Genomic DNA, 72,089 nt, shown 5'->3' with positions numbered 1-72,089 from the left:
ACCTTGTGTTTCCTGTCATACACATGCCTCACTGACAGCAAACTGAAACACAGTCCGACAGGTTGAGCATCTCCGGGATGTCGTGAGCATACCACAAATATTTGTAATTCTTTGTCAACATCATTTGATTTGCTTTCAGTTCCAAAAGGCACAGGCCTCTTTCAAATAAATATCACTATATCATCTTCTGGAACACCAGATCTCAATCTCTGCACGTATCGTACGAGCAGTCGCACCGGTCATCACACACATCAAGCATGACGCTCTGTGACCTCTTGTTGCTGGGGGAGACACATACATTAAAGAATGTCATTATATGCATGGTTAGCATCAGAATCATTACCCTATGGACAATAGAACACTGGAGATGAGCAGATAAATACAACTACAATGTGTCACAGTGGTAATGTAGTGTTGCTAAGCCCGGGCTTTCCGAGCCATTGGTTCCCTGGCTACACACACTCACACACCCTGTTCATAGTCTGAGAGGTGCCCTGTTTTATAAATCTGCTTCAATATGCTTCAATAACTCATTACAGGAGCATGGACAGCCATTCATTTAACATTTTAACTCATGCCACATGTTTATTTTGTAATGTAGAGGGAATAAATGGACCCTGGATGACAATCAATAGCATCTTCCTATCTCCTCTAATTCCCCACTCACCGGATCTATCTTTTGACGAGCTGACGTTGTTTCCTGGAAACAGAGTCGTCTCGTCTGGCTTTACACATAAAGATTTGATCAATATAAATCAAGCATGGTGAATATGGGACTTACAGTTAAAGATAAAAAGAAAGGGTTGGCAGAGTTTCTTCTTTCATCTATCCAGGTGAAGAGGGGAGTTCTTCCTATCAGCCAGTAGTGCTCCTTGGTTGGAATGCCTGCTTGGTGGACTTGGTGATGCAATCACTAAATCCTTTCTTTTTACAAGTTGATTACATTTTTTTATTAAAATAACACATTTTCCTATACATACTGCGGGGATGCTTCACCTCAGTATGTTACCAACCTATTTAGGGCTGATTATTTCTTTACCAGGAGCTGTACTATTTCCTCCCGTTGACCCTTCCGGGCCAGATCCAGTGCTGTGGAACCAGACGAATCCAGCAGAGTCCTATCAGCCCCATTGAGTAGCAAGGCCTTCACGATGGCAGTGCAGCCGTGATTTGCCGCCAGGTGTAGCGGTGTGTCATTGTCCTTGTTTACCGCGTTAACCTCCGCCTGGTGTAAGATAAGCTCCTGCACACTGGTGAAACTGCAATTGATGCAGGCCAGATGTAGTGGTGTCCAGCCCACCTTGCTCTCCACCACATTGGGCCTGGCCTTGGCAGCCAGGAGATCGGCCACCAGGTCTCCGTGGCCGTGTTTGCACGCTATGTGTAGCGGCGTCCATCCGTTCTCCCCCTTGGCATTCACACTGCCGCCCAAACTCTCCAGCTCCAGCACGGTGGTCCTGTGGCCTTTGAATGCGGCCAAGTGCATGGGGGTCCAGCCTTGCTCGTTCCGTGGGTCGGGGTGGCCCCCGCTGGACAGCAGCGTCCTACAGATGCCCCTGTGGGCCTTGCGGGCTGCCACATGCAGCGGCGTGCAGCCACTGCTGTCCACACTGTCGACGAGCGCCCCGCTCTTCACCAGGTGCCTCACCACCCGGTTGAAGCCCCCCTCGGCCGCCAGGTGCAGGGCGGTGGTACGGGAGCGGTCGGCGGCGTTGGGATCGGCTCCCTTGCAGAGCAGCAGCTTGGCGATGCCCAGGTGTCCGTAGCAGCAGGCCAGGTGAAGAGGCACTCTCCCATGTTTCAGCTCGGCTCGACGGACCCCCTCCACCACCACCATCCCCTCCTCCTTCTTCACCGATGACGGCGGCGGCGGCTGCCGAGACAAGAGCAGCCGCACCACCGCCTCGTGGCCATTCTGGGAGGCCAGGTGGAGGGCGATCCAGCCCGTGTTGTCCGCCGTGTCCGCCGCCGCTCCGTGGTCCAGCAGCAACCGCGCGGTACGGTCGTCGCCATTCTGACAGGCGAAGTGAAGCGCCGTCCACTGGTCGTCGTCTGGGTGGGTCGCAGATGCCCCGTGCTCCAGCAGCAGGGACGTGATCTCATGCATCCTGGGTAGGAGACATTGTTTAGTCGCACTGATAGGTCCACCACGCGTGTTAGTTTGGAGAAAAAACAGAAAATTCTATTAACAAATTTGTGAAATGATTGAATGGGTTAATGAATGAATGACTGAATGGTGGGAATGATGTCGAGTTAAGGGTTGCAAATGAGGGTCACCCCTCAATTTATCTTTCGAGTATAAATAAAGGTAAAAAAAAAAAAAAAGTCAAATTACTAGTTAATAGAAAAGGTTATTGTTATTATGTTATGTTGTTGTTATTCAGTGTTCTTTCTCAGACCTGTGTAGGACCGCGACGATGAGAGGTGTGTAACCCCTGGCGCTTTGGCAGTTGACCTCGGCACCGAGATGGAGGAGGCGTCGGACACTCTCCGTGTCCCCGGTAGCGACGGTGTGGTGAAGCAGAGAGTTGTTTTCTGAGAACACCATGGAGGTGTGCTCCTTCCGCAAGGACTGGCGGAAACTTTTAAAATCCTTCTTTCTCAGAAGCGACAGCATGGCGGTAGAATCTATGAAATAACATTCATTGTTTGCAGAATGGATGACTTTTGAGGGTTTCGGTTTCTTGGTCTAACTGAAATATAATTAATTAAAACAATTATATTTTTGTCATGTGTAGATTTGGCTTTTATGGGCTGAATTTATTCAAGCAACCTAACATGCAGCCTTTGTACAACAAAGAACACAGCAACATCCCACAGTATACTCATTGTTTTACCTGGAGAAAGGTCAGGCATGTCCGGAGGAGGAATCTACATTAGAGAAAATAAAACATAATTTATCATTATAGAAAATTGCTAATAGTTCTTTAACAGAAATCCAGTGTTAGTCAAATATAGTTGCTCATATGAACTTTGTTAATAAGTATGACATATAGGATGACACAGACCTTCTGCGGTGTACTAGTCAGCTGAAGGTATTTTGGTCTCTGCTTGACAGAAATGTTGATGCCTGGAATCTTTAGGACTTCGCTGAGCACCTCTGTTGTACTCACGATATCTGCAAGCCAAGAAATGTTCTGTAGCAGAGCCTGTGCTAGTTTCAATGTTCCTTCCTGTTTTACAAGCTCATCGTAGTCTGCTCTCCCACACAGATACATAATGTATCTTACATGTATCTGTAATTATGATGTGAATGACCTTTTGTGCATCAATTACAGCAGCATTTTCCAACTAATAACTGTGAATTGGTTTTGAAGATGTAGGAATCGGAGATGGTAGTGGGTATAAGGAAGCTTTACATGTGATAGTATTCAGTAATATCAATCTTAATGCATAAATTGCTTGTTTCCTAGAGGTGGGATCTACACCCACCCACCAAGTTGACTGGGTTCTCGCTGCATAGTTTCATAACGACAAAAGGCCAAGTTAGCCTAACTGGCTTACATTACTTTATATAAAACAGTTGTGCATATACGCACGCACATGATGGTTAGCAATAGTAGTGACAGGAATACCTTATTTTATCTTCGAGATTTCATCATACTTTGAGAAAGGTCTATCTATACATAGATACAGACAAAGAGATAGACGAAACCCAGAACATTTTCTTTAGATGCTTATTTCTGCCCCAATAGTCACAAGTTTAACTTTAACTTTCAATTTTAACATCCATTACCCTGTCACTCATAGTGCCTGGCATGTTTTGTATGGAGGAGGCGAAGAAGCTGTGAGGCCTAGAGTGTACCTGCAAACTGTGGCCTTGTGTGGGGGTCCTGGTCCCAGCATTGCTCCATGATGTCAATCATCTGGCCACACTCAGGGGGCTTGTCGTCAGGCACCATGTCTACACAGGGCCTCTTACCCCCTGATACCTGCACCAGCACCGTGGTCACACTGCGCCCTGCACACACGCACACACACACACACACACACACACACACACACACACACACACACACACACACACACACTGTAGACTGTAGTAAAATATGGTGGAACACAAAAAAAATTGATGATTTGTTTGTTGTTGTCTTATCTGATTCCCTTGGGTGGTTTGGGTGAAAGTGTTTGACATTGAGTTATGAGCTGTCAGGAGAGTTGTCTACCTGGGTACGGTCTTTGCTGTGTCAGAATCTCCCACATGACAATTGCAAAACTACAGAAACAGAGCACATTCCCATCAGTTTAAAAAAGTTGTCCCAATTAGTCAAAGTTTTCATTTTTACTTGTCACATCCTAAGTAGCAATGCTGGAAAACCTTTCACGGCAAATTCACAAAAATAAATGAATAAGAAATAAATTATATTTTCTAAAGTAAATAAGCTCACAAAATGTATTTTTCATACATTTATTCCAGAGATGTAACCCTGAGACTGCTTTGCATACCTGTTTATTGTTGTTCTCACCAACTAAGCCACATACACTTCCACCTTATGCAAATGTGATATTTATTTTAAAGACGTAAATACCACTTTAGGTTTTGCTACAGACACAATTCCGGTGAAGCATCTTCAATCAGAAATATACGATTGCTTCAGAGTTTAAGAAGGTTGAGAAATATTCAATATCAATATTTCACGATACATACGACATACCTATACACGTCAAAAGCAGCTCCAGGAGGTTGGGGAGACATGTTGAACATCTCAGGAGGAATGTAACTAATGTTTCCTCTGGCCGTCAGGTATTCCAGGAATGTCCCCTTATCCAAGCCCTCATCCCACTTGATTAACCCAGAATCTGAAATCTTTTGATAAAAAAAAAAAAAAAAAATTATTCTCCCCCTAATTGACGCCTTGCGAGCCCAGACAAGTATATTTAATGAGCCCGCAAACACACTCAAGCATCTCTCAGGCATGTCGCTAGGCTCATTATATATATATCCACACTCTACTGTGCCTAGGCTGTTTCACTTTTTTACAGACGCAATTTTGGTTCTCACTTTGATGTGGAGGTGCTCATCGAGCAGGAGGTTGGATGTCTTGAGGTTGAGATGAAGCATGGGGGGAGTCATGCTGTGGAGGAAATTCATGCCCATGGTGACCTCGTGAATCATCTGGAACTTCTTGGGCCACATGAAGGTGTGACTCGCCAGGAGATGGTCCAGGGAGCCATTACTCATGTACTCCATCACCACCGCAGCTGGGTCGCTGCACAGCCCATAGATGGAAACTATATATTTGATTTTCACTTTTGCTATTTCTGAGACCTCCTCTGTCATTCTTCTGTAGGAGGTTGAGGAGGTTGTGGGGGGAAGAAAAGGGAGAGAGAAGAGAGAAAAGGGGAGCGAAGATGGTTGTAGGGTCGTTAAGGCCTTCGACACATCACTTGAGGTGGATTGTTATACAGTTGTATTAGGCCGACATCTCTTTTGTGATTCAGAGAAAGAGGTACCAGACCACTGCTATTTATCTTATATTTTTGAAGAGAACATAAGCAATAAAATACAAAAGAATCCAAGGTGAAATCAAAGCAGAAGGAAATTGTGTCTCACCTGTAGAAATTGTTTGCAGACAGGCTTGTATCTAAACATTTCAGGGCACATTGCTCCCGCCAGACATTCAGCCTGACTCTGTACACTTTGCTGAATCTGCGCTCGGCCACATTTATCCAGTCGGGCCCAAAGTCACTCTTCTTGAAGTTCCTCAACTTTCCAGGGGCTCCGTCGAGACAATCCATACGGACAATTGATCCTCACCAACACACGCTAACACTACACAGATTTACTCGCTAATCACACACACAAACAAGGATTAGGCTCCGGGCCCGATGGAGATTATGAGCTGCACAGGAACTCGCTCTTCTGCGCCAGCCGCGTAGAAGTCACCATGGGGACGGCATGGTAACACAAAGTGTAGGAGCTCCACGCATTTCAATGTCAGCGGCTTCACAACATCATGTTAAATCAGACAGAGTCTGCTCGGACTTGGTTTTCATATCTACTGAATTTACGGGAGGAGTGGCAACTGTGTGGCTTGCCTTGTAATGTCACAGGACTGGTTTCTATCAGACTGCCTCAGGATTTCTGGCATAGCTTTCTTCTTTAAAAGGGAAACTGGATCTTCCACACACCAGCTATTGCTTCATCCTACCTTTCTCAATCAAATTCTTATTTATAACCGTCTGAGTAACAGATAGAGGAGTGGAAAAAAACAGTCACTTTATAGTGTCAACAGACTATCAATCACCTGAAAGAGCTTGTTCCGTAGCGTAGGCCCAAGAGGATTTTGCGTCTGTTTCTTTAACCAGCTGACCTTTGCCCCCATTGATGATACCTGATTGAGTAGGTGTGAAAAGATTTTAAAAAACTGCGTGCGTGCGTGCGTGCATGCATGTGTAAATAACCCAGCTCAGTCTTGACCACTTTGTCAATATAAATGCTGCCTCTTTTTTGCAAGTCATGTTGCTTTAATGGATTGTGGTAAGTGTGTATTATTGTCTTAAAGAGTATAGAGTAAAACAGGAAAAACAAAGGAGATTTGACCTACCAAGTGTATAACCTTTGCCTGTCTGGAAGATAAACTTTTTAGAAGTGGTGAAGGCTGCAGATACCTGAGCAAGATAAATGGGCTGTTTGCAAGGGTCAGAACCTGTAGAAGAAAATGTCAGAGGAGGACAACGAATGTTTGCTTTGGTTTGATCATTGTGCTACCACAACATCATATGTATTTGTGTTTACTTACTAGGTATGTTATAATGGACAAACAGTTACATTTTATACTAACTTATTAATAATAATAATAATAATAATAATAATAATAATAATTTGAAACAGTGGGATGATTAGAGAGCAACATGATGCTATTGAACCTTGTTGGTGCAAGAGCAGGGGGAAACTTGGCCGCTACACCGGGGTCGGCCCCCCGACGGCTACGTGTGGTGTATGGGCACGAGAGTTGCAAACTCCTATGACCTGGGCTCCCGTCCGGTCGTTCCCCTGCTGCTCGCCAAATTATTATTTAAAAATATATTCTTTCCATCAATATTCTTTATCACAACATGACTGGGGGTTTTGGGAGGAGGGGGACTTAGAGGGGGCTCAGCCCCCACACTGCCTCTGGTTCTGGGGCATTAGGGATGTTTCATAGGCCAGAGGGAAAAGAGAAAAAAGTACCATCTCAACACATCTCAACTGCAAGAACGTGTCAACCCCCAGAGGGAGATTTTAAACAAATTCACAAATTCAAAGAAATAAGAACCACGATTACCTCTTTGTTTCCTTCTCTAAACATCTTGGATCTTTCTAATTTTCAGTGTGGTTGCTAAGATTTAAGTAAGTGAAAATCAACCTCTAAAATAGGAGGCAAAATGCTGTTTGGAGGACTCCTGTTTCCATCAAGGGGCTGGGTGTGAAGTTTGTCCCGGAATACCAATACACCTAGAGGACACCTGCACAGAACTCAGAGGCGGTGTACCAAAAAGGTCAGAGCAGACTTTCTGAGGACACTTGGTTATTTATCGACACAATCAGTCTATAGGTCTGCAACACTATGCTACAAAAGTTAAACAAGTTGGCCTTCTAGGCCTTTTATGTGACTAATGATGAGGACAATAGATGCAAACTGGGTGAATAAGATGCTTAGGAAGGCTGTGGGGGCAATACTGGGAGTTGGATCTGATTCTCTAGCAGCAGAGTTAGAGAGGAACTAACTGTTCAGAATCATGGACAACATCTCCCCGATCCTTCACAAAGTTCTGCCGCAGCATAGGAGCACTATTTGTTATCCTCACCTCAGCAAGGTACCTTCAAAGTTCTCAACATCTCCTCCATCCAGAATGTGACATTTTTGATTCATACACACACACACACTCACACAGACAAGTACATGTACTGCATGTAGTATTACACACACACACCTCTGAAACAGCAATGATTACTCCTAACATCTTCCGATCGTCGTAATGAAGACGGTCTGACGATCAGAGTGCACATGTTTTAACCCATGCTTCAGTGAAGGAGAATCTAGGTGATACTGCTTGTCTCCATTCCCTCCACACGTGTACAGGGTGGTGCTGCTGATTCGAATGCTAGAGGTGTGAGTGAGTGGTACTCAGTGACGGTGAATCGATGCAGCCAGTAGATGAAAAACACCTTGGTTGGACAGCAAAACACGATTTGTTCACAACCGCAAATACAATTTAGGGGGATATAATTTTCAAAAGTTTGTTTTTCAAAACCTTAGGCCTCACCCACACTTATATGGGTACTTCCATTAAAGTGGTGTATTCTCTGTGTGTCTCGGTCGCACCAAAGTGGTTTCTCAAGGTCATTAAAAACAAGCTTCTTCAGACTTGTTTTCTGTGTTTTTGAATCAACTTATATGTGTATTTCTATAAAAGTGGTATATTCTCTGCATTTCGGCCTCTTGCCCACACCAAAATGGTGTTCAAGGTCACTGAAAACTAAGCTTTTTCAATACTTAGTTCTCTGTGTTTTTAAATGCACTGCTGGAGCATGACGACATCATGACCTCGATTTACACATGGCAATTTGTTTCACACAGAGGCGACCTACAACAATGGCAGACCACCAGTGTGTTTACATGTGGCTTGTACTGTATTTAATTTGATGTTTTTACAAGTCAACGTAGCGTTAGGCTACTTGGTTAATACACCACCGTGTGGACGCATATAAATACACTGCAGCAAAAACTTTCAAAAACACTCACACCAAAGTACACCAACACCAACAGTTCTGGATCAGACCAGGTCAATCTAGCAGCTGGTGGGACAAATGTGAGAGCGGTTGTTGTTATATTCATAGAAATTATAAAGAGTAGACGCCGCATTGGCTGCTTGGACGCAAGAAATGCGGCCGCCATCTTGGACCAGTCATCCTCCGAGTTGAGTAGCAGCAGAAGACACAAGATGCCAGAGCACTGCAGCGTGAGCACTGCAGCATTACTGCTCAAATCGGCGGACCATCGCAAACAGGGCTCGGGGGATTACTTTTCAAGAGGAGACACGGTTTGGCATCGACAACCAGACTTGTTGTCATTGGTTGTGTGTGTCTGTGTTTCACAAGTTAAGGCTGCACCACATTGCCAAACTCGCCTCTCTTGAACTGCAGAAAGGGAGCACGAGAAAGAAGCTCTGCAAAACAGTCCTCTTTCAGGGGTTTTAGCTCATACAAAAACTTTTATGTGCTTATATATATATATATATATATATATATATATATATATATAAATATTGTTTATGTAGGCTATGTATATATTTATATATAGCCAAATCATATATTCATTGTTTCTTCAACATGTTAAAATAGCTGAATTTACTGCCCCTGTTTCTGCTTCTGCTTCTGCCCTATGGCTCGTCAGTGCCAACTCAGTAGTGGTCGATGCGGCGTCTACTCTTTATAATGTCTATGGTTATATTGGCCACTCAAGAAGAAGCCCATCAATGTGCATGCTCCTAATGTTCCTCTTTGGTATTTGACACCAAGTTGTATTGCCCCCTACTGATCTGGCATGCTTATGTGAGCATTTGAATTTTTTTTTTTTTTTATTGTCCTGTGGACAGACATATTTTTTATAGTGCCACAGGCGTGGACAGGAATTGATTTGAAAAAAAGAGGGGGAATGCATGTTTTCATATAAATATGGATGATGCTTTTATGTCTTAATGTCTGCGGTAACACAGACGCACACACACACACGCATGCTCACACTGCTTAAATTGGTCCTGAGGGCTTGAGTGCTTTGCTGCAAACAATGCCACAACCAACCTACGTATCGATACCTCTGTTTTATCTATGCTGCAGTGAATTATCTAAGAGACTTTTTCTTAAGGCTTTTTGAGGGTTGTTGGTCCATATATCCGAAAAACAGAACAACCAACCATTAGGGTGATTCTATAGTTCATGCTTCTTATGTGGTGTTTTTTTACTTGAGCCACATTCTGAAATCCTATTATATTTTGTTGTTTTTCAATGATAACTCCATCTCAGTACAATAAGTGTTTCCTTTGTGGGCTTCTCTTCTTTGTTCCCACCAGGCCCCATGACAGAGTAGACGTGTCGAATCACGAGAATATTCACTCATCCCAGGAGCCCCATGCCTTTTGTTTATCATTAACCAAAACAATTAACCAAAAAAAATAAAAATAGGTTCCATACATTTCCGAAATCCATTTATATTGGTGGTGGAAACAACAGCGATCTCTCATTTAAAAAACAAAAGACAAAAGACAGTCCCTCATCGTAATCCACAGCACTCGCTGTTAACTGCTCGATCAACAACTTTTTTACGTTTTTTAATCCAAATGTAATCTCCAACAATTCGCTGTTTGCAGAATAAAAACCAGACTACTGAAACTTCTCTGACTACGCAGCAGTATACTGCTCTACGGTGCAGGCCTAAATTTCTACAACACCTTGGAGCAATCCATACAGAACACAACCAAAACCGTGAACGCAATGTTAGCACAAGAGTGCCGTGGAACAAAAATCCACCCTTTCTACACCGGCGTGCCATTATTATTTATCGAGTATCGGACAATACAATGGTGGAGTTGACGAAGCTAAAAGGAATCTATTCATTCCTGACTGAACCTGCCATAGCTAACATGAAAGTATGCCACAGGTTTGGTTGGTTTGAGTAGTTAGTGCTTTAGTACCACAGCACTATCTGCAGTGTTACTTCAATCACTCTCTCACTTGTCCACCTTCTCCTCTCCCCCATCTTCTCGCTACGCTAGCTTGCAAGTATGGTAATAGATGGATTGAACATTCATTGGTGGCATTCATTTCATGGATGACTAATTTCTTCCCTCTTGGATTGATGTTCCAGTGCATGCGGCAGGCAAGACTCACGACTGCCTTTCTGATGGGTTACCTGAGGGGGGATGATGACTTTCTCTTTATCGATGGTACCCACACCTCATGGCTCAGCGAATCAACGCAAAGGAAAAGCTTAAGGGTAAACTGAGAAACAACAGAGTCGCTACTGGCATTGCTTGTGTGCGTAGAAGAGCCAACAAGCCAACACGCCACAGCCTAACTGTGTTCTCTGTGATCCAAATGGGATGTGTGAAGAAGTAGGCCTGCTATACATAACAAAACATGATCAATATATATACATAATGTAATGGGCAAAACTGGGGGGGGGGGGGGGGGGGGGGATTAAAGTGAATAGGATTAAAGTGTAATCCTATGCATGAGAGACTGCATGGTAGAGTGACAACAAATATGTGAGGCAAACAGAAATTTGTGGCAAAAAATTAAATACTAATATATATATATATTTTTTAAATAACTCAAAATTAATATTTATGGGATTAATTTTCCTACAATTGTTGTAAGCCAAAAGACAAACACACATTATAATTGTTTTTTTATTATATTGCTCGTATATGGCATGAAAAAAGTAAATCAATATGAAATGTGCATCGCAAGACTATCCTGGCGCCCAATTACTGAGTGCAGTAGCCTATGTGCGGGTAGCTTGCTAAGATAAGAGAAAGATGTGATATGATATTCAGAAGCTGTGCAATGAAATTCAGAAACAAAAATCCCATTAAACAATGGGAAGGGTAGGGTGTGTTTGATTATATTCGGCTCAAAATACAGATTGAACAGATGCCCTGAGTTCAGAGTCAGTTTGGATAAAATTGTGGTCAGTGCAAAAACATCAGTAAAATACCTGGGATGCATCCTTGAAAACAACCTGGATGGCAGGAATATGGCCAATAAAGTTCTGAGTAAAGTCACCGGGCTCACAAAGTTCTTAGCCAGAAATTCCAAATTCTTAGATAGGTCAACAATGATAATTTTAGCCAACTCCTTAATTTTAAATCATTTTCAATTTGCAAGTACTTCCTAGTTTGAAGGCCTAACAAGCAGACTTAAAGGGAGGCTGCAAACAGCACAGAATGACAGTTATTCTGAACGTGGGCCATAGGTCTCATATTGGTAGGTCACAATTTGCGGAGCTCAACTGGCTCCCTGTTGAGTCTCGTATTATTATGACAAGGATGAATATGATCCATAAATAACTTGGTAGCGCCCAAACGTTTTTATCATGTCTTATTACTAAGATAAAGGACAAGCACAATATTTGCACTCGTGGCAGCATTTCAGATCTGCGTCCATATTCATTTAAAACATCTTTAGGGAAAGGAACTTTTGCCTATATAGGGGCAGTTCAGTGGAACAAATTAGATAGGGAAATTAAAATCACATCCAGTCTGAACTCTTTTAAAAAGAGAATCAAGACCTGGTTGCTAGAGAGGGTAGCTGATTAGAGCAGGGGGCCAGCTACTGTCTTTTTGGGGGTCAAGCAGCGAAGCTGCTAGACAACCTATTGTTTTCGTACTGTTTCCTATTATTATTATCCTGCCATGGGAGTCTATGTTGGCAGCCCATAGAACGCCATGGTAAAAAGTTGTGAAATTTGGCACACTGATTTAGGACAGTCCCATAAGCCCTCACAGCAAATTTTAGGTCGCTAGCCCATGAGCTCTAGCGCCACCAACAGGTCAAAGTTGGACATGCATTCATGTTTATAACTTTTGACCCATTAATCCAATATTCACAAACAAGGTATCATTGGAATCCTTGGGCCAAGCCGAGTTCAACGCACCCTATGACGTCATTTTGCGTCAGGATGGATTTTCCGCCATCTTGGTTTATGTCAAAAACCTTAAAAATGTTTCACACATGACAAATTTTGTCCAATCAAGTCGAAACTTGACACATATGTTGAACAGACCATGCCTCACAAAACTTATGCAACAGATTTTTCAAATTCAAAACCGTTTGGCCGCAACAGCCAATCAAATTCGACCATGAAGCCACCAAACAGGAAGTAAGCCAATTTCTCAGCAGCCCTTTGACATATCATAACCAAACTTGGTACATAAACCCATGACATCATCATGGAGACACTCAATGAATTTGGTGACCTTTGACCTATAGGGGGGCGAGCGTGATCATATCTTAGTCAATCTTTTATTTTTTGACGTGCAACTTGTCGAAAGTGCTGAAGGCCGTGTGTCTGACGTAGATCTATCTCGTTGATGTGGCTACTCTGGTCTATTCTGCAAATTGGTTTATGGAGTCCCATTCAGCTTGACCCCCACATCACTGCATGCAGTTATATTTTTTCATGGAAACATCAGAATTTGGCCACTGTGTTGAAAGTTGTCCAAATCAATAGTACATATCCACAGGCCACAAATTTTGTCGAATCTTTATGAAACTTGCCATATGTGATCTTCAGACCAAGCTGAACACATGTGTCAAACAGCTTTTTCAAATTCAAAACCATTTGGCTGCAACAGCCAATCAACAAGACGGCGAAGCCGCCAAACAGGAAGTAAGCCGGTTTCTCAGCAACCCTTTACCATAACATTGCCAAACTTGGTACATAGACTCATGACATCATCCTGGGGACACCCAAACAATTTGATGACCTTCGACCTCAGGGGGACGTCAAACAGGAAGTGAGCTCATATCTCTGCAAGGCTTTCATGTATCCAAACCAAACTTGGCTCGTAGACTTATGACCCCATCCTGATGATGCCCAAGGAATTTGGTAACCTTTGACCTCTAGGGGGGCGAGTGTGATCATATCTCAGTCAATCCTTTATTTTTTGACGTGCAACTTGTCGAAAGTGCTGAAGGCCGTGTGTCTGACGTAGATCTATCTCGTTGATGTGGCTACTCTGGTCTATTCTGCAAATTGGTTTTATATTATATATACAGTTATATTTTTCTTTTTTTTTGTCCACATCGAGTTACAGAAGAAAATACGGTTGTTAATTTTAGGAGTAGACGTCTACTACTAGATGTATATTTTTATTTAAGAAAGAAAAATTAGGTTTTATTTAATTTTTTACTGATTGTAATACACTCTGTGAGTGTCTTGTCGTAACTTGTCTTGTCCTGTCCTGATGTTTTATGTGAGGACCACAATGGAAATTGGAGTCCTGGACTTTATTGTGTTTGTATCCTCAATTTTGTCTTGTTTATGTCTTTTAATGTGTGTAAGACATTTCTGATACAATTAAATAAATCAAATCAAATCAAATTATATCATTATAGCAAGTTCTCATTTTTCGTAGAAAAAAGTGTAGGTGAGTTAGAGGAAAGGATTACAGCAAACTTGAGAGATGCATGAGCTAAATATATGTCTGGTGGTCATTTGTGGCTGATGAAATGTAGCATTTAGCTCAGGTTGGCGGACTGGGAGGCGGTAGTGTGGTAATGTAATACCGTGCATTATTCAAGAGCATGTGGTGCCTACGAGCAGGCTTTAATGTCTGTTATCAGCTGTGACGATGCAATTGGTTGAATATTCTAAGGTAAGCTTGGATTTATGCTGGAATAAATTTCAAGGTAATTCATTTATTACCACCGTGACAAGGGAAGGCAGATCAACCCTTAAGATGTGAGTTGTTTCCTTCCCCATGTGTTTCACTGATTACCAGGGGAGCAGATGAGCAGCGTAGAAAACACAAGTGACAAACAATGTGCGTTTATAATTTATGATTGTCTATTATTAGCTAAAACGGGTATTTAGCAAAGTGGAAAAAAGGGGAAAAAATTATTTAATGTCTCTACACATTAATGCAGAGGTTGCTAATAATTGTCTCCGATCCCTGCCAGCTGCATATGTTAAATCAACCCTATTGGATAAAGAGCTTAATTACATAATTAGCCATAATTACATTTTATTTCATCACACTTCTCATCTCATCAAACTGATTTAGTTTAGTCAGCTTTTGTTCTGAGTGGCACCACTGAGAGGAAATAGGATGTTTTCCCTAACACTCCTGCTTTAACATAGTGAGTTCTCGTAAATGTTTTTTATAAAACAGGAAACAAACATAGGTCCAAATGCCTTGGGCCTTCTCAAACCTAATAAAAAGCTATTGTTTGGTGCAGCCATGGTTGTATTTGCTGGGTAATGGCGGTGCCAGCGGCATGCTCACGTCACATCCAAGTGGTGTTAAATACCATTCACACCAGCAGATAGCACATTTACATTACATTACAGCGGCATTAAGGTTATTGATTTGTTGTCAGTGTTAGGGATACAAATCCCAGTGACCGTTCTATTTGCGGCTGCTATTTTGACTGTGTTTTCCTCGGCGATGATAATAGACGGCAAACAGGGCAAAGTGTGAAATCTGACTGCAGCAGCTGTGTCACATACGAGTGCAGGCGTGAATTGGATTGCTCCTCATCATCTAGTCTGCTCCCCACACCGTCTGATGCGATTGGCCCGCCTGTGCTCTACGGCTAATATGATTGACTGCTCCTGTGTCTGTTGACTAATGTAATTGGCCGCCTCGATGTGTTGCTGACGCAAACAGCGTAATTGCTGGTGGTTCCTCCTTGGTCACGGTATGGGATCAGGACGGCCCTCCTCCTGTGACAATGGTCTGCAGAGCCGGGCGGAGCCGCCTCTGTGGCTGGGGCAAGTGATTGCATCAGCTGGTATGCCAGCCAGCCTTGCCCGTGGAGTCACCCTGACAAACTAGAAACTACTACCCGGGGGGGGGGGGGGGAAGTGAACACGCATACCACGAAGAAGATACAGAAACACATAGACACTTGCTCATGCACGCACGCACGCACGCACACACACACACACACACACACACACACACACACACACACAAAAACATGGTACTTTCATTCTTAAGTTCAACCGGCTATCTTTCTGGCAGCAGTCATATAACCTGCTCATCCCTCATTTCCTGTCCAAGGGCGTCTCCTGTCTGGTGTCATCTTTAGTTTGAAGGCAAAGATAATAATTAACTATCTTTCCTTGAAAGGTGCAGGCAGCCCCTGCGTCTTTCGATGTGGGAGTGATGGGAGATGAGGAGATTCTGAAGATTGGCTACCGTAGCCCCCTGGACCTTTTAAACAGGAAGCACTCCTGCTGAAGACACTACTGTAATAACACTGACGAGGGGAAGATGTGTTTCACACATGAATAACTTAATAAGTTTTCCTGGGGAGCAGCAGGGGTAGGGTTAACTACGCACACAAATCTTTGAGCCGCTTTCTGATAAATGCCATAGGAGCTGGTTGCTGCTGAGTTCATTTCACCGAGACAAAGGGATGGCTTCGGCTGCAACTATTACCAAAGAGCCTTGGAAATATTTTTGCTTTGTGTCTAGAATCCAAGATGCTCATTAATCCAGAACAGAAAAGTGGTTTACTTGCAAAGAGACAAAATACGGTGGATCCTTCGGAACTCTACAGCCTGTTAAGTTCAAATAAAGATAATGAGTGGCCGTGTTCTACACACCTCCTTGTGGGAAACCACGTGTCCGCTCTCGGAGAAAGAAAGCAGGGAGGCCTATGTCAAGGCGACGTGGTCCCCGCTTGCCTGCCAGGCTAATCCTCTGCTCGGATCTCTGACACACGGGATCAGTCTCTAAAATTCAAACGCAAGTTAAGCCCTAAAAACCAAACTGTCTTGAAGCACCCCTTTTTTCCCATTAACCCAGGCTCCTCCTCCTCCTCCATCATCATCTCCTACTCCCCACAACACAGGAAGCCTCCTCAGCTATCAACCCATCTCTGCCTCCAGCGCTTTCACGTGCTATGTGCTGTTGTTGAGTGTTAATGCCTTTTCTTCTCCCAAGCCTTATCTAACCTTTGCGGCGGAGCGAATGCTGTGATAGCTGATGTTTATGCTGAGACTCGAGGTCCTTGTCTAAGCACTTGCTGCTTTTTTTTTTTTTCTTTCTTTACATTTGTGTCTGGTAAACAACACCTGTGAAATGTCAAGGCTGAGGTCCGCTGCGTTGATGCCTGCGTGGATCACCGTACACCACACACTCACTCACACACCACCCCCCCCCCCCGACTCTTACAAACATCCCCTTCCTTTGCACTCTGGCAATTTACATACATTTACATACATTTCATACATTTACATTAGCATTTTATTCATTTTATCTCTTTAATTGGTGTTGGTCAGTACAGCCAGGCTGTACTGAGCCTCCTCTCACCCTCCCCGCCTCCACCCCCCCCACCCCCGCCATCACTGCAGCCAAGGCGACTTCCTGTCGTTCACACTTCTTCATGGTCAGACACGGTGCCCCCCCCACACACACCGTATCACCAAATGAAAGCACTCTTGTTTAGCTCCCGCTCATTTTCTCATCACTCCCGTGCGTCTCCCCGCTGCACTATACTCCACCCACCACCACCACCACCCACCCATGCGCTGCTCTCCCTCTCCCAGCCCGAGGAGAGGAGAGGCTGGGTGCTGGGATGCCAGTGCAGGTACACCACTGGTGAGTAATTAATCATGTGGAGGAGACTGATGGTTAGGCTGGCGCTGGCTGACAGGGCCCTGGGTACCGGGTGCATCCCCACTGGCCCTCCTACTAACCTGGGGAGTCCCAAGAAGCACACACACAGACACACCCAAACACACAGACACACACACACACAGCTACCAACTTCAGCAGGAACTTATCTCCCTAGAAGGCACTGATACATTCATCAATTGGAAAAGAGGCAAATAGTTCCTATTCCACAGGAATCCTGTTCAGTGAGTTCTCGCTAAAGATCATTGTCTGTGTGGTAGTCGTAACCGTAGATGTGAGTCATAGGATAAATGGTGTTAGTATGAGTGAAAGCAGTGAGTAACATTGGAACTAGTGGTAATAGCAGTAAACGTAATAATAGTAAGAGCAGCAGAAAACGTAGAACGTATAGAGAGAAATTACCTTTTTGTATGAAATCACTCATTTTTCACTAATTAAATCGACCACTCAATGGTATCATATTTCCACATATCATCACAATGCATTAGCCGCACACCGGTGCACTCCAGTGCCAGCACAATTTCCCGCCCAGTGCCATCCACATGTGCACCTTTAGTCTGAGTCCACAGCTAACTGGGTTGGTACGATTTCACAGGGTTTCACGCTTTGGGCTGCACCCGCTCATTGTGTGGGGGAAAATTCAATTTCCAATGCCTGCTCCCTGAGATAAGACTGTCAGCCAAGGCCGAATTTCTATGCTCCGGCCCAGAAATATTCAATACTCTGTATATGCTGCAATCTATTGGAATCCTTATGAGGCCCAGCTTCAGGTTTCCCCCACGCACAGCCTTGGCGCACGTTGCACACCAGATGGGCAGATGGGCACGGATCTAGGATGGTTTACATAAGCTGGTCGATTCAAATCCATTCATTGTGTTGTTTGTTCAAAGATATTAATGATGACCACAAATCATCATATTGCTTTCGTAACAATACTATAATTATTATTATAGTGTGACTAGAAGTAGGGATCCTTAACGTACAAACAATCGCGGAGAAAACATAGCCATCATTAGTAAACAGGAAGGACCTTCATACAGACAGACAGTGTCATCTACCTGGAGAGCCTGCAACGAGTGGAAGGGTTGAGGCTGAGAGGTGGGCTTCCAGGCTGATGTAGCCTCATTAGATCAGGTGTTTAACATGGACATCCTGTGCATAAACTTGTGGATTGGTGTCCCTTGTGCAGACAGTGTGGGCCAGACTGACCTCATGGCATTTTGTGTTACAAATGTCACAGCCTTTAGTTTGTCACTTGTTTGGCTGTGGTTTGGTGAGGAGTTTTCTTCCCCTGTTGTCAACTTTCCAGTGGTCTGCACCGTATTAAAAAAACTGATGTGATGTGCTAAAATAGCTTCCTTTCCTACAATTTTGACCCTAAGATGCTTTTCCTTGTTGTTTGGTGGACTTAGGCCACTTAATTTTCTTCTTAGGAGAAGCTTTGGGGGGTATTCATGTATTGTGTCTCACGCTTTGAATGCAATAAGGCTTGTTCGACATTATTGGGTGTTTTTTTGCAGTAGTTTCTGATAATAGTTTCTTACTGAACAGATAAGCTTAGCTTAGATATAGTGACGACACAGTTCTAAGAAAACTAAGCAGGCTTTCTGTTTGATGTTCATTTTGGATTTTTTGCAAGTTGTAGTGGTGGTGTTCCACTTCTACCTTGGTCTACCCTACCCTGATACATCTGGGGCACATGTTGTGCCATCTAGTCTCCACAAAGCTTAACTTTGGAAATGTTTTGCCTTTGCCTTTGCCTTTGTTGTGTGTTGAAGAGGAGTATAGGTATTGTGGTAGAGGAAGCAGGTATAGGCACTGCTTATTCAGCTCCACTTGTGCACACAGTCACAGTTATATTTCGATTTGGATCCTGCTCCATCCAGTTCATGATTATACCTACCTTGACCCCCTCCAGGACATGCCATGAATGCTTTTGGAAGCACTGCTTACTGTGTGCGTTGGAGTGATCACACGGAAGAAGGATGGTTCAGCTTCCATATCTGTGGTAAATGTTGTATTGTGTTACCTCATCATATCTGTGGGTGGCCTTTACCATAAGCCATTCCTCATTGCTACACTTGTTCAGGCTCAGGGAGTTCATGTCTTCTGTTTTGTTTGAGTCAGGCTTGCAGGTTAATAATCTGCATGCAAAACGATTTGCTTTGCTTTCCAAATCACCCTGTGTTTTTGCTGGTGTGTTCTTGTCTTTGCGGTTATTTTCCTATGTCCACTTTTCTATGTCTACTGTTACCAGCCTACTACTACATCTGATATTGCTGGGGACGAATGTTGTTTTTTTCAATGTATATTTGAAATCAATGTAGATTGATTTGACCTTCCATTCCCCACACCAAATATCTGTAATGAGTAGGATTAATATACTCAACATAGTATGCAAGGGAGCAGTGCATTGTTGAATCAGTTGCTGCTGTAGTAAAAATTAAAATATGATCATGTTAGAGACACTATTCAACTCGTGGCCAACAGAGGGGCTAAATCCCACATGCTGCTTGTTTCAATTAAAGTTATATTATGTGAGACTTAGATTTAGTGGAGTCAATTGTGGGCCCCCAAATCCTAATTCATGGAGTGCTCAATTTTGCCAGGAGTCTTTATTGGCAAATGATCCCGGGCATTGCTTTGTTGTTATATGTTTGTTGTTATATTAGTGGATTCCTAGTCAGACCACGGCTATTGTATTAGACACTTTTTACAATAATGGGCTGCACACTATTTCAGAACATCTTTTCATCGTCTGTATATTTGGCTGAATTGTATTTCCATTTGCAGACAAAAGACAAGGAACAACCACGGCCGCCTTTATGCATGGGCTTACGACGATCAGGCGCAGCCGCAGTATGAAAAAAAAAAAAAAAAAGAAGATAGGCCCCTACTAAGATCAAACTTTAAAACATTGAACATATAGCCTATTAAATAAATTAGTATACATATTTGTAAAATTAAGGCCAAGATAAATAGGTTGTTGTGAATCTTCTGTGGCTTATTTCACTGCAGGACCAGTTGCCTTTCAAGCTAGAGCACTGCAGGGCTGTGAAGCGCTAACTTCCTGTTCTTACCTGCTTCAAAATAAAAGTCAACCCATGTTTGGCTATTAACAGACTTTTAATGTGAAGGCGCACAGGAAATGTACTGTTTGCACATGCGGTAACTTAACTGCGTTAATAGCCCTGACTGATGAAGGAGAACATGTGTTGTGTGTTTTGTATTGCGATGGCTGCAGGTGTATTGTGAAGCCCATTCATCTGAATCAAAGTTTAAAAGTGTTCCTGATTTAAAACAAGAAAAAAGTAATATGTATGTTGGAGTGTACAGTGAGCCACCTGTTCTTATTTTCTGTGACTGTATTACGATCCAAATGTATTTATAGATTTTTAATTATTTGTTTACCTGCAGCATTTCTTCTTTATCTTTATCAGTTGTAATCCTGTTAAGAAAACTCATAGAGCAATGAAAAACGAAAACAAAAATGTCTTGTAAACAAAATATTGTTTATATTGTGTCTGTGTGTGTTGTTAACAACATGAACTATGTTAAATGTTAAATACATTTCCTTTGTTTTTATCACTGGTGTAACATATTGACACTATTTTTTACATTTGACTCTGCAACTGTATATATTTTCAGTTTTTCTCTCATAATTCTGTTGCAGTTTTCTATCACAGAAGCAGAAGCGGATTAGTGGATTTTCTTTGTGTCTAGCTGCTTCTGTTGACAGTTAGCATCATCTCACCCTTGTTTTGTGTGTATGGTTTTATAATCACATACTAAACATATATATAATCATATAATTGTCTATCCTTAATTTATTTGGTAATCTATAATCTATTCATCTAAATAAATATTGTGATGTTATGTGGCTCAGAGAGGGTCACTCTAGACACATGGCATTTACACATTTTAATTGTAAGACCTCCTCTCAGGGGGCCTACGAGACCTCTCAGCCCCAGTGCCTACTGGCAGGTAAAGGCAGGCCTGGGAACAACATGTTGTTTGTTTGCTTTGTGATGAGTATGACTCAAAGAGTGGTAAGGGTTCAGCAAGTTATTTAGAGCTTCAAGGTAAACGGACATGCACTCTGGAGGGGGTTCTCCCGGAGCCAGGCCCATCTTCAGTCTGTATTGGTATGGGCGGAATGGTAAAACAGCCACGCCTGCAGTCTCTGGTTTATCTCAGAACCATACAACTTCACACTGTGTGTCTTGACCACTTGTCTTGACCACTATGTGTTGAAGCAGAAACTAATCAGAACTGGTGTTAGTGCTACGAATGTGTGGTCCAATGAGGTTATAATGTTAGCTTTAATATTGTGTAGTCTAATGAGGAAATAGAATCAATGAATTGACATTGCCGACAACCAAGCCTACAATGTAAACACGGAATTAAAGTACCTTGAGAAGACCAGAGAGGAGGTCATAATGGGAGGTTTAGGTGGTCCTGTCTAGGGCTTGTGTGAATGCTATTGGGCTGTGTGGCGGGGCTTGTTCACACGTCTACCTGCCTCTCTTTAAAATAAGAAATAAAAAAATGATATGCAATGTTTCGCTGTTGAGGATGAGAACAGGATGAAGACAAAACATATTTACTGTATGATCAATTAACCATGGGGGTCTTGGCAGGGAGAGGACTGAAGGTAGGGAATATTTTTCATCATATTTGCTGTTTGGTCAACCTACAGTGGGGGGTCAGAGACAGAGCTCTGGAAGGGATGTGGGTGAAAACAGTTTGAAACTGTTTAGCGATCAACACATTCTTCTTCATTTGCTCAGAGCAAAGTCAAATAGTCTGACTGATATTGACTAAAGCCTTGATGTTCTCATCACTCACAGACCTTAGTGGGACCCCCACCGTCACACCCTAACCCCAATATCCTCCTCTGATTGGTCCGGTTGGCTTTAAATCTCGAAGGCAGGTTAACTTCTTAACATCACAAAGAACTGTGGTGGTGGTGGTGGTGAGTGAGAAGACCTCACTCTCGTTCTCTACCTCTGTTTTTTTGAGAGCAACAGGAGGACATCACGTACCACAGAAAGCTTCACGCTGCAATCAAGGCTTTAGGCCCTGAATGCTAGGTGTTCACTTTAGGCTACATGGCTAAATAATGCATCATGGACCTTGGTGGTCGGATGATCAAACACATTCACTGTGAAAATAACCAGAGGAAGTACTTATGCAGCTCCTTCATACATTTCTGTAGGTTTAATGGGCACTGTTTTGCTCTCCAGCCATGGCCAATGCGGGTGGTCTGTAAAGGAGAACTGGACGACTTTGATCTAAAATGCTGTAAATATTTCATATATGGGGGAGATATGTGGGGGAGATGTATTTAGTATTAAGTGGGCCTGAGGAGCTGGCAGTTATAACCAACTGTGAAGTGATAAGTGTGGGATTTACCAGTGTGGACGTCGTGAATTTAGTAGCTGTGGAACTTGGTTATATTTAAGCTTCAGGTAGTGGAGCTTCAATTCTACATAAGCCTGGAGGGACTATTATGATAATTTCACCATAAAAGTATTTTGTAGAAGATAGCAGGTCATAATAGCATGATATATAGAAACAGGCCACACAAGGTAGGTTTTCAAGTAGAAAATGAATTACTGTTTCACATGGATTCTGAGTGGATGCTTGTTTTGTGTTGCAGTGGATTGCTGTGGTGTATTATGCAAATGACTGGCCCATGTCCAGTTTTCCCTCGAAATTGTACAGCAGACAACTTATTGACTGTGTGCATCCATCTGTTTATTTAAATTGTAGGGGATAATATGTGCCAGTAACAGGGTGTCCTCTACGTCCTCAGACTCCATTGGGGTTACAAGAGGTGAAACCAAGGACAACAGCATGTTTTGCATGCGTGGCCACAACTGTCTTTGTCCTCTCTGAGAACATTCATGGCATGTCCCCTCTGTGAACGTTCGTGGCGTGTCTCCTGCATGTCCCCGTCCCTCCTCGGCTGCAGCCCACTCTCCCACCCCGTTTCAAAATCCAATTTACAGATCTAATCTGCTCCTTCTTAGTATCTACGCTCGCTGCTTTCATGTGATTGTAACACGTATTTTCACTTTGTCTCTCACTTTGCTTGGGCTTCTGTCATCTCCTTCACTCCTGTTTTGTCTTCATTCCTCCTTGACACGTGCTCTCTGCATCCTAATCGTCTATGCGTTGACTATCGCCCGCCCCTGTCCTCTGAGCATTCTGTATTATTCTGGTTTTCTTCCTTCCTCAAAGAAATGTTCATCGTTTCAAGTCTGCAGTCCCCCATCTCTCTTAAAAATTTATTTTGTACTTTTATTTGTTTTTTCATCTTTGTTTCATCTTTACCGATCTGTCTTCCTTCCTCCTCTTCTTCCTCTTCATCATGCTAAAGTTTTCTCTAGCTTTGTCCCTTGAAACTTTCTGCCCTTTTAAATGGTAATTTCTGCCTCTTTATCTTTTGCAACTTCCAACAAAGTTATCTCTTTGCTTTTGAAATGTGCGCTGTTAAATCGAAACCATCGATATCCATATTTGTATGCAGTTTGGTTTGAGGTTCACGCACTTATTATTAGGGACCGAGCAGGGAACCTGCAAGGAACCTATTGTTATTCTTGGATTATTATTATTCCGCCACATTTGCATTGCACATGCCCTACCGATCGCACGCTTTTTACGAAACTCACTATACGCGTAGAGGTTGACCCAAGATTAACACACAGCAAAAATTACACTGATTGGCCCAAAGGTGGCGCTATAGCAACTGCCCAAAAATGCAAACTTTGCACAAGCCTAACTCGCAACCGGTTTGACCTACACTCATGAAACTTTGCACACACATGCATATACACATGCTAAACAAATAAGCCTCTTGAACTGAAAATTTGCGGGTGGCAAGATTTTCCGCCATTTTGAATTTAGTTAAAAACAGTAAATTGCCTAACGATCCCAGGTTTTTTCCAGCTCCATTATCTTCAATCTGACCAAAGGATTAGTCTGTACGATAAAGTTTAAAGCACCCATGAGCCATTGAGTTTTAAAACGGGTGTGGTTTAAACCGCGAAAATAGTAAATTGCTCATATCGACATCAAGTTGGACTCCTATGATGTTGACCCCAATACAAAAGTTGTTCATAACTCCTCAAGTAAAATTAAGTTGATTGACAAAACAACATGGCCGCCAGAGGCTAAAAATATTCAATTGCTCATATCAACATCAAGTTGGACTCCTATGACCTTGACTCCATTACAAAAGTTGTTCGGAATCAAATTCTGAACAAGGTGAACCCAACCCAACGTGTTCGTAGCGCCCCCTACAGGACCTTTAAAAAGCAGCCCCTGTGCCACGTTTCACCAATATGTATGAAACTCGGTAGACACATACAAAGTGCCAATACCTACAGAAAAGCCTCTTGGACCCATGCCCCAAAACCCACCGGAAGTCGGCTATTTTCATTTTTCATTTTCACTCTCGGTGGCCATTTTCACTTTTTCACTTTGTATTTGAACAAACTCCTCCTAGGGAATTTATTGGATCAACTTAAAAATTGGTCAGTACAGTCATGAAATGGTGCTGAATAAACGCTGTGCTATTTGTGACTGTACATTGAAGGGCGTGTTTGTGCCGTTCCGTCAAAGTTGGCCATCCGTCAAAGTTGGCCATTTTGAATGGAATTTCACTTTTTCGCCTTGTATTTGAACAAACTCCTCCTAGGGAATTTATCGGATCTGCTTAAAAATTGGTCAGTACAGTCATGAAATGTTGCTGAATAAACGCTGTGCTATTTGTGACTGTACCTTGAAGGGCCTGTCCGTGGCGTGCCATCAAAGTTGGCAATTTTGGGTCTTTTTCGCCTTGTATTTGAATGAACTCCTCCTAGGGAATTTATCGGATCAGCTTAAAAATAAAATTGGTCAGTACAGTCATGAAGTGGTGCTGAATAAACGCCGTGCTATTTGGGACTGTACATTGAAGGGCGTGTCCGTGGCGTGTCGTCAAAGTTGGCCATTTTGAATGGAATTTCACTTTTTCACCTTGTATTTGAATGAACTCCTCCTAGGGAATTTATCGGATCTGCTTCAAAATTGGTCAGTACAGTCAAAAAATGGTCCTGAACCAAAGCCGTGCTATTTGTGACTGTACGTTGAAGGGCGTGTCCGTGGCGTGCCGTCAAAGTTGGCCATTTTGAATTCCTTTGCTTTTACTGTGAGTGTGATGATATGGCTTCATGTATGGAATTGTAACAAGTTGATGTAGGGTTAATAATGTTAGTTAAAGTTGTTACAACATGTAATTATGTTAAATCTGGTCTTACATGTTAATGTTACATGTTAAAATTTTAAAAACTGCGCGCAGTGATGAACGGGACCTCGGACCGGCTTGCGGCCGCGTCACGTGCGGTCCCAACATGTGCGCAATTGTCAGCGCACATGGTACGACGGCACGTGACGCGGCCGCAAGCCGGTACGAGGTCCCGTTCATCACTGCGCGCAGTTTTAAAAAAGCAGTTTTAATTTTATTATTATTTTTGCTGAGTCATTCCCGACTGCAATGTCTTGGTCCAGTCAATGATATTCATTGTTTATCCTCCACAAAATGTCTTCATTTTTACTCCCAAACTTTGATGGCATTGTAACCGTTAATGTGTGAACATAATCTTGTTCCTTCCTCAATTTAGTGAGAGAAGAAAACCCATTAATAGATTAAATGAAGGGCACAGTGTTTATTAATTATTCAATTTTAAATAATTGCATTTTTAAATTGCACTTTTGAAGATACCCAAAAAGCTTTACATAATGAGTGTGTGTGTGTGTGTGTGAGGGGGACGACGACGACACCATCCAGGATTGTGCACCTGATGATAATAATGACGCGAGTCCCTAGTCTGTTAAGTCCTGTATACAACAGTGCCTTGTGATAACGTTGTGTTTTAGTGTGGTTACATGAAAACAGGAGAGTGAGCAGTCTGGTAACAAAGTCAATAGAGGGGCCCCTGTTGGGGCAGCTCGGGGCCTCGTTGGCAGGTGGCCAATTCCACTTGATAAAGACGTCAAGGATTTGTTTTTTTTCTGCCCGGGGAGCCAGTGACCGGATATTTGACTGTAGAAGTGGGTTCCAGCATCCATAATCAGGGGTAGGGGGGTGGGAGGTTGCTGCTCTGCAATGCTTCAGTCCTCTTGATGTCATGGGTCAGCTGGTGTTCATCACTGAGTGCATGGCTCTCTCTTTCTCCCGGTTAATATTCCAAAGGCTGGTATGATTGATATGTGCAGTGAGGGTTTTTCAAGATCTTTGGGAAACCTGTGTTTTTGTGATTGTTTGTTTTCCCCAGGATCAAAAACGTATACTGGGTACTCCTAAAGCAAACATATATATTGTCTTGATAACGTAATGCTTTATTTACTTTAGTTTTGCATGGAGATATTTATTTCTGTATGGTATGAACAGGTTGTTCTCTTTGCTACATTTTTGAAGCACAATAGTGGAAAACTCTCAATGTGGGCCAGAATGGGGTAAGACACTGGGACAAAAGACAATCAATCCTTTGCAGAGCAGCTGGGGGGGGGGGTTATCTTGTGGCACAGGTTTTCCATTCTTACCGCTATTGTCTGATAAACTGCTCAAGGAAGAAGTGTTGATGGAATATGGTGATTTAACGGTGGCAAGCGACCACGCCAGTGACAGCACGGGGGCGGCCCTCAGCTAACAACATCTAGGCCTCCTGGGATTTCTCCCGACGACCGTGCTCTTCAATCTCGCTGCAGGTGAAACACAGGTTTGTTGTGCTTCTTTTTGTCACTAAGACCTTTAGCTCTGTCACTTTGAATGACAGATACCGCCTAAGCAGATTGATAACTCTATTCTCTCCCAATTCCGGACTTCCTTTTTCATCCTTAACCCTGGTGGCAGTTTATCCTGGCCCAGGGCCGCTGTGTTTCCCGGCCGGGTTCATCATTTACACCGGAGGGGGGATTGCCCGTGAGCACCGAGGCTCTGGCCGTCTGCCAGCTAACATGATACTGATCACAATCAGGTTCTCCTTGATTCTCACCATGTTAAAAAAAAAAATTCTATGTAAAACGAGCACCCCAGGACCTGCGGGTGCCATTCATCATAGATTTAAATGATTCTATCTTGGAAGTAAGCTATGACATTGTCATGATTGGGGAGTCGGGACCAATAGTTTAGTAGTGTGTCACATGATGAGGCCCAACACCCCTGAAAGATTGTCTCACTCCAGGACAGCGGACCAATCTCGCCCGTCCTGGTACCAAAATTTACTATTTTGCGGTGAAGCAATTACAATTATCGGAGAACAGTGGCAGCTCACAGCCAGCGGTCTTGATATGCATCCTCTCTGCTCTGTGCTTCTCCATTTGCCCTTGACCAGTAACACAGATCTCCTTCGCCAAAAGCTGGGTTGATGTTATGACTTTTGCCTTTCGGGTTTTGTAAATCTTAATTTCCTGTTGAAGTAGTTGGGGAGAGAACATAAGTCACTGTGTTTTTCTCAAATGTCCTTGATTAGAAAACAATTTTAGATTTGGATTTTAGAAGCTCACAACTTATCTATTTCTGCGGTTTTTCTTCTGTTTTGTTATGATTTTGCAACATGCAATATGCTGCCTCATGTTGCAGCGTGTTGCATGCACTGGTATTAACAGTGAAACACACTTTTTGTATATATATTCAGGAAAAATTGAATTGTTGTTTAATATATGTCAGGGGCAGAGCATGGGGGTGGCTTTCGGGACTGAAGCCCCAAATCTCACTTCAAAAGCCCCGGATCTTTTTTAAGCTTTTGAAGTTATGACAACCCTGACACCATGTTCCCTATACATTACATTAAGCTTTATTACTGGGCAAATTGTCAACAACAATAACCTTAATTTCCCTCAGACTATTTCAACACGTCACAACAAGAAAAGTAGAATTCCGCCAATAGATAGATTCATATACATTCTAAACTCTAAATTCTGTGTGTTAAACATTGACGCCTCTCAGCAGTCTTGTATAGCCTCAGGGTGTGTAACAAACATTACCATGGACATTACCTATTGCACTGGCCAGTAGCCTGTCAAAAGTACTGGAGCGAATATTACTAACAAAGCTAGAAATGTATGTTAGTACTTCTGACAACCAGTTTGGATTCAAAAGAAAACATGGAACGGACCTGTGTATTTATGCACTTAAAGAAATTAAGTCTGAATTCATCTGTATTCCTATGTTTTATTGACATGCTTCAAAGGCATTCGATAGAATCAATCACGAAAAATTATTCTTGAAATTGCTAGATAGAGGTGTCCCTAAATTCCTAGTGAGAATCCTAGTGTTTTGGTATGCCCATCAAATGTTTCAAGTTAAATGGGGTAATGTGGTATCTGCGCCATTCTGTGTTAGTAACGGAGTGCGGCAAGGTGGAATTTTGTCTCCTATATTATTTAATGTGTATATGGATGACTTATCAAATCAATTAAATAGGCTAAAAACTGGATGACTTGTGGGCAACACTGCAGTTAATCATCTAATGTACGCAGATGACTTGGTCCTGCTCTGCCCATATAGTGCTGGACTGCAGCAGATGTTGAAGGTGTGCTCCCAGTATGGCCTTGATCATGACATAAAGTACAACGCTAAGAAAAGCCACATAATGATAGTTAGAAGTGCTGGGGACAGGAAATCAACTTTTCCTACCTTTTCCTTGGCAGACAGTCCCCTTGCTGTGTGTGAGGAAACTAAATATCTAGGTCACGTCATATCTAATGACTGGTCAGATGACAAAGACCTTTATCGACAGCGATGTAAAATCTACGCTCAAGCTAAAATGCTTAGTAGGAAGTTTTCTATGTGTTCTGACTCTGTTAAGTGTTCTCTGTTCAGAACTTACATAACACCTCTTTACACCTCCCAATTGTGGTCCAATTATAAGCAGAAGAGCATGCAGAGGCTCAAGGTAGCATACAATGATGCAATGAGGTTACTGCTCTGTGTCCCTCGGTGGCATAGTGCCAGTCATTTGTTTGTGTCTAATAGAGTGCCAACTTGTGAGGCACTTTTAAGACAGTTGATGTTTAGTTTTATGTGTCGCCTCGACAAATCAGAGAATCACATAATTGAGGCTCTAGTAAGCCCATTGAAAAGCTGCTACCGATTCACTTCTAGGCTAAGGTGGCATTGGTGCAATAGTCTGTATATTTTATGAAATGTATTTTTGTACTTTCTTTTTATTCTTTTTACTATTTATATTGTTTGATTGTGATATGGACCTGTGTCTGAAATAAAGTTTATATATATATTAGACAACGAACCCTAACAAACAATCCATCTCTGCAATCCTACTTTGAATCTACTGAAAGTTAGTCTCAAATTTGCCATTGTAGTTTACATAAAAATCTCTAGAAGTCAATAGTTAAGTGGTTATTGTTTCTTTCCATTAAATAGTATTGTCTTGAGCAGGCCCTGCAACTGAAAATGTAGGCTATGAATTAGAAGGGATTTAGGATTTGCCAATGTCCAGCAGGTCACCCTAAAATGGATTAGAATGCAGGAAATCGCATCTTAGAAATTCAAATTTTTCTGGGGGAGGACCCCCAGACCGCCCTCAGGGCTAAGCCCCGGATGTACACAAAGTCTGGCTCCACCCCTGACATATGTATCCAGAGTTTAAACATTCATGAAAATGTGTGGTCTCCCATTAAAAAACAACAATATTATGAAATCTTCCTAATACATTATACATGTATGCAAAACATACAAATACCTTACCTGGGCACAGGTTGGAAAACAGCTCAGTGGAATAGTTTGCCCTCTTACTACGGTTTTACCTATCTCTGGAATATCCATAAAGAATAAAGACGCCCTCATTGCAAATTAAGTACTTTGCAAAGCACACATAACCTGCGCAGTCTTTTTATTTATTTTATTTTGTACTGGAAGCTTGTGTCCTCAATGCTTGATTTATTCATGGTTTGAATTTCTATGACTAACAAACAAAGAATTCCCAGATCTTCATTGGCTCCTTCCTCCCCTGTCAACACGGAGGCTTACGGTAATAACTCTGCAGGTATTCCATTTTTGTCACACTACGTTTGTTAGATGGTGACGGCGTGCATGTGTAATTTCATCACATAACATGGTTTAACATGGTAAAGACGTTTGGGCAGCTGTCACCACAAGGTGAAAGATTTGTGGATATTACGTTCCTGATTTTTTGTTTGTTCACTTACCTCTCAACTTATTAAAGGCAGAAAGAGAAATGAATGTTGGTGTAATATGTATCGAAAAGTCGATCCCTATTTACATATATTTATTTTAGGGGAAATTGATTTAACTTATGGTTAAGCTGTCGTGAGCTTTCAATTTCATTTTCCAATCATTCTTTTGAGACCTTTCTGGAATAACAAAAACAGATCATGTAAAAGAGAAGAAGGAAAGTCCATTTAACCAGAGTCTGGGACTAAAATAGCATTTTCAAATGCAGAATCTATCAGTGGAGTTAGAATGAGGCGTGCATACCGCAGGGCTCAAGCGATTGCCAGCAATTATGGCCCATGTGTGAGGCACTGTGCAGAATAGCAATGCATGCTACTGCACTTTACACAAGAATCAGTTCAAACGTCAGAAGGATTTATTGTTTTATGAACTCTAAAGCCCAATAAATTAATCTCATCCCGTCATAATGGTGTTGCTGTGTGGGCAATATTGACATGTCATTGTGTGTATGTATGTTAAGCTGTTTGACTGGAATCTCAAGCACCTTGCCCTCCATCTGTTTTTCTTTCAGCACATAGATTACCACTTATGTGTTTATATTTAGGATGCCATGGCACTTAACGATACAATACTAGAACCACTAAAGCAGAAAAACCTATGTTTTTTTAATGTCGTTTTCCAAATATCACGTTATAAGTGCCACTGTAGCAGCTGTGCGAATGGAGATCGTTCAGCCTTGAATGGCCACAAAAAACGTGGTTACACAAAACCATATCAATTCCCTATTTGTAAGGACAGAGACAAAAACAGGCTGCCTTATATCCAAGGGCTGAGGGGCCAAGTAGCGGTCATAGACAATCAACTTAAGCTGCCGTCTCAAACCGCCCTTGACAGCGGTTTACATACACACACATATAAAAAAGATTATATCATATTCCTCAATGGGAATAAAGGCTGAGCTATGGGACCTCTAACACGATCACACAGCTGTGAGGAGGGCGTGGGGGAGGTGAGGCTAGAGGGTGTGATGACTCTCGTCTGGGGGTTTAATCAATGGGACGAGATGGTACATGTGGTCCCGAGTAATTAGCATGCTTGAAAAAGCGCAAATGTGATGGGCGATGGGTCGATTTATTTATTTAATTTCCTTCTCGAGGCCGAGGTGACATTGAAACGCACGGTCAAATACAAGGGAAATCACACGGGAAGGAGACATTTTGAATGGAATGAAAGACGTCTGACACACACGTGGCTCAGCGGTGAGTTAAGGGACGAGCCGCATGCAGGAGTGGAGGACCTCGACACCGTGCAGTTCCCGCAGTTTGTGCATGTGTCTGGAAGAGGAGGCGAGAAACAAGGGATTAGGAGACGAGGAACAGGAAACCTGTTTTGACTGCGACATGCGTCATGGCGGGGGGTCTCTGTCTGTCTCTCGGGGGATGTAAAAGGTAAGCGCTTTGAGTCACGGTACAGCTAACTAATAGGCCTTTCACACATGCACAGGGAGCCTGAGCTCCTCTGTATAATCCACGGTGTGTGTCCCCGAAAATGTCAGAATCTGCCCCTCTGGAATTAAATCTATAAAGTCTGAGGAATTGGAGAGTCTGAGAATCCACCACGAGCGAGTGGTTGTGTGGCTAATGCGTTGATGACGTTTCTATCGCAAGACTGGCGTGATATCGGGAGCACGGAGTGGAGCTGCTTCGTACTTCTCTCTTCTTGACAATATTTTTGCGTTCCAACTTCCTTCTGCTTTCCACGCTTCTGTTAGCATGGCGTATCTGTCTAAATAAATGCAGTATTAATATCACCACAATAAGAGTCAGCATTATGGAGTGGGTCGCCTCTCCCGCCATCTTCGATGTGTTTGACAAAACACAGACTTTTTTACGCTCCTTCCTGCCTCCTACACGCTCTTCCCAGGAGTATCTCCAATGTGGGAACACGTCAGGTACGGTGTGTCTCCTGTTATGTCTGATCATCTTCAGACCTGATTCCCCGGAGTTCCTCCTGAGGCCATGTACAAAGTACTGCCTCAGACGCACACCTCTGCTCTGTAGGCAACTCACACTGATGACTCGACAACCATGACGCTTTGATCACGCACATATATCAGGAGAACTGAAATGGCTCAATGATTTTAGATTATTTTTATTTATGTATTAGGATATTATTTATTGCGTAGTCACTTTGGCTGATCTAAATATAGACACACGCCGTATAAAGCTTGTTTTGTCTTTGTTTGCTTTGAAACAAGGATGAATTCCCAAAACCCTGAGTATGTTTCAGACATAGCCTGGAACTGTTCTTCTCAATATGTTTTAGTCGCAATAGTTTCCGTGAGTTTCAGGACTTCTATAACTGGAGACTTTGAGTCCTTTGAGTACTTTGAGTAGTTCTTGCACTGCTCAGCAAGCCAGTCAGCCTCATATGAGCCACTGTGGGCCAAAGATGTGCGTTCTATGCAACAAATTTGCCCTCATACTTGTCAATGGTCGCAATGCTGAGCGTGTTTACGCCTCATTCATGGACATTTCTTTGGAGGCGTTCAAGCATGTGGTATTTTAATGAAGACCATTAAGACATTCTTGCAAAATTCTCAACTCTCAACCAATCTCAGGGACTCATAATCTCAGGGACTGAATATATTTAAAGCAGTGAGGTTAAAAAAACATTTACATTTATATCACTATATTGTATGATGTAATATAATATCTATACTATCTGCTATTATAGTAGCATCATCTATGCATCTATTCTAGGCTTTGAGACTCATTTCTAAAGCCTGGCTGGGATGAAATTTAGCATTCAAGGTGGGAAACATTTGTCTCCATGTGTCATGCTTTCCTGAAATGTAATTATATCTGGTTTACTAGGTTATTAAATTCTGGGTTGCACCGGAAACGTTACAAAGAAATACACTTGGGATGTTCTTTCCAATTATTCACGCCAAAGCAAATACAACAGCCCAGCTTCGACATGACAAACTCTGACAAAAAAATGTGTGAAAACCGTCTGCCGCAAAAACGACATCAATAGAGTTGTTGCATTACTTGTTAACATTCCCTCATTTACACATCATTTCCATCCGAAGAGTTCGAGCGTGAAAGGAGAAAATATTACCTATATATTACTGAAATATTAGTGTCTCCGCAGAGACTGCGGATGGTGTCGACGGCATTCATTTTTCATAGGATTACAACTTTTTGTTTATTGGATGCTTAAAAACTCTCTTAATGAGCCCCAATGACGGTTGAGCTCTAAGCTAGCGGCTGTCATGGAGTTACGATTCAACGTTCGTTATGTGCACAACTCTGCGATTTAATAAATCATATGCGCTATGCACATTCTGAATCAATCGATATCATCATCAATATTTTGTAAGACCTTCCATTTCCGTCCGTAGTACAATGTTGCCATGACTCTGAATATGAACTATGACTATGAATAAAAAAAAAAGGAATTTTCAGCACCCTGAGCATTTGACTCATCGTACGTGACTCCCTGCCTCCCTAGAATCAGTAGGCTCAGACAGAGAAAGAGGGATATATAGACAGAGAGACAGACAGAGAGAGAGAGAGAGAGAGAGCGAGAGAGGTAGAAAGGCAGAGACACCGCAAAGAGGGGTAAGAGAGCTCCACCTGGGTTCAGTGTGACACAGCTTCCCCAGGGTGATGGCGGCGTTGCGCTGGGCCTCCGTCCTCCCGGCGGGGGTGTTGTCGGCCGCAGCCAGGCGCAGCAGCAGAGGAACAGCGTCGGTGGGCAGCAGGTTGAGAGCCGCTCCCTGCACCTCCAGGCAGTGGCTCAGGCAGAGGGCGGCGTTCCCCAGCACCACCTCATCACCGCTGGACCGCAGGAGGCGGCGGAGGGCCGACAGCCCTGGAACAGAAAGGGCAAACGTGAAGGAAACCATATCGTCTCCCTTCTCTGGGCTTCTGCTCTTTGTTGACGCCGCTCTGAAGTACATTTTAGGCACAGATTGGTGCATTTTGCATTTGTTGAGTCCAACAGCACCCATACCAATTATTTGTAATAATTGTGCAGCAGATGGTGCACCCAGTTAGTGTGAACTCAAATGCTTTGCTTTTCATTTTCTGTGCAAAACGTCCATCTGTATACTTACATTTTCAAAATGTCCTGACTTTTCACTTGATGTTCTACACCCTGAATTGCATTCAGAGAACACTTTCAGAAGAAAAGCTGTCAATCTTTAATCTTGTCATACGCTAATTTTTATTTCCTCTACATTTTTAACTGCATAAACAATACAAACTGGATACAGATAAACAGACACAAAGCACATATAGACAGCACATTCAATTTGTCATACGCACACACATGCACTCCCAAGTGTATGCTCCTTACCTACACACACACAAACATGAATGCGTGCGCACTCACACACAGTTTCAGCATCTGAATACTAGGTCAGGCAGCACACACATTATTCATAGTTTAAGGAAGCAGCTTGAACATGTAATGCCAGCGTGTCAATCATCCCTCACTTTTATCAGACTCCATCAGCTCCTCTCGTGCCAGGTGACTGGCAGCAGTACACACTGTGAGGGTCTTAATGGCATACTTAGTGCTGGTTGGTCCTGCTCCCTGGATTATATATGGAAATATATGGATACAAAATAAATTATATAAAACAATTATATATATATATAAAACAATTATATATATATATATATATATATATATATATATATATATATATATATATATATACACAAAATGAATGGACTAAATCTTCTAAGCTTTACCAACATTTCAAGTTTTTCATGTGGTAAGAGGAAGTAATGAAGGACAATTTTGAATGCAAAAACATGAAATATGCTTAAAGTACAATTCCGGTATTTTGAACATTGAGCCCCCTTTCTGGTTTGTCTAGGATGAAATAGAGTGGTTGACACCGAAATGTTGACTATTGGTCCTGTCTCGGGTATTTGGCTCATTTCAAATCACCCCTGCCTGCTTTAGGCAAGGCAAGGCAAGGCAAGGCAACTTTATTTATATAGCACTTTTCATACACAAGGCAGACTCAAAGTGCTTCACATATAAACATTTTCATACAATAAAAGAAAACAATAGATAAGTAAAAAGTAAAATAGATAGAAAATAAAGGCAAAGTTTAAAAAAACATTTTAGAGAGGCAGAGTTACAAAAAAAAATGCATTTTAGAAAGTGAGAAAATAAAGGCAAAGTTACTAATAAAATAAAAAATAGAAGCATTGTAGATTTAAGATTTAGCAGAAAGCTAAAGCAAACATAAAAGTCTTCAGTCTTGTTTTAAAAGCTGTCAGAGTTGGGGCAAGTCTTAAATCCTCAGGGAGTTTATTCCAGCTATTTGTTGCATAGTAACTAAATCCTGCTTCCCCATGTTTCGTGTTGACTCTGGGGATAATTAACAGATTGGTCTCAGAGGATCTTAGTGGCCTAGAAGGCTTATGTAGTGGAAGCATATCAGTTAAATATTTTGGCCCTAAACCATGTAGGGATTTATAGGTTAGCAACATGATTTTAAAATAAATTCTCTGACATACAGGGAGCCAATGTAATGATTTAAGAATTGGTGTAATATGTTCACATTTTTTAGTCTTTGTTAGAACTCTAGCAGCAGCATTCTGAACAAGCTGTAGTTGCCTTAGAGTTTTTTTCGGGAGACCTGTAAGGAGACCATTGCAGTAATCAAGCTTGCTAGTGATAAAGGCGTGTACAAGTGTTGGTAAGTCTTCGTTAGACATGAGCCCTCTAAGTCTTGCTACGTTTTTAAGGTGATAATATGCAGATTTTGTAACTGATTTGATGTGACTGTCGAAATGTAAATCTGAATCCATGATAACCCCTAGATTTCTGGCTTTGATTGAGGTTTTCAGGGACAGAGAGTGAAGGTGTTGGATAACTTTAAGCCTTCCGGTTTTAGCACCAAATACAATTATCTCGGTTTTGTCCTCATTTAGTTGAAGGAAATTTTGGCACATCCAGTATTTGACTTGCTCAATGCACTGGCACAACAGATCTATGGGCTGATTGTCATTTGGTGATAGAGATACATAGATTTGCGTGTCATCAGCATAGCAGTGATGGTCAATATTGCTATTTTGCATGATTTTCCCTAGTGGGAGCATGTAGATGTTGAATAGAGAGGGTCCTAAGATCGAACCTTGTGGGACTCCACATGTCACGTTTGTTGATTCTGAAACAAAGTCGCCAATGGAAACAAAGTAGTTCCTATTTTGTAGGTAGGACCTAAACCAATTTAAGACTGTGCCTGAAAGCCCCACCCAGTTTTCTAATCTGTCCAAAAGTATTGTATGGTCTACAGTGTCGAATGCAGCACTGAGGTCTAGTAGCATTAGTATTGAGATTTTGCCAGAGTCTGTGTTAAGACGGATGTCGTTTACAACTTTAATAAGGGCGGTCTCGGTGCTGTGAAGGGGTCAAAATCCAGATTGGAAGGTGTCATAGCAACCAGTTGATGCCAGGAAGTCACCTGGCATCAGGAAGTCACCTGCAACTGTCTGTCAACAGTTGCAAATAGGGTTTTGGCATTATTAGTATTGGTTTTAATGATATTGGAGAAAAATGTTTCTCTAGCACTTTTTAAGTCTAAATTATAGGCACGGAGGCTCTCTTTATAGATGTCATGGTGAATATGAAGTTTTGTTTTACGCCATATGCGTTCAGCCTTCCTGCATTCTTTTTTCTGGGCTGTTACAAAAGCAGCTTTTTTTTCTTTTTTGCTTTCCAGAAATCGTTTTAACCTTATAAGGTGCAATGACATCTATGACTTTCAAAATTTTCAAATTCAAGTTTTCTAAAAGATCATCAGCAGAACATGGGTTGAGAGGTGGTAGCAAGGAGATGGCCTTTTTAAAAAGTACATTAGAATGTTCATTGATATACCGTTTTTTGACAGTATTTGATTTTGTCTGTATGTTGGGAATAAAATATATATTAAAGAAAACACAGAAATGGTCAGACAGTGAAGGATCATATGTGGGTATGTGGGTGGCCTGTAAATAAGGGTGGTCTGTAAATAATTAATAGAACTCTGGGGGAACATTTCAATACAGCACAAAGGTATTCGAATGACGGAAAATCACCAAATAGCATCCGTTTCCCCTGAAATACATTTTTAAATATAGCAGCGACCCCTCCACCTCTTTTTCCAGATCTACATACATCAAAAAAGTTATAGTTGGGAGGAGCTGTCTCTATCAGAACAGTTGCACTGTTATTTTTTTTCTAGCCATGTTTCAGTTAAAAACATAAAATCCAGTTGAGAAGTGGTAATAAAATCATTAACTAAAAAAGATTTGTTATTAAGAGACCTAACATTAAGTAGACCCATCCTGATGGTGTTATTGATAGGCTTTAAGGTTGATTTTGGTTTGGAGGGAATAGGTGTGAGATTTGAGAGGTTAGCAGTGTGTCTAAGTTTCCCTTTGTTTACTCTCTTAGTGATTACAGCAGGAATGCAAAAGTTGCCATGTTTTGATGTAGGCAACCTTGGGTTCAACAGATTATGCAAAACTTCCTTTGTGCTGTGTCTACGGCTGAACCCTTTTTTGTCTCAGTAATAATCAGGACTACTATCAGTACAGGGAGGGGGGGGCTGGGGCGCCCTCCGCTTGGGTGTTATCAGACTGTGGTCATGACGTGGGGATGGTATCATTGACGCAGATGCAAGTTTGGTGCCAACATTTCTCAGTTTCTTAAATTCATCTGGAAAATCATAAAGGGAGGAGACAGTGGAACTGGAGTTGTCGTTGTGGCTATGGGAGAGATTAGGCTGGTGGTCATCATCAATGGGAGACAGCTGGAGGTCATCATCGGTGGGGGAGTGCTGGAGGGCATCGTCGATGGGGGAGTGCAGAGGAGGGGGGTGGCCTTTCCTCGCCAAGCCAGCATCAGCAAAGGGGGGAGGCATGGTGTCGATGGCCTTTAGAATGGCTGTCTATGGGCATTCACAAACCTGTCCTTAAAACAACCCTAAACGTTTGTTTTCAGAAATGTGCAACTCACCGAGTTGTAAGTGATGTTTGTTTATGTTCCAAATCAAGTATCGTAGCGAAATACAGTTTCTGTCGTGTTTTATTTGGCATTTTGTAAATCTATTGATTTCTGTTGGAAGACTCTTTGCATGTTGACCGGAAACGGAAAGAGGGGCTGGTTGTAGTCTTTTCGCTCGGTTCTAGCCCTACTGCTGATGCGGAGAACCGAGTGAAAAGACTACAACCAAATGTAAACAGCGCCATTTCCGTTTCCGGTTTGGTTTCCGTTTCAATGAGATTTACAAAATGCCAAATAAAACACGACAAACTGTATTTCGCTACGATACTTGATTTGGAACATAAACAACCATCACTAACCACTCTGTGAGTTGCACATTTCTGAAAACGAACGTTTAGGGTTGTTTTAAGGACAGGTTTGAGAATGCCCATAGACAGCCATTCTAAAGCAGGCAGGGGCGATTTGAAATGAGCCAAATACCCGAGATAGGACCAATAATCAAAATTTCAACCATTCTATTTCTTTCTAGACAAGAATTGACCAGAATTGTCCTTTAAGTCTGACTATATTCCTGAAATCATCATCGTCAAATGTTTTAGAATTTTGAATTCCCAAAAATAAACAAAAACAAAAAAAGATTATTATGGCAAAAGCAATAGCCTGCAAAAGCATGCTTGTAGCAGTGATGAGCCAATAGGTGCCGGAGATGTGAGGAGGAGGCGGGGAATAAATATGTGGGTGGAGCCCTTATAAAGGCATGAGTGGCACATAAACAGTGCTTGTTTTGTCCTTTCAGGTAAAGAAAGTTTGATACCGGTATCAAAACCAGCCACAATGTGAGCACAAGTGATGAAACACAGGGGAAAAAGTTCTGATGATGATGGTGATCACGATGATGCGACGCCAACGATATTGATCGGCGTACGTACCTTCAGGAGCCGGCGCATGGTGGTCACCACCCCCCTGCGGACAGCGAGCTCAAGGGCCGCACTGCATTGTGGGAGAACATGGCTGAGCACACCAGCTGCTCTCTGTGGGACGGAGGGAAAACAAAAGGACGGAGAGAGTAGAGGCCTTAGCGGTCACACTCGGAGGGGCTCAGATGAGAGCGAGAGAGAGAGAGGCAAAAAGGTATCGTAAGGCAACAAGTTGGGAAGAAATGGCCAGAGGGCAGTAGTAGAGAGAGATAAATAAACTAGAGTCTTCTTGGGGGAACGAGAGAAGGTGGGCCTATAAAGAGGGAGGCTGGGGGGCAGGGGTTATTGGGAGTGCAGAGAGGGGAGGGAGTGAAGAGGGGGTGAGGAGGGGGTAAATCACACTTCCCAGAGAGCTGCAAGGGGATCCTGAGACTGTTAGCAGCGGCCTGAGACCATTTCTGGAGGTAAAGCGAGATCATGAAGTGATAATAAATGCAATGGCAGATTGAACGTTACATTTCAGACGACAGAAGCAAAAGTGAAGGATGAAGAAGAGATGATGGGGGGGGTCAGAGGTGCCCCACCACCTCCATTATTTTCTCCAGTCAGCCCAATAAAACAACCTCCCGTTTTAATCCGGTCCCATTGTACATCACCCCCACCCCCACCCACTCACACACACACACAAATCCACTACAACACTTCTTCCCCTGAGTTGGAGAGTAGTCAGCTTTATAAATTGTGTACAGCACCAGGGTACTGAGGGGCTTTTCACTGAGAACAGATGGGCCAAAAATAAACAGAGTGTGCAAGTTTAAATTTAGTTTAATTTAAGGCATGGAGGCGTCCTATTCTTAATAAACACACCAGGTAAGGTCCCAGGACACCATTCCCATGCAGAGCTTCTAAACTATGGAGTCAGGTAAAGAGTTTATCCAATAAGGAATTAAGAAAACGGATGAGAATATAAAATAAGTTTGTACTGATGACTGACTATATAAGGTGTGCATCAGTGTAACTACGGTGTACTTTTCACTGGCTATCGGAATGGGACACGTGTTGCACTTGTTCTTGGCATGATAACTGAAGGGACAAGTTGAAAATGTAAACAATCAGAGTGCAATAGATAAATGTCAACATTTGAAGGGAACAGTGTGGGGAAGTGAAGAGGAGGGGAATGTTTACAAAGTGAAATTAATCCAAATGGAAAAATCTACACAATGAGTTTTATAGTCCATAAAATGACTCAAGGACAAACATCGGGGGGGTATGGCGGGAGCACAGGGGGACACATTGCATACAAGCAATAACACTCATTAGCACAGAGGGCAACGAACATACTACCGTGTTACTCATTAGCACACACACAGTAGCTCCTGCAGCCGGGACTTTAATCAACAATGATGACACACGTAAGGAACAACACACAAAAACAGAAGGGCTCGCTCAGAACAAAGCAGGGCCGTTGCACATTCCGGCAAGCAGTGTTATTTCTCTGTTGTTTGGGGGGGGCATTGCCAGTGAAAGTGACAACAGCACATTCGTAACATCCAATTACCCATGATGAATTGTTTTATTTTCTCATGTTGGCAGAAATATGTTTGTTTTTTGTTTCTTTGCACCTGGGGGAGTTTTCGGATATCCATCAGTCTAAAAAAGCAGCAACTCTGAACTTTCAGTTCAGAGTTTCACCAGAAGCTATGACAGCAAACAAAAGTTAACTATTCCTGTTGGACGCAGACTTGTCTGATTGTGAAGAATAAGAGGTAGAAGTAGAAGAAGTAGAAGAAGAAAAAGAAGAAGAAAAATAAGTGCTCCATTACTCACAGTGATTATTCCTCCGTGGCTATCACTCAGCAGAGCCAGACACAACGTGCAGAGGGGAATGCCGTGTTCCTACAAGTAAGAATTTAGGAGGGAGTCTGGTGAACATACACAACACCGGTTTATTTAATGCTATCCGACCATCTTTTCCACACAGATGCTCTTTTTTCATCTCCTAAGCAGGGCGGACTTCAAAGTACTAATACTTAAGTACAACTTTGAGATGCTTGAATTTCACTTAACTACTTTTATATTTGCAGAGGTATACTTTGACAGCACTGCACTGCACTTCAAAACAACAAAGGCAGATATTGATATTTTTCTCTTTCCCCTGCAATAGTCAGTATATTATATTCTACACATAAATCATGGCTGAGGCGCTAAGTCAAAGCTACAAGGTGTTGTTTATTCTTCTACTCAGAAAGCATTTCTCCTACCTGGAGACCAGGAGAGGTGACTGCAGTGGAAATGTTGAAGATCAGTCCAAGCAGCGGATAAAGATTGTCTCTGTATTCACTGTTGCTGCACTGTTTCTGCAGAGCAACATCAAAAGCCATTAAAATGTTAACAAATTATATATATATATATACATACAGTATATTACAAACAGCTGGTACCCAGGTATAGTAATGTCGATATGATAATACCATGGGATGGATCTCCCCAATCCATTTAATGCTGAATTTATTGGCTGACATTTAAAATGCTATTTTAATTTCCATCCCTTTATTTCACTCCCTTATCCATGGGATTGGGGCCGTCCATGAGTCCAATCCAGAGACACACGTGTAGCCAGAGGAAACACCCACAAACTCCACACTCTGACAACACAGTCTGATACCATTGATACTCACCAAGGCAACCACAAACCCTTCCCAACATTCCGGTGAGTGAGCCATATTATGACGGATGACATCATCACGGACAAGACAGCCGATTGATGAGATCAAAGACGGAAGAACATGCTGATTGGTCAGGTTGAAGGTTTTCTAAAATAGGATTGATGCACGCACACGCACACACACACACACACACACACACACACACACACCGTGTGTCAAGACATATTCCAAAAGGGTTCTGTGTAATTCAGTTTATTATTACATTTGTATGTATCAAATCTTAATTCCAATTTAACTGGTCTCACCAGTATTGTTGTGAAAGGGACTAAGACAGTTTCAGTTAGCTTATCCCGTAGCTGCATGCAAAACCTGTGGGGAAAATAAGAAATAATAAACCAATATTCAGATCTCTGAACCAAAACCAATGGTTAATTGGTTAACTCAACTGTGAATTGGTGCTTCTATGTTTTTTTCTAAATCTGAGCATACACTTTAGAAAGGGAAAACTATAAAGCTTGGTTATACTTGTTTTCGGATGCAAAGTTCTCCAGAACAGCCAGAGCTCTGATCTCTTCCTGATCCTTTGGGCTTGCGATGCATTGCATTAGATTCTTCATCAACCTTTAAATCAATGTTGACACAGAGAGGAAGAGAGAGATCATATTCACATATAAATGCATTAAAATTTAAATAAACAAGATGGAAATTGTGCTGATACAACAAAGCTAGCTTACTTTATAACTTCCAAAATTGCAGTTATAAATACTAACATGTTTTCACTACCATCTGCAGGGACCCAGTAGGGACAAAGTTTAATCAAGTTCATTTTTATTAGGGCTCCCCAGACGAAAAAACAACTTGTGTCCCAGGGCAAGGAGTCTAAATTTTTAATCTTGTATCGTCGTATTGATAGTGCTGACTGTGGCGTGTTGAAAACAAGGTGCAATCTCTTACATTTGCACATTCAGGTCGTCAATTGCCATGTGTCTGCTGCGCTGAGTCTGAGAGTACAAGCACAGGAGGGACAGACTTTCCTGTCGCACCGCTGTGTGTTCCGAGGCTAGAGAGTCCACGATGGACTGGCTGGACACAAGGCACGCCATCAGCGTTTTCTGGTTTTCATCTGAAGTGCATTGAAACACAGTGGATGCATGCGTGGAGAGAACAGACATCAAGCATCAGTTATATTCTCTAAGTGGGGAGTGATGCCGCACTTGCTCATCTCACACAAACACACACACACACACACACATGCAAAAAAAAAAAAGTATAGTGAGAAAAGTAATTATTTCATCAGCCAATATTCATTCACTCATATTATCATGATCCAAATTATGAGAATATGGATAATTGCAATTATATTGCATTATTACACAGCTCTTCTCAATGCTGTGTAATAATTGCAATTATATTGCATTATTACACAGCTCTTCTCAATGCTGTGGAATGCTCCGTTCACTTGCATGGGCCTTCCCCACTTCCGGTGGTGAATTATTTTTCAATAATGACCGTTGCTAAGCATATAATGACCACTGTCAAGGAAAGTGGAGTGATTCACGTCTTTCGTATCACTCCACAGGTAGTCCGGTAACTTATCAACCCCAGCGTACTCGGTTGCTAAGCGACGTCAACGTCTTTGGCTGACTATTTCTCTACTGATCAACACTACGAATGGTAATTGTAAAAAGACATACCGTGTGAAGTTATTTTTTCATTTTGGCAAGTAGCTGTGTAATAAACGGGATAATGTATAGAACGTCGTCGGTCATTATCTAAAATAAGCCCCGACAGGGCAAAGCAAAAGCGACATGCATATTTTATGTATTTAGCATATATAATAAAATATGAAAACCCTCTCGCTCAAACACACACACATCTTGACTCATAAGAACCACGAGGACTTAATCACAGGGGAGGCATCAGAAAAGCTCCTTGACAAGCTGCATAATAACACAATGGCGTAATTAAGCATGTACGGCCCTTCAAGTGGCTCTCCCTTCATGATGCCCACCTGAACATCGTGAGAATGAAGCGTCGCTCGACCGAAAGGGTTTGCGGGGGCGGTGGGGGTGGGGGAAGGAGAGCATGTGAAGGGGAGGGAAATGAAGTATAGAACTTCTAAGTCCACCAACCGTTTCCACTGCAAATCACTCGCCATAATCTCAGCACCGACGCACAAAGCTCTGGGGCGCACAGAGTCCTCGAATCGTGTGACAGACTGCTGTGGAGGAATTACAGGAGGGCATTCTCAGTGAGGGAGCTCGTCGGAAAAGGTCACCGACCTAAATAAAAACCGAAATGTCCCATGAAAAGGAGGGTGGGTGTCGGGCAGTGCACTCGGGGACTACGATGATCGACGATGACCATTAAATGAATGAATACGTGTGAGCACAGATAGACCAACGTGTAGATAAAAGCATATAAACACAAAGCACATATTATATCAGCAAATTAAAATGATGCAGGAAAAGGGAACCGAGAGACACAAAACGTAGATGAAAGCAAATAAACACCAACCACAAATGATATAGACTAAACAAACGACAGCAGAAAGGTTTGACAATATCACCAAATAGTCAGTCAAAAGGTTGGCCATCAGTGCATGAACAAATTATACAGCGTTTGGGGTGGGGGAGTTAATACAGAGCACCCTGAGTGCAGATCAGGCTAATTGCAGAAAGGATTAATACTTGGTTCTTGAGCCTGGGCTGTTTCCAGTGGCGAGGGCATTAGTTAATGCTTCCTTTTGGGTGTGGCAGGAGTGATATCGCCTGCGTCGGGCAAGACTGATGTGGCCCTTCACTCAACACGTGGCCTCTTGAAGATCTCGGTAAGATGTGGCTCCCCCTCATTCTATTAAGCCCCGTCTGCCGTTTCATCAAGCTTGACACTTCCAATCCCTTTACACAAACAGATCGGACAACTTTCTGAGACGCTCCATTTCCAGGGGGCTTGAATGATGTCAGGGACGTTGGGATCAAGTGACAGGCAATACTATATATACTACAATACTATCCTGGTCCTAATCGGACATAGGGGAGACATCATCACCCCCCTCCCTCCTTCCCGCCCTTTCAGTGTGAATCTTTTTTTGGGTTTCAGGGACGAAAAAAAACACAAATTCAAGGACTCTTCCGAGTCTCCTCACTCATTTGTTTTTAAAAGTCATTGAGTAGGAGAGACAGGGGCAAAGGCAAGAAAAAATAACCTGAGTTATAGAGTTGACCGGCCTTCTCCTTCGTGGAAGGCCGTCGTCCAGCAGTCATCAGTCAGAATCCCAGTGAGAGCTGTCATCTGAGTACCACACCCGCCCTCTGGCCCCCTTCCTCTTACCTCCTTACTGTGTCATTGCTGATGACCACTCTGAATCCATTATTCAGCCGGAAGAGGGTCTGGCCAGTACCTGTTTGACAGAGAACACTCAATGATCGGCCAAGAACACAGAGAACTTCCTGCCTTCCAGACACCAGTTTTTGTCATTTGATTCATTGTGGATGTTCAGTTGTAGTTATATTTTGGTCGTTATAATAATACAATATATAATACTTATTTTTTTCAAATTAAGACATTTTATTGTATAGCTCAAATTGTCCACTGGTTCAAGGACAACCTAAAACCGATTCTACCAAAGAGCATTCAGCAGTGTGTCAGCCACAAATGTAAAGAATGGCAATATAGCATTTTGGTCTTTGTGTTAAGGGTGCATAGTGCACATGCATTGTATGGGGATTCACTGATATGAGGTCAACAAACTCCATACTGACCATCGCACATTGATTCCGAGTTGAAAGTGCTGTATTGCCATTGTTTACAGGCACGTGCACAATAAATGCTCTCTGGCAGATTCTGTACAAGGAGGTCAATTTCACAAATTCTAAAATAGTAACAGATGTTTTCTTGATGATACGTTTACGGTGGTTTGATCATCCAGACCGGTTTTGTCCTTTACTGTGAGCTCTCCCTACTAGAATGAGTATGAAAAAAGAGTTGGAACTGATTGCTTGAGCCCAGCAGACAGCAGACCAGTGACAGGGCTGTGCTTTGAGGGGAAGGAATCTGTCAAGTCAACGCTGGCATTACCATTCCTCCTCTCCCTAGAGCCTTGCTCTCTTTTCATTTTTGTCGTTTGTGCCTTTTCATTATACAGTGTGAGGGAGAGAGAGAGAGAGAGCTGGTGTATCAAGATACAAAAGACATTGGGTGACGAATACATTCATGATGAAACCAAAACCGATGAATGAATCAGAGCCGGATGCATGTGATGTACAATTTCCCAGCACTCAAAGAAGCCAATACATACAAGCAAAAGACTGTACATGGTGGGGGAGAAAGGAAATGGTGGGCTACTAACTGACAATACAACATATGCAGTTTGCACAACCACGACAGTTCTTCACACCTTGACAAACTTTCTAGGGCTGTCAACCACTATGGACAAGCCAACCATATGGGAAGGCCAACAACCGCCAAAATGGCAAAAAAAAGAACCCTACAATATCCGCATTTGAGTTTCCATGTCAAGTTTTGTCTTCTTAATTTGGAATACAATAAATCTCCCGTCTAATTTCAATTGCAGAGACCCTGAGCACCAAGACACAGTGCAACAGCAAGTGTACAGATCCACTGTGCAACAGGCGCAGACGCTTATGAAACAACATGGCAGAGAGCTTTGTGAGAGCTGCTTGGAGCACTTGGTGGCTTGATGTCTGCTGCGCAATTGTGCCTTTTCAACTACTGTAAAAATGGACTCATTTTGGACTGCAACTCTGCAATGCTTTGAAGCAATCGCAGAGTGCAGCTAAGTGTTATCTAAAAGATTTAGGGGAAGGAGAGTTCAGATTGCAATGCCAATAGGGGCATTTCCTGCAATCGTGGCATTGGGATTTCAAAGACTTCTGCTAATTCAATTAACAAGAATAGACAACAAGGTGTTTTATTCCTCTCTGGTGGTCCTTCATCCAGAATTGTGTCCCGTGTCTGTTGTACACTTACACATCATTGATCATTGAAGATGCGGCTAGGGTTTTCTGACGTTAATCCGATCCCTTCTGGGCTATGTTTACCATTTGGAATTGAAACAAAAGAACCTCAAACATGCCATTTATTTTCTCTAAATGATTTTCACTAAGTTTGGCCCAAAATTGTTGAATCCTTTGTACCAGATAACCGGATGAATATGCACATACAGAAGCCTTGCTCAGATCAGCCCTCATCCCTTCTCTGGCTTTTTGTTGTGGCGCTCAGTACAATCACTGGGATAACTACAGTTTTCATATACCATTTCATTCACCCACTTTTGCAATTTGTGATGGCCAATGGAGGCCCCTCTTCCCCGATCCACGCCTGTAGCCCCTAGGCTACTGACAACTCACTGTTTTGCACTATCACTGTCACTGACTATGTTTTACACACTATCCTTTAAGCGTGTCGCTATTCTACTGATTCCTGTATTTCCCATCTACTGTCAATTATGTAAACCAGCTAATATTAGTATCGCTGTATTGGTAGGCTCAGAGATATATACAGTGAAAGCCAGTGCAGTGTGTAAAATTGAATGTCTACTGTGATGTACATTAACTTGTATTTAGTGAACATTATTTGCCAAATAAATAAAAAGTTTTAAAAATAATAATTTTGAATAAAATGTCTAAAACGAATGAACTTCTAAAGAATAAAAAGCCTTTTTTATTAAACAGTTCACACACACACACACACACACACACACACACACACACACACACACACACACACACACACACACACACACACACACACACACACACACACACACACAGCAGAGCTTTGGGCAGAATGTGTGTGAAGGAGCAGAGGCCAATGGGGCGAAAGTGGTGGATGGAGGTTCCTTTTGAAGTGTGGGGTGAAGTATCCAAAGAGTAATTGTGGGATTATGGTCAACCACAAAGGGGTCAGGTGGATGAAATAGCCACAGTACACGCTCTGGTGTTTTCACTCTAGAAGGGAAAGAGCCGTGAACGTTTTTCACTTTATTTTATGAAATCAAAAATGAGGTTGCCCTCGTGCACTGTAAACCGGTCAATGAATCGTATTTGACAGATGTTGTAAAGTAAACGGAGCAAAACAAATTTGAGAGGCGTAGCACATACTTTATCATCTCATATGTGCAGAGATTGGTAGTAAAGTGTCATATTTACTGTGTTACATATCATTCACTTTTACTCAGGTATATTTGTGAAAACAAAATGCAACACAGGGAAGAGTAATACAATAAACGCTCTGTCTAGGTAACAAAGACACGAGATGCCCTTTACAAGGTCTCCAGTGATGCATGACTAATTGACGCATGTCAATGTTTCATTTATGTGGATTAGCATGACAAAGCTTCTTGAGAAACTTCCACAATACTGCATGGTAAGTTTTTAAGTTGACATTGTGAAACGTAGCATAGCCTCATTGATAAAAACAACAACAACGGTTGCCTAGTGACATTGTTAACGTTGAAAGGGACTTCGATTGATATATATATACTGATATATATCAGACCCGCGTTAAATGCACACAGTGGATCCTCTGCATTGTTGATACAATGAAGACATAATACAGAGGAGATCCATTGCAAGCTCATACATGTATAATTGACCCAATGAATTTGAATAGTTATATTTAGTATATTTATATTCGACAAGCAATTATCAATTCCTATTTTGGAAATCTGGATATTAACGTACATCTTGCTCGGCTTATTTCAACAATAAATGACTCAACTAATTATTTGGAAAACTACTTTGACTTCTTCTTGAGTCAATATTATTTTTTTACCTGATATATACTCTACCCACATGTATGTGTTTGAACGATTATTGGAGAAGTAGTATTTTCCTGAAATAAAGACTGAATTTCTCATGCCGTCGTAAAAAGCTACTTTTCCCTAATTTCCCAAATTAAGCTGTTTAGTTAACCTCAAACCCTCATTCACGTTCAAATAAAAGTTAGGTTGATGCTGTACATTTCTTGCAGTATGCCAGATAAATCAATTTAGAAAATACTATTTCAGCAAGTTATTTGGTAATCCTGTGAAATTGTCAGTTGGGAGAAATATAAAGAGTGAACAGAGTTTACAAAACAATATAATCAGCTACAACTTGTTTAGAATATGTGTGATATCGGTGGCTATTTCCTAGATCAGTTGGCAAACCAATGAGCTGGCAAACCAATGTGCTTTGTGTGAAAGCCGGTAATGTGATATATTCTATTGAAACACTATCATTTGAATGTCATCCCAAATGAAAATCCACCCATTTTTTTATTTTTTATCATTGCGTCCTCTCTCTGAAATGCTTTAGCTGTAAATATGCTATTTATTCTCCCAAACCCTATTACCATTGTACTTTGTCTCGCTCTGCCACTTCCTTAATATCATAGGAAGCAGCAAACCTCTGGACTGTGAAGGACAAACGAGATGGACAAACGAGATGCCATTTGGAGGCATTAGGCCATTACATTAGGCCCCAATCTATACATGCAGCCATAACAGGCCGAATGCACCAGTATTACGACATTTAGTCGCTTTTCCAATAGACTTTTTCTTACTTCTGTTGCTTAACTGTTCTTTGCCCATTGGCTATCGAAGCAGGACACAATATTTGCCTTTTGACCATGGGTTAAACCATGGACCATGAAGAGCGATCAATTACAGCCAGGGTAAGGGCTCTCTTTCACCTCAGTTTTTGTAGGTATTGACAAATTGACTGTTACCCACAACAAACAGACTTTTTATTTTGATGTATCCCCTTTCGCCCAGTGTTGGAAAGTCTCCCTCAGCCAATCATGTATAAACAAATACGGAAGTATCGAAAGTCAATGTGACCTGCCTAGCTAATGGTTTTCCACCTTTTCTCTTCCCTCTTTTGAGCTAATGGGGCTCCCTCTCTCTCTCTCTTTTTGCCATAATTTTGACTCTGTAGGCCTTATAGAACACAAGGAACCTGTTGCAACCAGTTGAGCAGGTAGTCGAACAACATGAGATAGAGAACCTATCAAAGGAAAGGATTGGAGAGGACGTCCCCACAGTGCACTCACAGTCAGTAATGCCTTTCGACAGAAGTTCCAGCCCTCCGCAGTAGTATAGGGGGCTCTGGTTGGGCCTTGAGAGCTTCTCCAGTAGCTGAGGCACTGTGGAGGCCTTCTGTCCTCCCCTGTCAAACTCCTCTGTGGCACTTAACTCCTGACTCTCTCGCTCCTCTTCCAATTCCAGCTGAGTCAGGTATTCTGCATGGACAAGGATGAAACATGTGAAAAAATATGATATCAGAGGTAGATGAGCAATCATGCCCCCCCCCCCCCACTTAGTAGAGTAGGCCTCCTATGAAGCCATCTTCCCCTCACTGTCTTCCCTTAACTTTCCTCACCTTCAGTAATGAATAATTAATGTAATGCTACTTTATAACTACTTTATAGTTGCTGACAAATGCCAAAGGAATAATTATACAGTACATAGTATATAATAATTTACCATTCATTTTTCTTACACCTGTTACCTTTTCACAGCTCACTCAAATCCAAACTGGACTTGCTATCTTTCAAAATTGATATTGAACACAATCCCTCGTCTTCCTAAATGTCACTGGATTCATTTAAGGAGTGTGATGATTGCGACACTATGAATGAAAGGTTTTAAAAGGGGAGAAAAGTAAAAAGAGGATGCCTCCTCTATGGTTTGGTCATCTGACAGGCAAAAGAAAAATCTGAATTGGTATTTTTGACAGAAAAGAATAATAATGAAACTATGCAGGGAAGAGAGACCTTTTTGTCTCCTATAATAACAATGAATATCCGCCACCCGCCCATCCCCCACCCCACCCTCACATCACATTTGCAATAGTCTGACATTATAATGCCTAAGGAGTGAGGACAGAACCAGCAATATGTTTCCAACATTTACTTTCTCTTTATCTCTTATGCACTGCTGTGCATGTTATTGTTAAACTTTCTCTTTACCATTCACCATTTTCTGCCTCTCAGGTTCAATTTCCACAATCTTTTCATAGCAGTTTCTTGCCTGTAAAAAAAAAAAAGTGTTTGGTACATCACCCTTGTAATATGATAGGTTGTTGTTCTCCCCTGATATCTTCCGGGACCATGGAAATCAATAGGACTGTGGCACCAGCAATATGTCTATCAGCGCGAATAAGTGGCCAAGACACATTTAAAACCATGATAGGAAGTAGACCATGCATTCTTAAGTATTTACATTTTAATTACCAGGTGCCAGTAAGATTTGGATGGCCTAGTTTGTCAAAAGGCAAAATTGCTTTGCCAAGATTTACCACTAAGGATTTCAGATAGCTGCAGGATATGCTTGATCAAACATTGATATACATATCACAATTATCATAATCATGATTTAAAAAGAAAATGCATTGCAGATGTCAGGTGACTGTATTTCAAATACAGATTGGTATATATAGATTGATATATGTACAAAATTGAACTGTGGGGGAGGGATTAATGTTAATGAGGGGTGATCATGCTCACCTCTTTATAATTCCGCAAGCCAACATATGCTTTGCCCATATGTACATAAGCTTTGATGCATCTCTCATTGCACTGACAGACCAGGCAGAAAACAAGAGAAACAGTGACAGGTTACTTATATATTCTACCACACACGTTTATATCCTGCCATGTTGTACTAGTTAACTTGTTTTATTTATTTATTAACTAGCTAGAGGCAATCGAGTACAAGGGAAAGGAATACCAAATTAGCATGAAGTGGAAATGCACTATTGCCTTCATTTTTCTTTCGTCCAACCTGAAAAGCTCATCATAGAGAGCGATGCAGTGCAATAAGTGCAGCCTTGTGTAAAAAAAAAAATACAAAATCCAATACCCATTATGAGATCACTGCAACACCATACCTATGGTCCTCTGAGTACCCGGGATTACAGAAACTTTGGCTTGGAGATGACACCATGAAAAATTAGGTATCAACTGAGCGACCTGCAGTTTCCAAAGTAGAGCTCACCTTCAGGGCCCATTCGCAGTCAATGACGGCCTTGTTGAACTCTCCCAGCTTAATATAGGCCTATAGGAAGGCATTGTTCAGCGTTAGACGACATGAAGTAATCTCTAACAAAACACAGTGAATAAATGTGACCGCAGGAGGTAAAGTATCAGGTTGTTGTGTGTGCACAAATGGTGCAGTGAAGTATTACCGTCAATAGGGAAACCTTTTTACATTTTAAAAGCAGATTCAATTCTGACCACATTCCTGTAACTGTACACTACTTGAGACAAGTCAGTTTGGCAGAAGACATCAGAACAACTGTGGCTCATTAACGAAGGAGTAAAATCTGAATTCTGAGACACTTGTTGAACCCCTTGTGGTCAACTCCACACTGCTCCACCTCCTGTAAAAGAAAGTTTGACCAGACACTCCACAGGTGAGACCAGACCTTCCCGCTGACCAGCCACTCCACAGATTCTTGATTCACATCTCCCAGTAGAAACAAAAATAATTGACGTGGCACCAAGTCTCCAACAGGTCGAGTCATTAATTGAAGGCATCTGAACGTTTACCTGTGCTCGGTTGGTGTATAGTGGCTGCATGTCACGTAATTCTGCCAATCCATCACTGTAAAACTCCACGGCCGTTTGGTAGTCTTGTCGTGAATAAGCTTTGTTTCCTTTATCTTTGAGTTCTGTGGCAAAAAGTGGACATTATGTGCATGTAGCAATACAATTTACTTGACAACAGCAGTGCAACTGGTTTTTATCTCTAAATAAAAAATTAGGGAACAGATGTTTACAAACCATTTGCCCTTTCCTCCTTTGCTCTCCTTCTCTGCATCCTGTCTTCCACATCTCTCTCCAGACTCTTCAGGTAATTCTCTTGACACCAACATATTCATAAGATCGATTAGTACAGATGCAGTAGGCTTTAATGCCCCTTTAAAAAAGTATCCATCAATTCACTTAGCATTAGGCTCTCTAAAGGCGTGTTGTTAAACAGTTAAAAGCAGTCAAAAGATCTATCTAGGTAATGTGTTAAAATCTCAAAGGTATCTGTTTCAGTTTCTTTGGCGCCATCTACGGTGAAAAAAAAAAAAAACTGTTTGCTACTACACACAGTAGTGAGCTGAAGTGTGAGTCTGTTGCGGTGGCTCTGCCTACTCTCTCTGGTGGAACAACCACTGCTGGGTAATGAAAATCACATCACTCACTGCACAGCTTGGGATTTGAATGTATGTTGGGAATGTCACCACCGTCACTGTTACGTTTATAATACTGCAAGGGCATTTGTCATTGGGCCATAGACTATATCCCCATTGTGTTACCTCCTTATGTGATAGACAGTGACTTAACTGACATTCATTTAAATGTATATCTTTGGAGATCTCAGATTGGATGTAGTAAGAGCTCTGACGCACTGCTGTGCATATTATTGTCAGAGGCCATCATTTGCATATCAAAAATGATATGTAGGTGATTGATAGTGATTTATTGTCATGATTTAATTTATTTTACTGGAATTTCTTAAGTCAGAGAAGTTTTTGGGAGGGGGAATGAGGGTGAAGAGAGTTCCAGTTCCTGAAGTTCCCTACAGGGTTGCTAATGATGATCATGATGATCATGATGATGGTGGGGAACGCTGTTCTTTTTAAGTGAGACAAAGACATGAATGTCAGTTGAAGGTAGGTAGTTTTCTAAAATGAGCACGCAGTGGAAGTCATTTAACACAGCTTGTCTGTCCTGTCTGCCTCCAGCATGCCATAATTTGCTGCGCTCCTTTTTTTTAACCACATATTCTGCTTGAAGTGTTCAATGTCGACATATAAGGTCACACTATTTACTGGCAAGTTTGCACATGAAACAATGTGGACCAAGTTGACAGCTTCTTGTTCTTGGCGTGCAATTAGCATCATAGATTCAGAGCAGGGACATAAATGCTGCATGCCAGCCTCCTTTACACAGATATGTAGTAGAATTTGTATAACCACTCATCAAATCATGGCATTATAAATGTGTTTTAGTTGTAATTGGGACGATGTCAGTTTACTTTTACTCACCTGCATCTACATCTGAGCTGTACTGAGGAGGACACTGAAAAACACAGGGGGGAGAGTGAAAACAGAAAGACAGGGCAGCATATTAAGATGAACTGTGTTTGGGATATATGTTGGCATAAGCGAATGTGTTTGTCTACCATGATAGCAGGGGGGGGTGTGGTGGAGGGGTTCGTGTTGATGGTTGTCCGGTTGACAACAGTCCTGCACGAGCCGTCCACCCCCCCATCCTCCAGAGCGGCGAGGTAGCGGTCCGCCCTCTCTGCGGCCGCGTGCTGCTGGGCTTCATCTGTATCAGCCCTATGCAGCTCGTTCACCAGTTCGCCTGATTTCAACCACAGAAACACTCTTCCATGAATGACTATTCATTTACTGCCTGCATTTGTATTCCCTAGTAAGTGTAGTCTCTGTACAAAGTGATCAAGACAGGCTCGATGTCGCGTTATTATGATTGTAAAACAAAAGTACCATACGTGCATTTCAGCTGTTTCCACTCACACGGAAGAATTCGAGGCTATTTCGATCGCCCTATAACACACCAAGACCTTACTTACTTATTGTGTCAACGTTTTTTAGGAAACTCTCCAAGTCCTTTCTTTGGTCCATCATGTAGCCGGGGAGTCAACCCTTTGTTGTTACCACGACAGCCGTAGGCATGGTGACAGTGCACACGTGACAGAAGAGGGTACAACGGAGAGCCCTGTGTGTGTCCCACACAGGGTGTAGACCAGCAGGCTAGCGGCTTGAAAAGTTACTTTACAGCCCTTTTAATGTATACTGCAGACCAGCAGGCTAGCGGCTTGAAAAGTTACTTTACAGCACTTTTAATGTATACTGTAGCTGTTCAAAACCCTGTCCCGTATTAAATACTTTACCATTGCTACTCAGTTCACCCGACCAGCTTCCGTATTCAACATGTATGTTTACGAAGGAAAACGTGACGTTGGGCCATTGCCATCGTAAGCGCTGTCTTGCCCTCAGCAGCAGATCAACACTGCCTCCGTGTGTTTGTTGAGGTATTTTCCTCCTATGGTCTACCAGAGAGAGAGAGAGAGAGTGTGTGTGTATTTGGTGACATGCAGTTTTGTGTTTGACCACTGGGTGGAGCATTCTTCTTCTTCTTCTTCTTGTAGGATTCCGGCAGTTAGACGCTTTTTTAGCGTATTACTGCCCTCCCCAGGTCCGATGTTGAATTTGATTTTTACATACAGTCCTGTGTTGTGCAGGAATTGCAGAATTGCCTTGGAGATCAGTTTGTGGTTCTCACAGTGTCCAAACAAAGAAAAAACTGAAAAAGACTCAACTCTTAGTCCTAACAGTCTATCAAACAATATATGTCTTTCTGTCCTATATTTTATACACGGCAGAAAGATATGTTTTACTGTCTCTGAACTCCCACATTCACATAATTCACATGATTTAGCCCACAGTGACCCAGCCAGCCTTAATCTACACAGTTTAACTGTGAGCTCCACTCTCTCCCAGGGTTAGGGTTAGGGTTAGTTTTGCAATCTGATCCACCTGCTCATTCAAGGAAGCTGTCTGGGTCCTCTTTTATTTTCTATCTTTACCAATGACCTGCCCTATGCTCTGGAACAGACAAAAGTAGTAATGTATGCTGATGACTCAACTATGTTCTGTGCTGCGTCTACATGCAAGGAACTGACTGATGTATTATGCAAAGAATTACAAACTGTGTCTGATTGGGTAGAGGAAAACAAATTAGTTTTGAACATCACTAAGACTAAGTGCATGGTTATTGGTACCAGGAGAAGGATTGCCGGAGACTCCTGTTTAAGTCTATCTATGGGTGGTATTCCAATAGAGCAAGTAAGGAAAATGAAATTACTTGGTATTATAATAGATGATTGTTACGTACAGTGTTCTGTATGTCTTATCTGTTATACATGGTATAGGCCTACATGTATTGTGTTCTGTTTTTGTGTAGTATGTTTGTGTTGTTGTTCTGTCTCCTCCTCCTGTTTTCATTCTCCAAACTCTCAGATGTGCACACCTGGTCCCATTCACCAAATCACCACACCTGTTCCAGATCTCCCATCAACCATTCCCCTTTAAATAGTCCTGTGTTTGTTTGTCAATGGGGGGGGGGTGCTTTGGTTTGAGCTGTGGCAGAGCTTTGGTTGAGCTCTGTTGGCTTGTTTTTTTGGAGCGTATTGGCTAGTGTTTACTAGTGGTTGCGAGTGCTTGGTTTCTTTGTTGGTTTATTGTATTGTCTTTAGTTATTACACACTTGTTTAAACCTCAGTACTTTAGTTGTTAGCAGCCTACTTTAGTTTTGTCTTTGCCTTTGTTAATTCTTTGGTTGTGCGCACAGGGTCAATAAGGACAGGTAAGATACCCTGGGGTTTACATATTGCATACACGTAGGTTTACCTGTTGTTAATACCCTAGGTTAGAGTGAGCACCACCCACTGTACTTTTTGGGTGCAAAGCACCTGTCAATGGGGGTGTGGGTTTTGTTGTGTTCTTTTCTTTGGTGCCACTGACAGTCCTTGTTGATCCCTGTGTTGCTTTTTTGTAAATAAATACTTTATATTGAATTCACCTTTTGTCTTGGATTTTGTGTGACTGCAGCCTCACTTGCCCAAACCTGTTGCCCTTATGTTGCGTCCTACTCCGAGCCACCAGGGGGCGTAACAATTATCAATTGTCATGGTCTGACCATATTGACTCAATTGCTGTAAAAATGGGACAGGGTATTGCTATGACAAGAAAATGCTCTTACTATGTGACACCCTCAGTCAGGAATCAGGTGATTCAGGCTCTAGTTCTCTCTCACTTAGGGTACTGTATGGTCGTGTGGTCCAGCGCCGCTAAAAAACACATAAAAAAACTCCAGCTTGCTCAAAATAGAGCTGCAAGATTGGTTCTTCAATGTTCTTTTAGAACTAATGTCATGAAGATGCACAACAGTCTGTCATGGTTGACCGTTGAGGCTAAAGTAACATCTAGTCTTGTAATGTTTACCCAAAATGCAGTTGTTGATAGGACACCCAATTTTTTTTCAGAACAGCTTGTTCAGACAGGCTCAAGGCACAGTCATATGACTAGACTGGTCAGAAAAGGCTGTTTTGACCTCCCACAGCCCAAAACAAATCAACTGAACAAGGCAGTCATTTACAGAGCCGTCAGTCAGTGGAACTCCTTACCCATTAGCATAAGAAGCATCAAGGGTAAATATAGACTAAAAAAAATCACTAAAACAGATGCTGAGGGAATCTACACAACAGGATTGACTCTATGCTTAATGTACTTGTAAACTTGTAAAATTATTATGTATTGCATATTGTCAGTTTTAAAACTCACTTTTTCTCCTGTCAATGGACTTTGCTTTTTTATTGAGAGGTTAATGATGTTTGTACAATGTATTGAAGTGTTGTATATATATATACATTGTTTTTAACTTTTGTGATATTGATAGGATTTTTTACAGTATGTATGTTTATATGTCTGTATTGTTTTTGTGTTTTATGTGGACCCCAGGAAGATTAGCGACCACAGCTGTGGAAGCTAATGGGGATCTGAATAAATAAAATAAATAAAATAAATTCCCCCCAACCCCAGCGTGTCCCAGAACCCAGCAAAAGGTGATGTTAGATCTAAACCCAATTCTAAAAAACACAGTTAGAATGTCAATAATATGACATTCTAAGGCGCGGCCTAATATCAGGCCGCACCTTAGATTTCCCCTCTCTTAAGGCTTCCAGAGCATCTGCAGAGTCAGAACAGATGATAAACTCACTAGGTCTGGTTTCCTCAATCCACCTTAAAGACCATAGGATTGCATTAACTCTGAAAACAGAGGTCCCATTAGAGATGCACCGGCCAATCTTCACCCCAAGCTGCTCCACATACATCCCAAACCCAGCTCTCCCACTAACTGGATCTCTAGATCCATCTGTAAAAGTTACCAGCTTCTTATCTTTGTCCTGCAGAAAGACCAGTTCAATGTTCAGCTCGGGCAGCACCCAATATGGCGTAGGTAGCCAGCTTGTATGTTCCGCTATACTAACCTGTTCCAAACCCAGCCTCCCAGCCCACTGATTTATATTTGCAAAAGATGTTTTATACTTATTGTCTCCATCAGACTCTGTAACCCTAACTTAATGTGCCTTAACCATAGGGGCATTTCTCCCATTTCAATAAGCAGGGCAGGGACTGGGGAAGTTCTGAAAGCCCCACAGCAAAGCCTCAAAGCCCTAGCCTGCAGCACATCTAGCCTTGCCAGAACAGATTTAGACGCAGACCCATACACAAAGCACCCATAGTCAAGGGAAGATCTGATCATGGCCTGGAAAAGTTGACTCCCTGTCAGCTCCCCACTCACAGCCAGCTAGACTTCTGATAACATTCAGAACAAAATTTTATTGACATGCACAGCCCGAGTCATCCGCTCTTCAAACCAAACGCCCAAAAATTTGAAAGCTTTTACCTTCTCCATTGGAGACCCATACATATCCAAACCAATATTAGGCAGCTTCCTTTTAAAGCCAAATACCAAACAACTTAAGACTTAGAGGCAGATATTTTGAAGCCCCATGTGTTCCCCCATTCCTCTACTGACACTAATGCTCTTTGAATCTGCTTTAAAATAAACTCAACATTTCGCCCTCTTTTCCAGATAGCCCCATCGTCAGCAAACAAAGACAACCCGAATGCTCCCTCTACTTTGCAGAAAATGTCATTAATCATTATATTGAATAAAACTGGACTAATAAAACTCCCCTGTGGGGTTTCATTCTCTATTTCTACACTCTTTGATCTAACACCACCCACCATAACTTGTATAGTTCTATTCATTAAAGGAATACTTCACCGATTCAGAACCGGCGTTCTATCATTATAAAATCGCTATTATAATATTAAAAAAAGGTTTGTTTCTTCCCTCAGTCTATGGAGCCAGTATCATTTAGCCAGTATCAACATTTTCAAAGTTGAAAAATTTTCACCAGCGCATTTGCAAATTTATGACTCCTAACTTTTTTTGCTCTTATAAGAGCAATTCACAAAGTATTTTAGGCCTAAAAGTAGCACCTAAGTCTAGGAGAGCTTAAAAGTCCTCGAGAGGACTCCTAACTCAGTAAGACCTATTCACAAAGAATCGGAAAATGGCTGCGAGACGTTATGGAGACAATGGAAGACTGTGAATTGATAAGGCGATATAGGCAAAATCGTGAGGGTATCAAACTTGTTTGTGTGGAATTCTTGTGGAATTAGTGAATAACACTCCGATATTTAGCAACAGGGAAAATGCAACTTTGCAATGACGACGATTTAGGAATATCGCAACCATCAGTGATGGTTAAAACACACGGGGGCAATGTTACAAATGTACCTTTAATCATCCTTAATTATTTAATATATAAATATAAATAAATCACTTAACCCATCATTATTTGTCTCATGTATTAATAGTAATACAACACTTTAATCATCATTATTTATTTGAAATAAAAATAAATGGTTTGAAGTAAAAAATAATAGGCCTATAACTACTTTACTTATTACTTATGATTACTATCTAATCATTTATTGTAAGATAATTTATTGTATTGAGTTTATAATCTGCTCAGTAAGGAGTCGGGAGTCGGACCAGTTGGGCTTTCGCTTGCGTTTCACGTTGTCTTCTCCTTCATTCATCATGATAGGAGGACTTGAACGGCAGTATGGGCTGATATTTAAAGTGTTTAGTGGCGTAGCCACGGGTGTGCATGGGTGTGCCTGGGACGCCCAAGCGTGGTCCTGGCACACCTAAATATTTTCAGAATTGATTCATTACAAGGATTTCTTTCGATTTAAAGCAAAATGTGACAGAGAGCGAGGTGAGCGGTGCGCGGTGCGCGTTGCATTAGGACTGCGTAGTGACCGGTCTAGGTCCACGCATTCGCTACCACAGAAGCGGGGCTGTGAAGGAAACCCCCCTATTGGATTTTGCGATTATATCCATACATTTCATTCCCCCATGTACAGCGTGGAGTGATTTAGTGGAGAGCCAGGGCTGCTTTCAGGATGGTCGTATCGATCGCTCCGGACCCTGGCTTCCACTGGACACTTGCAGCAGTTATTCTAACAGCGTTCCGGTAAATCACCGTGAACTTGAGGCCACCCAAACTCTCACAGGCGCACCTTAATTACAATCTCTGGCTACGCCCAAACTTTAAGTGCTGGAAATATGCTCATTGGATAATAGTTTGCAGGGTGCTTTTAATTACTTCCTTGATATAATGCAATTTACGTATTTTTATTGTTTGCTTTGGCTCTCTTTTTAACGTGCATACAACGTCATTATCGTGGTATGCACAAACTTGTCATCGTGCGTGTATTCTGCTAACTGCACTGTCCATAACTGTTTGATAGGACTTCATTTGTAGCCTAGGCTATTTCCTTATTTTTCGTTGATTTAGTGCAGCGCTTCTCAAAGTGTGGGGCGCGCCCCACTGGTGGGGAATAGAGACGTGACAGGTGGGGCGCAAACGGGAGGAAATTTCACTGAAAACTCCATATTTCTTATGGTAGGAGCAAAAGCTTGACAGTAGGGCTGGGCGATATGGACCAAAAGTCATATCTCGTATTTTCAAGCAGAATGTCGATATAAGATATATATCAATATTTGTTCATGCAATAAAATAGGTGCCGTCGCCGCGCTCCAACTCGTCATTCTATATCGGGGGCGCCGCGTCGCTGTGCTCGTTAACCTGCCTTGCTGATTGCAAACTCAATCCTAAATTTGGGTGTAGGCCAGGGTAGCTAAACATTTTCAAATTAGTCAAAAACAGTCGGAGCAAGATGTGGCAAATACATGTTTCGCACTGAAGGGGATTTTAAAAAGTGTCCTGCACGGGTCTTATTTTGCAAACCCGTCCGCACCCGTCCTTACCCACAAAACTTAAAACCACATCCGACCCGTGTTCCGACAGTAGCGTGATTTACATTCCACACCCGACCAGACCCGCTATAAATTGATACTGACGCCCGACCCGCACCCGAAGGAAAATTAGGTCACATAAGATGGAACGCCGGGGAATTACACTAGTGTAATGTATTGTTTGGAGTTCGCGTTTGCCTTTGGGCTTCCGTAGCTGCCTAACTGTGTGTCCCTCGCTGTACCCTGTACTGCCGTGTGTGTACGCGCGCCGAGCTGCAGTAAAGTCACGTCCTGAGTAACGCCAGTCTCTTTATTGTGTCTTCACACAATGTACACAAAGTGAGTACATAACAACTAGCGGTGTTTGGCGTGGTGCTTTAGATTGCCGTGCAAAAAAGCACATCATCCACTGTTGACGGTTTTAGTTTTCTGTTTGACTCCTCCGCTCCTGAATGTCAGATCCAGCACCGGAGAAGTCTCGCTCGCTTGCTGCGCTGAGCCGGGATGGCGAGGATAAATCTGTCTCTCCCCACCACGATCACACACCAAGAGAGTCGTCTTTAGGTGTTTTGTAATCAAGCAGCAGCTTCGTCCCGATGCTGCGGAGCCTCATTGCTGGAGTCCTCTACGTCCGATAGTGTGTCCGCTGACACTCAAGCTCGCTTCTCGGCCGGGGGCACTGCTCGCATATTTTGTAGATGTGTCACTAATAATGCTTTTTTTTTTTTTATTTGAAATATAGGCCTCCATTTTAACATTTTAAGCTTGCAGCTTTGCAGCCACTCAAGCAGGGATAGGTCTCATAAGTTATTTTTGTCATGACACAGCTGCACTTTTATTTTCTCTATTTTTGAACTTGATGCAAGTTATGACACAGCTGCACTTTTATTTTCTCTATTGTTGAACTTGTTGTTATTTGATGTTATTGAGTTAGAATTTAGATACAACATGATGTAACTTGATGTTACTTCAATAAATTTGGAAATGTTAAGCTTGCTATTTCATTAGCATTGTGTTGGGGCGATGGGGGCAGGTGGGGCTTGAAAATCCCCCCTTGTCCAAAGTGGGGGATGACCGAAAAGGTTTGAGAAACACTGATTTAGTGGGCTCGTTTGTGGGAAGTTGCGAATGAGTTTCACGGAGACCGCCGGTACTCAACAGCCAATCACCGTACTGACCGCTTCAAAACTCGTGCATGAGAATCGACGTAAGGGGGCGTTAGGGGGCGTTACTCTTAGTTCACTCTTAGTGATTTATCCTTAGTATGAGTAGGTCTCAGCGGCTTTGTGAATAACTTTTAAGAAAAAACTCCATGTAAAATGTTTTAGCGCGAGTTAGGAGCACTCCTAGCGGTAAGATAAAAAGCTTTGTGAATACGGCCCCAGATCCACATAGACAATGATATTTTGCAGCAGTTAAACAATTTGTTGGAGCTGGTCCATGCAGCAGTTGAGAACAGTCCAACTGAATCACATTTTGACACAGCTGTGGGTTTGAGGGGAAACCCCAGAATGATCATCCAGAAAGATCAGCTGCATCATTTGTTAAGACTCACAATTCTCTGTACCATGCATAGCTCAGTTATTAGGTGTATCACCAAGTACTATTTTTCGAAGGATGGCAGAGTATGGGCTGAGCGTGAGGATTCTACAGCACCATGACTGACGCAGAGCTCGATAACCTGGTCAGAACCATTAAAACACAGATGCCCAATGCAGGGTACAGGAGTGTAAAGGGACAGCTCATGGCAATGGGTAGCCGTGTTCAATGGGAGAGGATTACAGACGCAATGCATCGTGTGGATGCAGCTGGAGTCCTGTCCCGACTTGCAAGGCTTGGCTGCACTGTACGAAGATCATACTCAGTACGAGGTCCCCTTGCATTGGTGCACATCAACACAAACCATAAACTCATCAGGTATGGTTTAGGTTCTGTCTTCATGACTTTTAAGCTAAATTAAATCAGGTTATCTATTTTCCTGGGCGTGATATGAGTCAATATGGATGTGTACTAAACAGTAAATAAATAATTAAGGCATGCATGACAATTAAATGTATGACATGGTCATTTTCTTATTTTATTACTTTTATTCATAGGTACAACCTGGTAACATTTGGTGGAGTTGATGGATTTTCCAGAAAGGTAGTACAATTTATGCATACATTATCCAATTAGTTATTAATTTCAGTTATGCTTCACACGGTTTCCCCCAGAAAAAGTTGTTAAATACTAAATAGGTGGCAATAGTGCTGCAGGATTTGGTTAAATAGTGCAAATATGATGGACAATATTGTGATTTGCTATATAATAAATGGCTAGTATTATGAGTCTACTTGCTTGGTTTTCAAGGAAAATACAGACTAAAAAGTTTTTTGTATTTTTCAAGTGAAAACATAGAATTGTGTGGGGGGAAAGTGTTATGGGAAAAACATATAAAATAAAGCTTGTATGTACACTAGCCTACTTTTTTGGAAAATAAATAAAAATGTTTAGTCAACTTGAAAATAAATGCATTCCTCCAAAGTGCAAAAACAGTAGCAGTGTGGCACTTACCGTTATGTAAACTTGCCTGTGCCTTCCCTTGGACGATGACCTCCAGCACTCCCCCATCGATGATGACCTCCAGCTGTCCCCCATTGATGATGACCACCAGCCTCATCTCTCCCATAGCCACAACGACAACTCCAGTTCCACTGTCTCCTCCCTTTATGATTTTCCAGATGAATTTAAGAAACTGAGAAATGTTGGCATCAAACTTGCATCTGCGTCAATGATACCATCCCCATGTCATGACCACAGTCTGATAACACCCAAGCGGAGGGCGCCCCAGCCCCCCCCTCCCTGTACTGATAGTAGTCCTGATTATTACTGAGACAAAAAAGGGTTCAGCCGTAGACACAGCACAAAGGAGGTTTTGCATAATCTGTTGAACCCAAGGTTGCCTACATCAAAACATGGCAACTTTTGCATTCCTGCTGTAATCACTAAGAGAGTAAACAAAGGGAAACTTAGACACACTGCTAACCTCTCAAATCTCACACCTATTCCCTCCAAACCAAAATCAACCTTAAAGCCTATCAATAACACCATCAGGATGGGTCTACTTAATGTTAGGTCTCTTAATAACAAATCTTTTTTGGCTAGAACAAAATAACAGTGCAACCGTTCTGATAGAGACAGCTCCTCCCAACTATAACTTTTTTGATGTATGTAGATCTGGAAAAAGAGGTGGAGGGGTCGCTGCTATATTTAAAAATGTATTTCAGGGGAAACAGATGCTATTTGGTGATTTTCCACCATTCGAATACCTTTGTGCTGTATTGAAATGTTCCCCCAGAGTTCTCCTATTAATTATTTACAGGCCACCCACATACGCTGCAAATTTCTTCTATGACTTTACAGAATTATTGTCTAGCATCTCAACAGACGTTGACTGTCTAGTTATAACTGGTGACTTCAATTTTCATACTGATGATTTTAATGATAAGTGTGCAAAGAAACTTTTTACCATTTTGGACACATTTGAAATGTCTCAACATGTGAAAGAGGCTACTCATTTCAGATCTCTCTGTGACTGATCCTTCACTGTCTGACCATTTCTGTGTTTTCTTTCTAATATTTTTCTTTCTTCTTTTCTTTCTAATATATCTTTTATTCCCGACATACAGACAAAATCAAATACTGTCAAAAAACGGTATATCAATGAACATTCTAATGTACTTTTTAAAAAGGCCATCTCCTTGCTACCACCTCTCAACCCATGTTCTGCTGATGATCTTTTAGAAAACTTTAATTTGAAAATTTTGAAAGTCATAGATGTCATTGCACCTTATAAGGTTAAAACGATTTCTGGAAAGCAAAAGGCACCTTGGAGAAAAACTGCTTTTGTAACAGCCCAGAAAAAAGAATGCAGGAAGGCTGAACGCATATGGCGTAAAACAAAACTTCATATTCACCATGACATCTATAAAGAGAGCCTCTGTGCTTACAATTTAGACTTAAAAAGTGCTAGAGAAACATTTTTCTCCAATATCATTAAAACCAATACTAATAATGCCAAAACCCTATTTGCAACTGTTGACAGACTGACCAAGCCCCCAACACAAATTCCACCTGACCTTCATTCCACTCAGAAATACAATGAGTTTGCAGCATTTTATACTGATAAAATTGAAGGCATCAGACGCGCCATCAATGTCTCCACTTTAAACAAAAATGCTGGACTGCCACCATATTCAGGCAAATGTAACGTGGTGTTACGGACGTCATGGTTGTTTGCTCTGCTGCTGTGTTTTGCCCCTTCCTACCCCTCCTGCTCTCCGTCTCCCCCTGCTGCTCTTCCCCAGGTACTTCACCCCCTGCTGCATCCTGTCTGTCTGCGCTGTCTGTCTGACAATGACTGTCAAGTGGATGCACCTGCTGATCTCCGCCCATTGGATTGGCAGAGCATGCTGTCCTTCCTATTTAGTCTGCTTGTGTTTGCTCCATGAGTGGAGGAGAGCTTTTTGTCACATTTTTGTTGCTGCTGTTCCTTTTTCTTTTGTTCTTTCTAGTTTACCCTGTTTGTCTCTCCTTACCAGTCTGTCTTGTCCCCCGTCGCTTAGCTTGGGAGGGCGAGGTAGTTTTCAGGTAAGAAGCCCATGGGCATACATGTTCCATCATGCAGGTACTTTTTGTCTAAATACATTAGGTTAGTTTCCCAGGCGGGTACCACCTATGTATTTATTGGGTTTAGAAAAGGGACCGGTAGCTTAGTGAGTTTAGTCAAGCTGATTGGGGTTTGATCTGTTGTGATAGATTAGGTAGCAGTAGAGGATAGGGATAGCAGTGAGAGGGGGTTATGTTTATTTTGTTTATTTGGTACTCGCTTGTTTTGGCGCCCTCCCTCATTGTACAGTTTACATGTTACCTGTTCTGTTTGTCTGTCCTGTAGCCGCGTCCACATGTTGTGGCGGGCCATTGATTACTCACTCACTGTAAATAAATACATGCTAGCATTTCTAAAGCTCTTGTTCGCCTGTACTTCCGCATCACGACATCACCAACCCCATTTGTGTAGCCTATTGTGCATGTCGCCGTATGTTGCGAATCCTCCTCCCTGCTACACCCCTAGACTGAGCGATTCCACCTGAGGAGGGTTCGTAACACGTGGCAATGACATGCTTTAATGTCACAGACTCTAAAACTCTTGTGGAAACTGTGACACAACTGAAGCCATCCACCTGTTGCCTCGATACTTTACCTACCAACCACTTTAAGAATGTTTTTGACTGCCTAGCAATAGACATATTGCAAATAGTTAACAACTCTCTCCAATCAGGCACTTTCCCAAAAGCCTTAAAAACTGCAGTTATCAAACCCCTTTTAAAAAAGCAGAGCCTAGATGCCTCTATTATTAACAACTACAGACCAATATCAAATCTACCCTTCATAAGTAAAATCATTGAGAAAGTTGTCCTCCAGCAACTTAGTGACTTCCTGGCATCAACTGGTTGCTATGACACCTTCCAATCCGGATTTCGACCCCTTCACAGCACTGAGACCGCCCTTATTAAAGTTGTAAACGACATCCGTCTTAACACAGACTGGCAAAATCTCAATACTAATGCTACTAGACCTCAGTGCTGCATTCGACACTGTAGGCCATACAATACTTTTGGACAGATTAGAAAACTGAGTGGGGCTTTCAGGCACAGTCTTAAATTGGTTTAGGTCCTGCCTACAAAATAGGAACTACTTTGTTTCCATTGGCGACTTTGTCTCAGAATCAACAAACGTGACATGTGGAGTCCCACAAGGTTCGATCTTAGGACCCTCTCTATTCAACATCTACATGCTCCCACTAGGGAAAATCATGCAAAATAACAATATTGACCATCACTGCTATGCTGATGACATGCAAATCTATGTATCTCTATCACCAAATGACTATCAGCCCATAGATCTGTTGTGCCAGTGCATTGAGCAAGTCAAAGACTGGATGTGCCAAAATTTCCTTCAACTAAATGAGGACAAAACCAAGATAATTGTATTTGGTGCTAAAACTGAAAGGCTTAAAGTTACCCAACACCTTCACTCTCTGTCCCTGAAAACCTCAATCAAAGCCAGAAATCTAGCGGTTATCATGGATTCAGATTTACATTTCGACAGTCACATCAAATCAGTTACAAAATCTGCATATTATCACCTTAAAAACGTAGCAAGACTTAGAGGGCTCATGTCTACCGAAGACTTACAAACACTTGTACATGCCTTTATCACTAGCAAGCTTGATTACTGCAATGGTCTCCTTACAGGTCTCCCAAAAAAAAACTCTAAGGCAACTACAGCTTGTTCAGAATGCTGCTGCTAGAGTTCTAACAAAGACCAAAAAATGTGAACATATTACACCAATTCTTAAATCATTACATTGGCTCCCTGTATGTCAGAGAATTTATTTTAAAATCATGTTGCTAACCTATAAATCCCTACATGGTTTTGGGCCAAAATATTTAACTGATATGCTTCCACTACATAAGCCTTCTAGACCACTAAGATCCTCTGAGACCAATCTGTTAATTATCCCCAGAGTCAACACGAAACATGGGGAAGCAGGATTTAGTTACTATGCAACAAATAGCTGGAATAAACTCCCTGAGGATTTAAGACTTGCCCCAACTCTGACAGCTTTTAAAACAAGACTGAAGACTTTTATGTTTGCTTTAGCTTTCTGCTAAATCTTAAATCTACAATGCTTCTATTTTTTATTTTATTAGTAACTTTTCCTTTATTTTCTCACTTTCTAAAATGCATTTTTATCTCTGCCGTTCTAAAATGTTTTTTTTTTAACTTTGCCTTCATTTTCTATCTATTTTACTTTTTACTTATCTATTATTTTATTTTATTGTATGACAATGTTTATATGTGAAGCACTTTGAGTCTGCCTTGTGTATGAAAAGTGCTATATAAATAAAGTTGCCTTGCCTTGCCTTATCAGACTGTCCTCTGTGCTGTCTCACCTGTTCATACAGATTGGTCATGTTGCCCGAGACGTAGTGACTAAAACTAAAAAGTTTTGCTGAGAATACATCCATGGTCACACTACTTTTATTGTTGGCAAACATATTTGTCACTCTGTGGCCCAAAAATAATGTTTTTCTTTTTTTCAATTTCATAACATTTCATAAGAAAAAAATACAGGTAAATACAATTTTTTTAAGGCACCCTACAGAACCTGTTAATCCTTATTAATATTATGATTAAGTTTAACACTGTTGTTATTGTATTAGACCTAAACCTTTGACTGTCCCTTAATTATGACTATAATCTGTTATTCTCCTATTTAACTGTCAAATGTTGTTTTTGATTGTAATTGCTGTGTACATAACCCTTTTTGGTTATTAATCAATGTTAATTTACACAGATCCTGTACTTGGATGCAGCAACTAACAACCGTGCCAATACAGCATTCTCCTTTTTCCTTAAGGCCACTCGGTTACATGGTGTTCCATCAAGGTTATTATTTTTTATAAATAAGAAATGTCATCTCATTCATTTTTTTATTTGAAAGTTTTCCTTAATGCTGTATCCCTAATATCCAGAAAATGTATTTGAGAAAAATCTTAATGCCCTTTCAATGTTTTTTGTGAAACCTATTGACATTACTTCTGAATCACTGCTATGTGTTACTGCTGCAGATGTTCATGGTGCTTTATATTTTTCCTATGTTGCAGGGTTTGTGGAGATCAAGGCGTAGAAAATGTGGACATTGCCCACTTCATGTTCGAGAGACGTGGAACCGGTCGAGCTAGCTTTATCTCGGGAAAGAGTGTACACAATCAATGGTCATGTGAAATACTTTGGAAGAAAATTGTTTTATAGCTTTAGCGTTTAGCGTGGCTTTTTACTTGAGAAGGTTTCATTTCACGTCAACTTGTGTAACGCTTATCTTCATTTGATCTTTCTGTGTGTGTGTGTGTAATGTTTTCATCTACCCTTTCCGGTAAGACAAAAAAAGCATTTTGAGCCCTGGTCTGTGCAGACAGCTGTAAGAGAAAAGAATTAAAGCGTTTCTGTTGTGCGGCACAACCCCAATTCCACTATAAATAGGCTACATTTAATCTTGATGAGTAACGGTTAATGGCTGGTTAATAAGTGTTGTTTAATTGACATATCTATATGATATGCTATGGTACAGCCCTGATTAAACAAATCAGCTTTGTTGTTTTGCCAATACCCATGCCTGACAGACATCTGTACTTTTACAGGATTGAACGGATGTGGCGAGACGTGTGGATGGCTGTGACTTGCATCTTTTATGATGTGCTTCACACGCTCGAGGAAGATGGTGTTTTGGACATAGCAAACATAATGCACCTTTTCTGCGTGCATTATGTCTTTCTGCCTCGCCTTCGAGCAGCACTACAGGTCCTTGTAGCTGGCTGGAATCACCATCCCCTCAGAACGGAGAGAAACCACACCCCAGAGCAGCTGTGGCAGATGGGACACCTCAACATTCCACAGGACAGTGAAAATCTTGAGGTAGCCTCATTGCTGTGCTAAAATGTTTTGTATTCTGTACTTCAGGGCTAGCATGAAGCAAGCATACTACTATAATTCCTGAAATATTATTGGAGGTCCAAGCGTAACGTGACATGTGTGTTGCATTAAAATGTCATCATTTAGGACCTGCAAAATGGAGAACTGGACGGGGAGGGTTCCCTGATGACCCCAGAGACCTCTGTCAGAGGAGTTCAGGTCCCGGAATTTCAACCGCCTCTGCCTGCTGAAGATCTGGCAGCACTTCAGTCGGCAATCAACCCTTTAATTGATTCAGCTTCAAATGGTTATGACCTTTATATCCAGGTGCTAGAATTTGTTACACACGCTTAACACCCCATTGATTAGGTAGTTCTGGGTCCAAAGATTGTATTTGTTACATAAATATATATATATATATATATATATAATTTGTTATATAAATATATATATATTAACCACCAGGTCGGCCAACCTAGCTTTTTTTTTTTTTACAGACAGTCAGGTCCATAACAATTTAGACACAATTCTAATCTTTTTGGCTCTATACACCACCACAATGGATTTGAAATTAAACAAACATGTACAATTTACATCCAAATCAGGTGAACGGTGTAGGAATTACAACAGTTTGTATATGTGCCTCCCACTTTTTAAGGGACCGTAATCTAAATAAAGGTTTTACATAAAGAGTGATGTGAAGGGCTGTCCACAACGACAATGACAATTAACAATAAAGATAATGATGTGAGCCTAACACTGAGCCTAACACTGATGAATGATAACTTTCTGTAAACATGTTGAACATGAGTGATGTGCTGAATCAAAGAGTTAAACAACTATGAACCATCAACAACTGCACATGAAATGTAGATTACCTCATCATGCGAACCATTTTCCATAACAGTAAGTGTTCTCTTTCCCATGCCCGTCTCAAGGAGTTGCACTTCCTCTTGTTGTCGAGGAGTTCGATCCGTGGGGCCAGACATGAGGAAAAACTGTAAACTAATATATTTCACAGCAATGGCTGGAGAAAGCTTGGATAAAGCTGCAGGGCGTTTTTTTGCTCTGACAGTTTCCCGTCTAAAGAACCCTGGAAATGAATGAAAAAAACACAAAATGTAAACTGCATTTATAAAATCAATATATCCTTTAAATATGTGTTATAATAACGAACCAAGTTATATCAAAGACTTTGAATGCTCTTTCATCCAGTGTCAGTGAAGAAACACAATTATTGAAAACAAGTGAACAATTGATACAATTGCATTATAGAGTTAAAAAGATAATATTTACTACAATTAAAGAAGGGGCACACACCAGTAACACACACCAGAGCTGCCAGCCTACCAAAGAGCAAAAATAATTGTAAAAAGCAGTTGAACAAATCGTAGCCACGGTAAGAGTGAGTTTTTAATAAATACCAAAGTTTCAACACAAAATGTCTTCTTCAGGGTATGAGGAAGACATTTAGTGTCTTTGCATTCTGCATGCTATTCATTAAAAACTCACTTGCGACACTGTGTTGTACTTTTTATATTAAAAGACAATATTAACAATCTTGTCTGTAGCAGACTTGATGCTTGTAGGCATTGTAAATAAAAGTATTATGTGCCATGGGACAAAGAAAGATTTTTACAGAAGGTCATATGAAGCAAGTGTACTGTATATAGTGCAAGACAAAGTCAGCAGTAATCAGTCACAAGAAGGTAGGCTAATAACTTTGAGGAATTGCAAAATTGTGTGGTGGCCACAGCTGTGAAATCTCTGTGTACTTCGTTTTTTTGTTTTTTAAATACTGTATATCAAAAGACATTTTAATGGTTTATCCGTTCATTTCTCAACTGAATTAAAATAGCCACTACCTTTGCATGTCACTCTGCACGGTCTGCGGCTGACTTGTCCCGGCTACGGGCTGAATGCTTTGAGGTGGTTGCCTTTCCGGAATGGGTGGTTGCCCCCTCCCTCCTTGACCTTGAGCGGTGCCTTCAGGTCGTGAAGGAATTCTTGCCGCTATAAGAGTCAGTAGAGACTGTGCAGCGTCTTCTATTGCAGCATATTGATCCTGTAAGAAAACATTTTGGTTTATGTGCTGCTGGATTTGAGTGCATCATAGCCACATAAATAAACCCCGACTTCCCTATTTTGGGCATGTCATTATAACCAAAAATGTACTAAAGTAGCCTGTAGCCCCTTTGGCACATGAACTCCAGAAATTATTTTGAGAATCTGACTCGGAGAATAAGGGTTGTGCACACACATGCAGCACACATCTTGCCTATATGGTCTAACGTATTCATACACTAAGCTCACCCACTTTGTTAACATTCCCTTTGTTTACATACCAGTTCTGTATTAACACCAGGGCGGTATTTCAGGAAGCAGGGTTTACTCCTTTAGTTTAATCCTGTGCTCTGAGTTGGCCAACTCTGAGATGAGCAACTCTGGGTTATCGGTTTCAGAACAGTGGAGCAGCGTTGG

The 72,089-nt window shown here is 41.8% G+C and overlaps 2 protein-coding genes and 1 pseudogene across 3 annotated transcripts; 1 reads left to right on the top strand and 2 right to left on the bottom strand.

Moving 5' to 3' along the window:
* Window positions 1-1,027: 1,027 nt before the first annotated feature.
* On the bottom strand, window positions 1,028-5,739 carry ankk1 (ankyrin repeat and kinase domain containing 1; the record flags this gene model as incomplete). Its single annotated transcript, XM_084466340.1, has 9 exons — window positions 1,028-2,108; window positions 2,400-2,628; window positions 2,838-2,871; window positions 3,009-3,118; window positions 3,806-3,961; window positions 4,167-4,216; window positions 4,656-4,807; window positions 5,003-5,285; window positions 5,555-5,739. The coding sequence occupies 9 exons, from the start codon at window positions 5,737-5,739 to the stop codon at window positions 1,028-1,030; spliced, it is 2,280 nt and encodes a 759-aa protein (XP_084322466.1).
* Window positions 5,740-31,196: 25,457 nt separating this feature from the next.
* Window positions 31,197-55,106, bottom strand: ttc12 (tetratricopeptide repeat domain 12). Its single transcript, XM_084466852.1, has 21 exons — window positions 54,760-55,106; window positions 54,346-54,530; window positions 54,209-54,242; window positions 52,953-53,030; window positions 52,719-52,840; window positions 52,165-52,224; window positions 51,675-51,746; window positions 51,138-51,198; window positions 50,220-50,408; window positions 45,495-45,564; window positions 44,294-44,382; window positions 43,116-43,284; window positions 42,687-42,782; window positions 42,467-42,530; window positions 42,174-42,308; window positions 41,757-41,852; window positions 41,323-41,391; window positions 39,508-39,609; window positions 35,065-35,164; window positions 34,201-34,438; window positions 31,197-31,893 (listed from the first exon to the last, which is right to left on the bottom strand). Exons 1-21 carry the CDS (start codon window positions 54,812-54,814, stop codon window positions 31,824-31,826), a joined length of 2,154 nt encoding a protein of 717 aa, XP_084322978.1. The 5' UTR covers window positions 54,815-55,106; the 3' UTR covers window positions 31,197-31,823.
* A 7,496-nt stretch (window positions 55,107-62,602) lies between these two features.
* Window positions 62,603-69,962, top strand: LOC311342337 (annotated as a pseudogene). Its single transcript has 6 exons — window positions 62,603-63,008; window positions 63,188-63,233; window positions 68,494-68,585; window positions 68,804-68,914; window positions 69,338-69,611; window positions 69,756-69,962. The product of its transcript is annotated as an uncharacterized misc_RNA (transcript).
* Window positions 69,963-72,089: the final 2,127 nt, after the last annotated feature.

This window comes from Micromesistius poutassou (genome assembly GCF_964030765.1).
Source record: "Micromesistius poutassou genome assembly, chromosome: 4".
In the NCBI taxonomy this organism is placed as follows: Eukaryota; Metazoa; Chordata; class Actinopteri; order Gadiformes; family Gadidae; genus Micromesistius; species Micromesistius poutassou.
Note: the sequence above shows the minus strand (reverse complement) of the source record. Positions and strands in the feature narration are given on the sequence as shown.

What these genes read in the sequence shown, in the direction of transcription:
- ttc12 (XM_084466852.1), bottom strand. Translation starts at nt 54,814, where the DNA reads ATGATGGACCAAAGAAAGGACTTGGAGAGTTTCCTAAAAAACGTTGAC. An exon ending in AAGGGTTTGTGGTTGCCTTG is followed by an intron (nt 41,853 to 42,173) that starts GTGAGTATCAAT and finishes GTTGCTCTGCAG; the next exon opens with AAACAGTGCAGCAACAGTGA. An exon ending in TCACCTCTCCTGGTCTCCAG is followed by an intron (nt 41,392 to 41,756) that starts GTAGGAGAAATG and finishes TCTTACTTGTAG; the next exon opens with GAACACGGCATTCCCCTCTG.